The sequence below is a fragment of the Vidua chalybeata genome, chromosome Z (genome assembly GCF_026979565.1).
Source record: "Vidua chalybeata isolate OUT-0048 chromosome Z, bVidCha1 merged haplotype, whole genome shotgun sequence".
Taxonomy (NCBI): Eukaryota; Metazoa; Chordata; class Aves; order Passeriformes; family Viduidae; genus Vidua; species Vidua chalybeata.
This window is the reverse complement of record NC_071570.1, coordinates 47,670,350-47,720,840: the sequence shown is the minus strand read 5'-3', so window position 1 is coordinate 47,720,840 and position 50,491 is coordinate 47,670,350. Positions and strand designations below refer to the sequence as shown.

At 42.2% G+C, this 50,491-nt stretch overlaps 1 protein-coding gene across 3 annotated transcripts; it reads right to left on the bottom strand.

The window, feature by feature from the left end:
- Positions 1 to 3,026: 3,026 nt before the first annotated feature.
- On the bottom strand, positions 3,027 to 50,237 carry TDRD7 (tudor domain containing 7). Of its 3 annotated transcripts, none has more exons than XM_053931807.1 (17): positions 50,087 to 50,237; positions 45,246 to 45,469; positions 37,885 to 38,026; positions 36,587 to 36,800; positions 31,544 to 31,629; positions 30,177 to 30,394; positions 15,697 to 16,274; positions 13,143 to 13,329; positions 11,458 to 11,569; positions 10,466 to 10,668; positions 10,188 to 10,322; positions 8,729 to 8,812; positions 8,432 to 8,566; positions 8,001 to 8,111; positions 6,072 to 6,562; positions 5,600 to 5,760; positions 3,027 to 3,499 (listed from the first exon to the last, which is right to left on the bottom strand). In XM_053931807.1, exons 2-17 carry the CDS (start codon positions 45,450 to 45,452, stop codon positions 3,279 to 3,281), a joined length of 3,285 nt encoding a protein of 1,094 aa, XP_053787782.1. In that variant the 5' UTR covers positions 45,453 to 45,469; positions 50,087 to 50,237; the 3' UTR covers positions 3,027 to 3,278. The 3 variants fall into 3 exon arrangements, with proteins under 3 accessions (XP_053787782.1, XP_053787784.1, XP_053787783.1); XM_053931809.1 differs by having other exon boundaries at positions 8,729 to 8,809; XM_053931808.1 differs by lacking the exon at positions 50,087 to 50,237 and adding an exon at positions 46,779 to 49,306.
- Positions 50,238 to 50,491: the final 254 nt, after the last annotated feature.

Here is a 50,491-nt window from a genome sequence, read left to right as displayed (position 1 = left end):
GGTGTGCAAGTGCTTATTGTTCACAGCCTTGGGTAAGTAAGAAACCTGTTTTGTTTGTTTTAGTTATTACAACATCATCTGTTTTCTCTAGGTAATCATTCTCTAGGTTCATTTTTTAAAATTCACAATAATCTACAAAACATGTTTAACAAAGCTGCATTCCCTTTTTCTGGTTGTAAAGTTACCCTGGGTGGGGTCCCAAGAATTAAACATTCCAAATCCACATTCCAAGGGATGATCAGCTGGGCTTCTGCAGATACATCCAACATGGTTTTGGCATTTATAGTGAAACTGGAGTTCCAGTGAATTCCCTGCCTGTGCCCCTTTCTTCCCACAACTAAAGCTTTTACACGCCTTGTTTTATCTATATATTAAAATAGTAATCAGTGAAAACTTCAGAAAGTGTTCCCCTCCTTAGCCTTCTTCCATCCAGACTGCAAATCCTACTATTTAAACCAGACTTTCTAGACATTGTTGTTGCTTTCATCTGGATTCTCTGTAATTAATCCACATCTTCCCTGGAGGACAGTGCCCAGAACTGCATGGAGGGTTCCAATGGAGGCCTTTCTAATTTCTGTCAGAATGGAAAGTAACTCCACCACCTGCCTGATTCAGACATGGGCTGTGGACGCAGCCCTAGTGAAGTGCCATGCACTCATGAAAGCAGAAAAACCATTCACAACCACCCCGCAACACTGACTGCTGAAAAACTGAAGAACCATGCAGCATTCTGCATGCATTAACAGCTTCCACAGAGCAGGCATGTCTAGTACCTCTTGGGGACAGGAGACTAACTAATTATTATGCTATTTCATGGCTTGGAAACTTCAGCAATCTCAAAGTGTTCAATACCATGTATGCCCAACATATTCTGCACAATTTTCTAAGGAGAGCATGAAATGTGTCAAAGAGCAGTAACAGGTCAATTAGCAACTGTCTATCAGGATCTTACATGGTGTAAGAGAACAACACTACAAGCAGGTGTAAAATCATAGTTCTGCACAAGGAGAGAGCAGTACCTGTACTGTAATGGACTAGCAGTGGAGCTGCTGAAGGCAGGGGTGGTACTGTATCCTGGGAAGGAAGCTGGAGAGACACATCAGTGCAGCCCCTCTGGATACAGCGTATGAACGCAACACAGTATGTCAGTAACTTTGGGATGGGTGTACATTCCCATGCATGCACAAGACAATTCACCATGTGAACAGCAGTGCCTGTGGGTTTGCTGTCTGTTAGACTGCAGTCTGTTTTACCAACATACAAAGCAGCTTCTGTGAACTCCAGCACTGAGCTGAGCAAATGCGTGGGACTATAGGAACGTGTACTTGCTTCTGACTTGAGCTTTTTAGTGATCTGGGCTTTTTAGCCACCAACAGCCAAGGAGAGAGTGAGGCATATTTCAGAAGGGGCAGACAAGCTTGGAAACCATCTTGAGTCTCTTGAACATCTGCCAGGGTCTGTCCTCTAATACTACAAGTGAAGAGTCACAAACTCTGCCTCATCAGTACAGAGATGCAAATAAACTTTTGACAAAGAGTAGATCCTCAAGCCTTAAAGGATGCAAAAACAGCCCAGGTATTTCTCGTGAAACTTTAAAATAGTTCCAGCAAAATTTTTGCTGGAATGAAAATGGCTTGTAGCCATTAGTCTGCACAATTGTGAAGGTGAGATATTAGTCACATGGGAAATCTCTCTTCAGGAGCTCAGGGGAGTGCTTGTCATTCTACTGTCCTACATAATTGAAATTTTCTGACTCAGAACCCATCCTACACAGAGGGAGATTTGCATTGAAGTTTATCTTACAGTAGTTCATTACCACATGGCTTCCTTCCCTTGCATTCTTCACCTTCTCTACCATGGCAGCTGAAGAAGTTGATTAATATGGAAAACTAATTACTAACTTCATTGTTAATACTAGCTCTCTCTCAAGTACACTTAAGTCTCAGCCTCAGCACACTTAAATATGGAGAGAACCATGTTAAGTAGCAATTTGCATTAGAGTAGCAGTTTGCTGGTTTATCACTGCCCACTCTAATCACAAGGGCTCTGCTATACGCAGTGTACATCCAGAGAGACATGCACCAGACTTCCAAGAGGACTCCTTGCTGCTTAGCCCAGACCTTCTCCAGACCACCACCAGAACCAGACTAAGGGAGTGCAAATATAAGTCCTACATGCTGAAACAGCTTGTTTACTCAGACTATTTGTATGCATTTTCTCTCTCCCACCCTACTATTACATATGCACAGCACCTTTCAGTCTTGTTTCCCTTTCTGTCCAGTCTCCTGTACTCCTGCAAACAGCATTATAGCAGAATTTCTTAGCTTGGCTTGTGTACTACTAGAAATACTACACAGCTGTGCACAGCAGAAAAAATCCCATTGCTGGCATTCGTTGTGTGAAGCTTTAATATTGTGTCTAACAATCTCAAGGGACTATGGCAAGCAAATTTAAATTGAGACAGCAGACTATGAAATATAATCATGTCTACACCTCCTCTGCATATTTTGAAGACCAAAAATAAAGTAGGTTCTAAAGCAGGCTGAAAATACTGTGTTCAGAGGACTTTAAGCACCCATCTGCATGCTTATAGGACACTGCTCTCTCCTGTCTCTAAGAAACAGAAGTCCTCTGAAGATTCTCAGAAGTATACATGAAAACAAGCTATCAAAAACGAGGGAAAGGAATGCTTTAAATTTAGCAGCTGGTCAGAGGGGTGGGTTGAGGAGAGGAGCAGAGAATTCAAGAAAGTGATACCACTGCTAAAGAATAGCAAACAGAGCTGTGAGTACACAAAGTGCACAGGCGGCTGAGAACGCTCCACTCCACAAATGCAGTATGCCAAACAAGACACTATTCAAAGCTTACCAAGTTAAGGAAAAGGGAAAAGCTCAACAATAATGCACATCTCTGACAATAAATTCAGAAATAAAAAACCCTTGTTACAGGAAAGACTACCATGTAATAACTCTGAGTAATAGCTATGAGATAAAAATCCCTCCAAAATTAGGGAATGATCACAAGAACACAATTGAACATTGTTTTATTGATAATTAACTTTTAAAATAATTTAACTCAAATATTCTAGCATTACAATGGTAAACAACATGAAAATTTTCAGGAAGTCAACTGAAGTCAACAGAACCCAAACTTGTTAAGCAAACACAGATTTTTCAATTTTAGCCCCATTATGTCTTCAAGGCCGTGTAATAGTTATATTTCTCTTCAAAGCCTGTTACTTATTTTATTGCTAAGCTGCTACATTGCAGAAGTGATGATTAATCACCCTTTGAAAATTCCACAAAACTTTGAAACACAAAATCATGAATCCATGTATCAATTTGTGGAAGAGACGTGTCCACAAGAAAAGTCACTATTTTTCGATCCCAAGAGTTAGTGCTGTCATTAACTGCCTGTATCTGTGCCACAAAAGGTTTCTTCTCTACAAGATTCCGAAACACTATTGATGCCTCTTCTGACCACTGCTGGTTTTTCACTCCTAGGATAAACGTAAAGCAAAACAGAAGGTCATTTATAGACTAGAACAAGTTTAAAAGTAGTGGTGTGAGGTTAAATTCTTGAGAAAAGAGGTTTTAAAGTACTAATGAATGCAACTTAAATCTAGAAAAGAAACACAGGCTCACTCATCTCCCACACAAACAAGCTTAATTATTACACAGACTAGGACATTTATTTTTTCTTGAAGCCTAAATATGTTTGCAGAAGTAAAAGGCAAATGCACTGATTCACTGAGCAATTCAGAGGATATTAACTGCCTTGCACGACCAGGGCTTATCAGCAGCCAAGACAAAAAGGAAACTAAAGATCCTTTCAAAACAAACTTTGTTTATCTTCAGCCCGAGGGTGCTGACATTACTTGGCCTTGCTTTAGATTTTCTTAGTCTCAAAGTAGCATCAGTTACTAAAACACCTGCCAAAACACCAAGTCCCAAACAAGACATACAGAAGGCAGAAACAAAGAGAAATTATGCCTAAATGCCTCACAACTGCTCTTACTTTTTTCAGAGTAGTATCCCACAAAGTCAAGCCTAAACGAGCTTTTGAATATGGCTGCAATCCACCTAGAAATAAGTGGTTCCTGCAGACTTGGGATTCAGTTCCCCAGACCACTGCTGGTGTACAGCATCTAGACACAGGGGCTCAAATATCATGCTGGAATACCCAAAAGCCACTTTATGGATAACAGAAGCAGAACAGCAAAATAACAATACTTTGCTTTTACTATTAGCAGCAGCTTGCCACTGACAGGACAACACAGAACACAGCTGCCTGCAGATTCCAGAAGGAATTAAAAGTCAATAGTTAATCAACACTTAAGAAAGAGTAATTATTGCTAGGAAAGCATTATGCAAATGATATGCAAATGAGATTTTACAAGGAAACAGATCAGCGACTAAGAGGCATGAGACACAAAACCAGAGAAAAAAGTAGAAGAATAGCAGGACAATAGTTACTGATCTACCAGGCTCAGCTGTCCTGCTTTGACAATATGAAGCATCTCAGAGGCAATTTAGCTAGCTACATGGGAGACTCAGTGAAGCAGGAAAACTTGATGATTTGCAGGCTTGCTGAGCAGGATCCTCCAGAAGACAGACACAGGTAGAAATCAGCCACATTACAGCACTGCACGCTGAGGACCCCAGCCTGTCAGAAGCACATCCATCACAAATCACTAGTTTAAAGCTACCCTCAAGGTCACACTGAGGCTATGCAGGAAAGCAAATCCACAGAAGGCATAGGGCACTAACTCTGTCACCTGTCACTTCCAACAAGCATATTCTGTGACTGAAATCTAGAGCAGTGCTAACCAAACAGCATCAGAAAGCAGCAGCTGACTAAAATGAGATGTATACATCTGAACACAACACAGAAATGAAGAAAAAATTTTGAAATTAAAAAAATGACAATAAGAGGAGATCAAGTTTTATTTTTCAAATTCCCTCAGATATATATATACTCTCTATGCACCACATTCTCAAGGAAATTATCATATGTAAGCTTACTGAAAGCCCCCTCATGGAGTTCTTTGTTTGTTTGAGAAAACCAATGTATTTCAGGCAACTCTGGATTCGAAATATACACAGGAGAACTGTAAATTACAATTGGGTCAATATATACATAAAAAAATCCCTAGAAATTCAGCATCTAGGTTCCTAAATATAAACTATGATAATCAGAACATTAGGTTCTTACCAACAGATACATCCTAACTTTCATACTTGGTAATTGGTTATGTTAAAGGATCCAAAAAACATTAAGTTTTTATTTCCTTGTGTCTTTTGCAAGTAGATCTCACACACATTAAATGATAAATTTTATGACCATGAGAAGCAGCTGCTGGGTAAGTTTCAGCATTCTTCATTCTCAAAGACGGTACCTTAAAGTGCTCCATTAAATTTAACAAACTAAAATAATTACACAATTATTGGCCTATGCAAAGAATAACAGCGGTACATAAACATGTAGAAAAAACCCAATTACATAACCTTTGACTTTTTCCATTTTATATTTCTGTTCATCTCATATGCCCACTGATGTAAGACTTCAACAAAAACAACTGCAAATGATTGATACCTACCTGCAAGCTGAGCTGTGATAGCTTGGAAAGGTAGTCTTCTGAACGTATCCAGAAGCGGCTGTACTTTCCCTATGCTGACAAACTCATGTTTGCCATAGTCCAGCTCATACACTGACAAAAACCCATTTCTAAGAATCCCTTTTATTATGACTCTGTACCACCTAAAAGGGAGGAGAACAAGAACAGACCATTTGAATTCATATTGAAAGCATCAGAAAAATAATGCACAACCAAAAGACCTTCATCAACATGTCTCAGATTTCCAAAATCTGGATTTAGCTGAATAAAAGTCAACTATCCCAGCTGCAATCTGGAAGCATGAAGAGACTGCAATCTCATTTACTTGCTTAATCTCTCAGATATAATTGGACATCTGCTGTGTTGTTAACAATGCGGAGTAAGCAAAGCTAGGCTTGCCTAGCTTAGCACAGTTAAGCTTGCTTTCAAGGATTTTAAGTAAGTATCTACTTACTCATCTCCAATTTTAGCTGCATACAGCTTATTTTTTTCAATGGTCACAAGTTCCTCTTCTGCCCTGCTGTAATACAAGATCATTTCTTCCATTAGGGCATACAGATTGTTAAGTTCATTCCAAGGCTGGACAACGAAATGACCAGGATGGCAGGCCACCGAGACGTAGATATCCATAAAATCACCAGGCTTTGGCAAGGGTAGAGGAGGTGGCATCTCAGTGGTGGACACTGCACTGCTGGGTTCTCTGCCTGAATCAGGAAAACTCTTCTCCAGCTTCCCACCAGATAACTGTAGAGCTGGAACAGCATCACCTACAACTTTTGTGAAGCTAGTCCCACTGGGTGTCACACTCAAGAAAACATCTTTCTGATGCTTCCACAAGTCTGCATTTTTCATCTGTCTATTGATACTATGATCCATGTCTGGGAAATTCTCTGGAGCAAACAAGTAAATGTGTGGAATTCCTTTTGAAGCATCCTGTTTAATCACCTTGGAACACAAAATACCGTTTAACAACCAGTTAGTTGTGCCTATTAAAGGCACATCTGATTTTGTACAGAAGACTAAAGCAGTAACAGTTCATTGCATTTATGCACAGAAACATTTTCAGTGTTCTCCCAAAGATATTAAAGAAGCTGTAGGTAATAAGCCGTTCACAGCAGATAAAAAGATAAAAAGCACCTGCAGCAATTCCACTAACGTAAACCAAACACAAAATTTGCATTTTGTTCCATCCAACAGGTTCAATCACAGTACTGCATGTAGAATTCTTGTTTTCAGAAGAACAGTAGCCAGTAGCCAGTGTCCACCCAGATCTAAACAACTTATTAAATAATAACACCTAATCCTTTAAATTATCTTCCTGTCATTTTGGGAATTGAGGCCTGCTAAATTAGATGAAAAAAAAAAAAAAGAAAAAAATTTCCAGGTTTCTCTCACATGTAATTTTCAAGCACTAACATAAAAATATTTCCTATTTACCATCAGATATACTAACATTATTAATAGTAAAGCACTTAAATTTTAATTTGACATAGTATGCAACATTCCTTTAATGATGCTTCTGTTGATGTTCCTAGCCAGGAATAAAAACTTTCTGTGATTAAAGCATGCGTCTGCTGTCTATTATTTAATACAGCAAAAATTAGCACCAAATTCAAACTCTTTTGGAAGAACTCTTCCAGAAAAGTCAGGTGCAACAGGTGTAAGTCTCAGAACAGAGGTCTAGACTAAAGCAAGCAAGGTTATGGAAAGCTATAGAGCACATTTTCCAAGTGTCTGACAGTGGCTGGAATCAAAAGGTTAGGAAGAAATTATCTTTGTTTAGTCTGTAGTTATAATAGATTTCCTTTAGAAGGGTATTTTCAGTTAGTTAAACTAGCTAGGATACATTGCAAATGGAAATAATTTTATCTCAAATATAAGAGAAATTCTAACTATATAAAGCATATACTAAAACAAAGTCAGTTAGAAAAAGCAAACAAAAAATAAAACTGCTTTCAAAGACTAGAAGGAGAAAAAGCTTTGCTCACAAGAGGCATAAAAGTAATTTAAGATTAACTCAGAAGTTGCGTATTTTATGTGCTGAAACATGACAACTGCATTTCTTTCTTATCAGTGGCAAAATAACTCTAGCTGCATATTTGGACTTGGACAGCAAAATGTGAACAACTGCTGTGAAAATTGCTAAATTCACAGCAGAGGGGGAAAGAGAAGATTCTAACAGGCCTAAGCAAGTAAGTTTTATAACAAATTTGCTAAGAAAAGAGCTTTGAATAGAATTTATGTCCTTTAGCTGGTTACAAGCTTCTACACTTCTGCAACAAAAACTGATTTGATGAGTTGTTAAGCTTTTGAAGTTGTTCTTCCAATGCTCTTTCCACGTGCCTATGTGATTTCAGGTCTCATAGGCATTTTGACTACTTACCTTCATGCTAAATTCAGGACAATTTATTACAGCATCTCTCAGCCACAGTACAGCATCTGGAGTCCACATGCCAGTGTTAGGAGGCAAATCTGCCAGACAGCACTTCAAAGCCTAAGAACAGAATTAAATATACAAAGTATAATTTATTAATATGAAAGCTGGTCCAATTCAGAGAATAATACTGACAGAGTCAATCATGTATGACAAACAGAAAGAGAAAGAGCAAATCCAGTACCATGACACATACACAACATCCACCAACTCAGAGGACTACATTGTGACTTATTTCAGGTGAAGATACACAATAAAATACACTGCAATGTTGAATGCTGTGAAACAAAACAGAATTTCAGTACATAAACCTTGAAGCAGCAGCACTATAAACACTGCCAAGAGATCGAATACAGGTTAACTTTAATATGTCTTTATACCTGCGGAGGTATTGCAATTACTTCTCTCAGGAATTGTGGTGGGATTTCTTTGAGCTCAGATACTTTTACAGTTGCAACTGTTCCACTATCCATAAACTGCACTTCAAGTGCCTGTCTAGTGTGAATAATTTTTATCTGAAAGAAGAAAGCAAGAGCATAATTTTGAGGTTAAAAACCCAACAGTGACAAACACATTATAAAATATTTCATGGAAACTAAACATTCAGAGTGAGTTGAACAAAAAGAAGGGGCATTTCTATGTGGGCAAATTCTAGCTGCTTTTTGAATACTTCTTACCTCTACACGTGCCCATTTTCCTTTGGAAGGAAACAAGCAGATTTTGCCACAGAAAGGTACCAATACACTGAACTCAGATGTCTGCTGCAAATATAAAAACAGAAGTCAAAAAGCACAGAGCAATTACTATCTGGCACTCAACTAACCATTTCAAAAGCATAAACAGTACTGAGAAGCAAAAGCTCTGTTTCAAATAAAAAGTATCTTTCCAGCTTTAGAAACACTTCCTATCACATTGCTTTAAGCTTCCCCAGTTGGTAAATCTTTTAATCCCAAACTCTGTATCTTACAGGGAAATTGGGAGAACATGTGCCAGGGGTAAAAAGCCACATTTGTGAACAGACTAGGAAATCACCAATAATTACTTGACTTGAAAAGCAAGAGCAGTTAAGAGCTATGACAGACAAGTGAAGAAGCTCCTAGCTTATATTCTAGAACAAACAATTTCTTGAGACATATAACAAACCAAATTTACTGCTAACTCAAATCAAAGTCTCATAGGGGTGATAGGCACCATGATAATCCTAAATAATATAACAAGACAATGGCTATACTATAAAAAGTAGGGAAACTCCATTTGAAGAACAATCAACACCTTACTAGGTTTAAATTCTTGGGCAAAATGAGTTAAGACCCTCCAGATAAGCTGCAAAGCCTGATATTAAAAGAATCTGAAGAACAATCTCTTTCTTTGATAACAGCAAGAAAATATCAAGCACTCTCTCCCAAGAATACCAACTCTTGAAACACCTATATGGCTACCTTCCTTAGTGTCTTTATGTTGCTAAATATTTTAGCAACTTTTAGGAACTTGTGTTGCTAAACTTTAGCAACTTTAGCAAAATATTTATACACTTTCTTTCAGATTTTAGCTTGCTTGAAATTGAATCCTGACAAATGAAATGCGTTCAGCATAAAATATTTCCAGATGGTTGCACAACAGGTCTAAAGCTCAACTTCTACAGCTAAAACACTTTGACAGTGTAGTTTCACAAGCAGCAGTTCTAGCAGGACCTCCAAGGATCTGCACTGCATGATTTGATTTTGTCAGGCTCAGCTGAACAACAAAATTGATAATCTTAATTCTTACAAATTAGATTCTCTTAAAATTTGTTCTCTTTGGCCTAAATTCCCTTGAGTCTAATAAGGATTGTTGCATGTATCTGTAAAGGGCTGGTGGAACATTAGACTTCTGTGCCACATGCTTATTTTAAAGCAACTTAAGACTTTTCAAAATGTCTCCTATACATCACTTTGACGTTGAAAAGAAAGCATCAAAAGACACTTTTCACACTGAAAGGTGCACCTCAAAAAACCCCAAATTAGAAAGAGAACTTCTAGCCTTTTTGAACAGTCTATGGCTACCACAGAAACTTAAAACTTATGTGCAAGGAAAATTATTAGTACTCTCTGGAGAAATACTGCACGACTTCACCACTTCCTTTACCATGGAACTTACCTTGTAAAGAAAGTAGTCTTCTAGTTTCTGCAATATATCAGAAAGTCTAGACAGGCCTTTGGATGGCACTTGACAATACAGGCTCCCATCAGAGGAAACGCTAGTTACTCTGACATTGGTATATAGTGCATCTACCTGCAACAGTAAGAGTGTGACAAGAATGGGAAAAAAAATACCCACACAAAATTTAGCAAATTTCTGACTACTGTTTTTTGTCCATCTAAGACCTCAACAGTCAACAATATTTAATAATTAAGGAGGAAACAGGACAATGGTACCTGTAGGCGCAGTTCAAGGGACTTGTCATACAATGCTTTCATACAAGTAGCATTGATGTTGATATCATCTTCTCCAGAAGTGTCATAGAGAACAAGAAGAGGAATATCACTCTTTTCCAGTATTTCCACAGCAAATATCTTGAAGCATGTCTGTGATTCCACAGCCTTTACTAGGACAGGATCATCACAGAAGGCTTCCAGTCCTGTAAGACACATCATACCTTTTTGTTTACAGAAGTTCTACTGCACCCCTACTACTTGCAATCTACTTAATTTCTACCTTTTTATCAGAGAAAGCCATCTTACGGAAAGGGCACAATAGAAAATAAGAAGACTCTCTTCATAAAGAACTGAGGCAAATGTGTAGAAAAAAATGGAAAGCATCCAAGTATTAAAAAATCAACCAACCAAGTAAGACAAGCTCATTCACAGCAATTTCACATATTTAAAATTTAATATTTTTAAAAAGTTAAAAAGGCCTACTCGTCGTAGAAAGGTAAATAAATTTACCTTTCTAATAGCACTAGGATCACTTCAGAATAATTGAACAGATTAAATAAAATAAATATTTAGAAATATTGCCTAATTTGGTCACAACAGATGTACCTCATTTATGGAAAAAAATGTTGTACGTTTCCTTTACTTTAAATGTTTCCTTTTATTTCTTTAGGCTCATGTATATTAAAGGGACAAAGACATCCATGTTAAATGTAGAAACAATTAAGCTCCATTACAGAGGTACAGGATAAAATCATCTTCTAATATCAAGGATTCTCTGTAAAACTCTTCTTCACATCCTTTCTTCCTTCCTTTTCCTTCTTTCCATGCATACCCATGCCTGCTTAGACTATCTGAGCTGAACAAAATCTATCAAACACATACAGAACTATTACAAAAAAGGATCAGAACTCCCAGAGGCTTCAATACATAAGTTGTGCCAACAATAAGCATAACATTAAGTATGTGTGCAGTCAGCACTTGCTTTCTCTTACCTGCCAGTTTACATTTTGCAGCTTGAAAAGGAAGTGATCTGAACTGTTTCTGTAGTCTGCACACACTGTTGCTTTCAACAAACTCAGTGAAGCCATGATCAACATAGTATACCTGACAATGGAAAAGGGAATTAAAAGAATGAGATCATGAATATAATTGTAAGTATGTTTCCTTGAGTTTAAGGAGAATGTATTTGGTTGCCACATTCTCTATACACCCACAGACAAATTACTTTTTGCCAGTTTAGTACTATTAATTTCATGTTTTCAGGGAAAGCCTCCCTCTCAATATCTCTATAAAACCATCCTCTCCAACTGTTCTACAGAATCTCAACTTTAAACAGGAACTGTGCTACAAGAATTCAGCATATATTATCTCAAACTATGTGAAGAAAGGTAATAAAGTCACAATTTTTATTTACAAAGTTTTCAAAGTGTTGAAAAGTCAAATACCACTTAGGTGCCATTACAAGTTTTGGCTGTTGTTTTTACAGCATTAAGAGAATAATTTTGATTTAAGCTTGTCTTGTCTTTGATATAAATACCACAGTCAATGCAGGAAACTAGAATGGAAACTACTACTGGCAGCAAATAACTGGAGCTAAAGTTTCAGAAAGAAGGCTTTGATGGGACTTCCTACAACTTTTTTTTCGAAATTCTATCTTGCAAAATATCTGCATAGCAAATATTAAAAAGGAGGTCTGAACACTGTGCCAGAGAACAATCAGCAAAAGCTGCAATAAAGCAGCAGCCTGCTTTGGGCTGATAGCTCTGACTAGGGAGAAATTAGAAGCAAGCATGCAACTAATTTTCTTGCCACTTCTCTAAACCCAAAAGAACTCTCATGCGCAAGACCAAGTTTTGACACCCAACTCCAATTCACATCTGAAAGGTATCATACTAACTTTCAGAAAAAACTCAATTCTAATACATGTAGTGAAATTCAGTATTTATAAAATGGTTCAACTTTCAAAGTATGTTAACGAAGGCTGGGTGACATAACTGGAGAAAGAAACAAAAATTTAAGGATGTATCATTAATACTGAATAGACAAGAAATAACTGAGCAGTTTTAAACTTTTTTTCTACTTCTAATATATGTTCTAATTTCACTGCAGATGGCAAAAAAAGTCTGTTTGGTATAGAAAAATTTTAACAGAGGAGTTAAATAATGTCAATGGGGTTTAACTAAAATGCATACGACATAACTCCCAACTCCCAAAACACCAGATCTGCCTGGAAGGGGAAAGTATACCCTTTCTCTTTTTTTTTTTTCTTTTCTATTTAGTACATGTTGGAGATATTTAAGTAGAAGACATCAGACAAGATCCAAGATCTAGGAGCAAATTAATGTTGTCCTTCCCTTTCTCTTCCTGTGTCCCCCTCAAACCATTCCTCCTATCAAAGGTACATTTTCAGTACCAAAGTGCTATAGGGCCCAGCTCCTTTAAAAACAAAACCAAAACTTCCAAACTCAAACTACTGGAGAAAAACCTGAAAGACCAGTTAATTTTGTCAATCATATAACTTAGACAAGGCCTTAATTTCTCATATACCTGAAACAGAAGTACTTCAGGGCAAGAAAAGAAAGAATACTAGTGCAGCATATTTAAGAATTAACTGTGTATCTAAAAAACAAGCTTGTCTCAATTCTTTCTCCAAGTGCCAGAAGAGGTAATTGCTTGCCTTTACTCTGTTGTCTTCTAGAGAAATTATCTGTGCACGCAACCAGGCATCTTCTTCAGCATGTACTGCAACAAGCTGCCCAACACTCAGAGACTGAGCTGGTGACACTGTACTGTTCTGACTGTAATATGCTTTCATTTCATCTTCCATTTCTTCCTGGGCAGAAGAATAATCTTTGCCCACATACCTATAATATTTTACAAAAACCAAACCAAACCAAACAACAAACAAACAAACAAACAAAACCACAAAAAAAAAAAAAAAAAAAAAAAAAAAAAAAAAAAAAAACAACAACAAAACCACAAAAAAAACCCAAATAAATAAAAACCAAAAACCAATCAAACAAAAAAATCACAAGAGTTGGGATGCAACTTCAAAAAAAGCTGAATAAAAACATAAGAACATTTACATGCATATATGAATAAATTATATACATTTCCCAAGACATTTATGTCCAAACTCCTCTCTTTTTAGAAAAAAAAGTTACTCTGTCACTAGCAATCACCATCTTAATCTGGTTTTCACTAAGGTTTTCACAAACCAAAGCATCTAAATTATCTTTTAAAATTAGCTGTTAAACCAAGTGCTGTTTTCTCTCATACAACAGGTACATCTTGATATTTGTCTGCTAACCTAATGGTTCATATTAATGTTGTTTGTGTTACACAGGTCTTCTTAAATTAAGTACAAAAACTTTCTGGAAATTTGAAATGGGAAGTTCTTAGTGCTTCAGAGACAAGTCAGATTAGAGCAGTCAAAAGGAAAACTTACCCACAAATTTGTATTACTAGTTACTGTTTCAGCTTGTTCATAGAGAGCATGATACTACTCAATTCTACCATATAGTTTGAATTATATGCCCAGAGATAGTGCAGATATTGTAATACAACATGATATCATAACTCTGTTATAAAGATTATGTTAAATCTGACCACGTTCCAGGGAAGTCAGATTTTCCTTGAAACAGCCTTTTTGTTTCTGTGCAAACATTTATCTACTTTGTAATGGAGATAAAGTGCGGTGGCAGTCACATCTGTGTGACTTAGAAGTTTCTTGAACATTTGTTTCATAAAGATACTTAACAAACAGTCAGAGCAACTCAACAGAAACCAGAAGAATCTTTCAGAATTTCTTGCTTCATTCACTATTTTATTCATTATTTCTTGTGAGAATTCAAGTGCAGTACCTAGTATATCAGCTCTGCCTTCAAACACTCTGTTGTGAATGCCTAGTAAATATCTAGGAGTGTTTCTATCATGTCACTTTTATTCTGACTACATCACAATTCTTTGAGAATCCATGTCTCAAAACTGAAATGGCACCAAAACCAGCACCTTTCAGCTTTGCCTTCACTTGTACTGCAGGTGAAAGGTTTCAGACAAAAAACTTAGCCACATACCAAGAAAGTAAAGAGATATTGCTCCATCCCTGAGATAGAAATAGGAATCTTGATTTTATTGATCCTGCAAAAATCAACATCAACCAACAGCTGCTACATAGCTCTTGTGTAGGTCAGCAGAAATAGGCTGATAGGACATGTAAGAAAATAAGAGCCCATGCACTGTTTCCTCCCTATATGTCTACATGAACATTTTCTTGTCATGGCAAAAAACACTAATCCCTTCAGGGCTAGTTTCATCATATCAGGATAAAAGACCTTGCCCATGAAGTACATGGATAACCCTGAGTAGTAATTTTTGTAACTAGGATCAAGAAACCACTAATTATCATCATGTACCTACACAGAGCTGACAAACTGAGAAACTTCAATATTGTCCATGAAACATGGTTCAAAATTTGGGAACAGCTGCTTTGTAGAGAAATATTTATATTATCACCCTCAACTCAACAATGTCATATGGTATTTTAATCCACGGTATTCAAAGTATTCATCCCAAATACTTAGTGGAAACATCCTTAAAATAACAGATTAGAACGCTAAGAACCATTACTCCACATGGACAGTAAGTTATAAATGATGCCAGAACTAAAAGGCGTACAGGAAAGTTTTGTAGAGTTAAGTGACATGAGTACAGCAGGCTGGAAGTAACAGATGTAATATAACAATCCACTTCTTACATTGTCCCCTTAGACCAGGCTGATTAGGAACTAAATCAAGAAACACTAGTAGTTTTTTGCTGGAAGAAAGCTCATCTTTCCATAAGTGGAATCTGAGTGCACTCAAGTCATGCCTAGTTAGTGCAAGTTATAGAAGCAAAAATTATTTTAATAAGCACAATAGTAGTATCTGAATACTGTTTCGTATTGTAGTGGGATTATTTTATAAAGTCTTCCAATAGCAAATTAAATCTGCCTTGATTCTCAGACAAGCTAAAGCTAATGATAAAAGTGATTGGTTCAGGACAGAAAAAGTTTCAGAAAATTTCCATTTAAACACACAAACAAAAGGATTTTTAATTTTCATTGGCAAAATAAGTAAATAATAAAGTCCTGAAGCCTCCTGTTAATCTATTTTTTTCTGGCAGCCTGCACAATATGAATGTGTGGCTTTATAAATAAAGCAAAAAAGGTAGATTCCAAAATACAAACTTGCCTAATAAGGACCTCATTAGTGTTTTTCAATTCTAACACCATGATGGACACAGATCCTTCTGACGGAATAATTAGAGAAGGAACAGTTATGTTTTCTAGGTACTGGTCCTTGGATTCTTCATACTGCTGTTCAGCTGTGGCCTTCACACCATCATGCCTCTTGACTTTCTCAGTGACATTCAGATTTTCATCAATGCATCTCTGGGGTTTAGCATAGAGGATCGCCTTTCTGGGGACTTCAGACACATAGTCCACAACACATACATCTGACAGTAACTCTAGATTATTTAGAATGTCTTCTGGAAATTTTACTTGGTAAGTGTCTTGGTACAATTTGGGAAGTGCATGAGCCCAAAGACCATTGGAATACTTCAGCAAGATGCCAACAACTTTTGCCTTGAAGTCGCTATTGAGTGATGCAGGTGTGGTCTCCATATTTGGTTTTAACAAAGGGTCTACTTTTGGTGAAGTAACATTCTGAGATGCCTTTTCTTGCTCTTGCCTTTTTGCTGTCGGTGGTATTTTCTTAACAGGATAAAGAAGTCCATCAATTTGATCACCTCTGTGTATCAACTCCACCTTGGAAAACAAAAAAGAGTCAATAATCAGTTGCATCTCTAACACTAAATTGTTTTGCAAATTACACTTTTATAACATGCATTTTATACAGACTTTGAAGAGAACATCCACAGGGAGCTAAGCTTGAGGCAGTTACTACAGGTTAGCATTTCCTGTAATGCTTCCTTCTCTGTTTTGAAGGGTTCCAAACCCATATGAGTACATCAGTAATAGGCAAATAGCTAATCTATGCAATATAACTGGGACTTGCTTCCAAAGAAGTACAGTCTCTCTTTCCTCCTAGCAGGACCAGAAGATGGTGACACCCTTCACAAATTTACATCTTTTCATGTTAACCTCCCCAGTCTTCCCCACAGACAAGCAGATCATAAACAAAAGTTTCTCTCAGTTTTCTGAGGGAAAGGAGATTTGATTCTGTACTTCAAAAACAAGAGGACGCTTGCCAGGCAGTGCTGTCAGGCATGCTATCTGCTGTCATGCTCAGGGAATTAGTTTTCTTTATAAAAGTTCTGAAATCAAGGAAGAAATTTCTGGTTCGTAATAAATTTCATAATAAAATTGATTAGACCCTTTTAAATCATGCCCCCAGCCTCCTTCAGAACCACATATTTTGCCAGTCCCTACATATCCACCCTTTGCTATAAGCATATCACATAGTCTGAAGTCACAACATTGAAGGTACTGTTTGAGAATTGTAGCCACAAACTCACAATAAAATTCTGCTTCCTAAAGCTTTGCAGTTTCAATCTAGATTAATCTAACCATAGCTTAGCAGGAATCTATGTAAAATTGAGATAACAAAAGGTCTTAGTGTTTTCACATTGGTCCCAAAGGAAGAAAAATAAAGAAATGTAGCTCCACTTTGAAGTTCCTTTGTCAGAGGAAACAACTCTAATCAAAGTAATTTTCAATAGCAGATCAATGAAAAAACGTGAAGCAGCTGAATTACTTGCTACTTACTACTCAGGGGTAGCTTTCACCTCCACCCTATTAATGTCCACACCCATCAGAACTTCATAAACCTTGCCCAACTAATTACTTGCAGCTCTGTCCTAGTAACATACAATCAAAGCATAATGAATAATCAAAGAAATGAACAATTTTCAGGTATTTTACAGAAAAAGAATAATACATATCACTCATTATCAAGATAACATTAGCAAGAAACAAATACTGAGTTACAATACATTGAAAAATAATCAAATGGCCTTTGCTGTGTGTAGAACCATGTATTTTGTCCCATGTATACCACATCACACTTAGCCCAAATTGCCACATGATCTGAGTTAATAGTCCGGAAATGAACTGCATTTCCATACACTTGCTCTGCATTACATTGTCTAGGCTAGTGCCAAAACAATCTGTGAAAAGGTTATTGAGAAGAGGTCTTGGTCTACTAGCATGACACAAAGGAAATAATTTTCACAGATATAAAAAAAATATTAACCATGTTAGAGAACCTTCACACATTCCTGGTAGCATGCCTAAATTATTCTCTATCAGTGAAAAACCAAAATGGAGATACTTTCTGCAAGAATAAGACATAAAAAAAGCAAAGTTCTTGGGCATCTCTGCTACTCAGCTTGATATAAGAGACAATAAACATGTCTGGCAGTAAAACCTAGAAGGACCAAGTTGCCTTCAATGATTCCTGACATAAAACACCTACATTTGTACCCTCTGATATGAGGAATCTTCCAGTGCCCTTTCCACCACAAGAGAAGAAAGGAGTTCAGTTAAAAATAGAACCAAACAAAAAACTTATCAAAGCCTTGTGAAGGCTTTGATACATGGTCAGGAGACCTAAGTATATCAAGTCATGCAGACAAAAAAATCAGATAATGACATCCTAGATAGAGAGGAATTGATAAGGATGTCCCATGTGTCCATGGACAAGGCTGAGGAATTCATTTACATGACCAGCCAAGGAAACATTTAGCTCCAGAAAATATTTAACATTATCAAGACAACAATTTGTTTGAGAATGCTGTGTTGGAACATATGGCAGTTCATCCTGGAAGAAGCTGGATGCAGAGGTCTACCTTTATGTATCCCTTCTCTTGGCTACTGCTCTTTAAATAGAGCTGCAACAGAGCTGAATAAATTTTTGCTGACAGGACTATAAACCCTTACACTCTAAAGCCCAGCAGCAGACTGAGGAGAGAAGATCCTCAGAGATCTTTAAGCCTCTTAACTCCAATAATAGCTCTGGGGTGTTCTAGACACTGAAGTTCAGTTTTGAAGAGGCTGTATATGCTAACTGTGCAAACCATTTAGAGACAGCAAAATGCTATTTTCAATAAATTGTTTCAGATTGCTTCAGTGTAAATAAGCACAGGTTGGCATCACTAGAATCACAGAAACATAGAATATCCTGAGTGAGAAGAAACCCACAAGAATCACTGAGTCCAAATTCTGGCCCTGCTCAGAACATCTCCAGGAATCACATCACTTTCAAGGCCACAGAAACTTTTAATAACAAGCAAATGGCGCCACTTGTGAGCAGCACTTCAAAACAGCCCCCTTTCTTAAGCACAAATGTCTCAACCAAGTTTCCTGCTGAGTTTACAGATTTGCCTTCAAGGTACTCCCCATTAGTATGGCTACCAGCCCAGCTCTGCAAGCACATTATTATAGTGGAAGGTACTGAGAAACACTTGAAAGACAATGCAGTAATTTGTCACAGCCAGCACAGGTTCATGAGGATAAAGTCCTGCTTGTCAAACTCAATTTCATTTTATGACAAGACAACCCACTTAACTGATCCAGTGGATATAATCTTTTTGGGTTTCAGTAAAGCTTTCCATACTGGCTCTCACAGTGTCCTTCTGGACAAAACATCCAGCCCACAGCTGGATAAACACATAATGGGATGGGTGAGCAACTAGCTTATGGGTCAGGTGCAAAGGGTTACAGCAAATGAGATGACATGAGACTGGTGACCTATCACTGGTGGGGTTCCACAGGGCTCCATCTTCAGCCCTGTGCTCTTCAACAGCTTCATAAATGACCTGGATGCTTAGGAACCCTGGGAAGGAGCACTAAGCGAATTCACAGAAGATAAAAAATTGGGAGGAGCTGTTGACTCCCTCACAGGCAGGGAGGACTTGCAGACTGACCTTGATCAATTAGAGGGCTGGGCAAACACTAACAGTATGAAGTTTAATGAGGGGAAGTGCTGGATTATGCACTTAGGATGAGGTACCCCTGGATGTGTGTATAGACTGGGGACAAGAGACTGGAGAGCAGCACCATGGAATGGGACCTGGGTGTTCTGGTCAGTAGCAAGCTGAACATGTATCAGCAGTGCCCTGGCAGCCAGAAGGCCCACTCGTGTCCTGGGGTGCATCAGGCACAGCATCACAGCCAGGCAAGGGAGGGGACTGTCCTGCTCTGCTCTGCACTGGGGTGGCCTCTCCTCACGTGCTGGGGGAAGTTCAGGGTGACACAATGGAAAAAAGACATTGAGCTGTTAGAGACCATCCAGAGGAGGACAACGAAGGTAGAAAAGGGCCTTAGGTAAAGGCCATATGAGGATTGGCTGAGGTCATGTGTTCTGTTCAGCCTGGAGAAAAAGAAACTGAGGTGCAGTTACAACTTCCTTGAGGGAAGGGGAAGAGGAGCAGTAGGCATTGATCTCTTCTCTCTGGTGACCAGTGACAGGACCAGAGGGAATGGTCTGAAGTTGTGTCAGGGGATGATTAGGTTGGATACCAGGAAAAATATTTTTTAGCCACAGGATGGTTTGAGCATGGAACAGGGTCCCCAGGGAAGTGCTCTGACAGACCTCAAAAAGCACTTGGACAACACTCTTAGGCACATAGCATGATTCTTGGGGATGTCTTGCACAGGGCTAAGAGTTGTATTTAATGATCTTTGTGGGTCACTTAGAATATTCTGTGATTTTATGACCTTGCCTCTTGTTTGTTCTCTATTACAGAGCACAAAGCAGAGGAAACAGCTGGCAGAATGAATTATCAGAGAGTGAAGACGTTCTACACAGGAGAATAATATTTATTTCCTGGACTTGAATAACAGAGGCAGCTCTTAAAAACTGAAATCTAGAGACTCAAATAATAAAAGTTCAAATAAAAAAATACTCCCAAGATAAATACTGACACTGCAATTGAGTGAAATGTGAAAGAGCAAATCCCCTTGTTTTGACATACACATATAGTGAGGACAAAGGCAGACATGCTCCTTTATGTATTGGCAGGATAAAAGCTTTGCACATATATGCTTGACAATGTTCAAAAAATCCACTGACCAACATATATAAACTAAAGAAAGTATCCACTTTCCAATGCCAGCCTTGCTTAATTGTGTGTAATTGGTAACCTCCTGCAGCATCAACAGTTTCCAAGAAGGAAGTGGAGAAAACACATCCTTGAAATGAGAGTTGCTAGTCAATGTCCTTCAGTTTCAATGGTACATTCAAACTAGCATATGCAGTTATTTTCTGCTATTCTTCTGCAAGGTAAGAAAAGAAAACCCGCAAAGGAAGTTAGCATTTAATGTCAGATGACAGAGTCTCATCTTATGTGGCAAACAAGAAGTCTGGCTCCACGATTTTTGGTATCCAAAAGGTTCTCAAAGACAGCTCTAAAATACAAATCAGAACTATCACTCTGATTCACTGAGAAGAATTATTTGGAAGTGTGGTGCAGGAGTTCTTTTAGATCGGATTTAAATATGCAACAATGGAAGCCAACTACCACAGTATACGTACTACAGACTGTACACAGAAACATTTTAGTAACAGGCACCTTAGACAAACACTTCAGTGTGAAGGCAGCTCTAATCTATCTGACCTTCCTCAACAATACATGAAGTTAAACTCCTAGCAAGCTGGAGCTCAAAGCAGCGAGGAAGGTATTTCTGGCCTTGATCAGCACTACCTTGCATCTACTCACTGGCTGACAGCACTTCTTCTCTGTCACTGGCAGCCACCACAACTTCAGGTCCCACTGGTTTTGCCCATCCCTCTACAGTACAGGTCTCTCCAGGCAATGTTTCAACATTAACATTCAACTTCTCCTTGTTCTTCCAAGTAGCTGCTTCTGAAAGCAATAGAGCTTAAGCTACTGAACTCCTGGAGTATGTGTCCAGAGCAACCAAGTAGCTGCTTCTGAAAGCAATAGAGCTTAAGCTACTGAACTGCTGGAGGATGTGTCCAGAGCAACCAAATCTGAGGAAAAAAACAGACTTGGCCAGTGTTCTTGAAAGGCTGAAGATTCCCACTGCACATAGTGGCATCACTCAGTAAGGAGCTTTTCCTTAGAAGGATGTGGAAGCTTCTTACATCATCCAGTTACAGCTAATCCTTGGAATCCACTCCAGCTTTTACAGCTTCTAGTCTGATATGCAATTGATTATTTTGCATTGGAAGCTATGATACCTATCTTCTTATCCTAAGAAACAAAAGAACACATCAAAACGCTTGTTTTTAGCCAAGCCTCATGTCAACTGGAAAGATGAAATCGGACTAGAATATGTTGGCCAGAAAAGCTGTAGCATGTCCTTTGTTAAAGACATGACTGGATACAGACATGGACAGACTGCAGGTGACCCTGCATGAGCATGGAGGTTCCATTAGGTAATCAAAAGAGGTCCCTTCCAACCTCAGTGATTCAGTGATTCTGTTTCTGATAGTCATTTCTTCTGTACTTACCTGAAATGTTAGAATGCAAATCATACTAAGTATATTTTTGTATTTTCTTTTAAACTAAAGAATCCCTATCGTCAAGATATCCTCTGTTCAGGTTCAGCTCATGTTCAGAGCTGGGATGGTAAGCTCTACAAAGTTCAAGAGTGTCTTTAGATTACCCCCTTGCCCATCCTCTTTGCCCTCCCACTCCATTACCCTGCACATCACAGTGAAGATACTTGTTCTCCAGTTCCTTGTGCTTACGAGACTCTGGCTTCTGAAAATACACAATTACAAAGGAAACTGTGATGTGATAAGACAGCTGAGTCAATCTAACAACTCCATACTGTTGAGGGTTGCCTCTATTCCTCACATCTTTATGCCAGCACTGAGGATCAGCATACAACTTTGTCAGCAGTTCTTTTTGGTTGTAATACTCTTTACCTCATAATGCATTGAACTTCTTCTACAAGGTCAAAAAAGGACAAGATTTAACATACAGGAGATACACGGGTTGCAGGAATAAGGAAAGATGCTGTCAAATGAAGTCTGCCATTTGGTGGCTCATTGTGTTGTCTAACCACTCATCATCAGGACTGAGTTTCAGGTATATCGATTTACAGCCTGTTCTAGCACTGTGTTTGGACAGCAAAGTCATTCTCGATCTTCTGTCCTCAACTGGCTCATTTGTACATGTGCTATGACACCATCAGTGAGACTGACACCAACTGTAGTCTGCTCTGTGCTAAAGTATGTACAGCACATCTAATTACATTTTAGGTAGAACATGTCTTGTGTTCCCTGAACTCTGTTCTAAATGGCTACTGGCTCTGTGTCTAAACACCGATTTCTTCAATGAGCATGGTAAAAGAAAGTTACTGTAATTCAAGAACTCATCTACTGGAAACAGCTTTCAGGGTTTGTGTAAAAGTGTGAGCTTTCATTCATATGTACTGCCAGGTGTGATAGCCTGCTCCATTGTCTCCTCCATACAAAGAGACATTAGAGTTGTACAAAGTACATTAGAGTTGGATTTTTTATTCTTTCAAGTCTGTTTCTCTGTTTAGAAGGATGACTTTTGCTTCACAAAGCTTAACTGTGATATAGAAAGTCCCTCCCTGAGAGTAAAGACCTGACAAAACCATAATTTCTCAAGCAATACAACTCTCTGCTGTGGCAATCCTTCTCTTTTCTGAGTATACCTGTTTAATTCACTCTGAATATTACAGTAAAAACTCAGCTGCCTGATGCATTAGTATGTAGTACCTATTTTGTTAAGACATAGTGTACTGCCCAGGACCAGATTCAGAATACAACAGTCTCAGTTCTATTTCTGTTAATTTATTTAGCATCTAATCCATTCTACCAAGCCTTTAGTTCCACTTTCTGCAAAAAGTCCCAACATGTATAAATGTAAAATATGAATCTGAGAACTAAATACAGCTGAAAAAAGTTAAAATAAACAAAACATCCTACCAGTCAATTAAGCAACATCTCATTGTTGTCTCATGCAGATCTCATTCTTGTCTAAAAATTCTCTACCTTTCTGTAGTGATAACCTTCAACTTGTACTATTAAAAAAAAGCAAACAAACAAAAAAACAAACCAAAAAACAACAACAACGAACTAAAAGCTAAACAATAAACCAATCAAATGCCCCCAAAACAGCAAACAAAAAATATGCTAATTTCCCCCTTAATTCCTCCAATTTTTTTCCAGTGACTTATTTTCAAGACTAACAGACTGTGGGACTTGTCCAACACCTTACCAGATATCCAAGAGTTTAAGTGAAGAAAACCAAGCCCTCCTTTACCCTGTAAAGCCTCCTCCTCACAGTAAATAGCCAGGAAAATGGTCTCCAGTCTGAGGAGCCTTTTCACACAGCATCAGGCAATATACTCACTAAAAGTCACTATAGTGACTTAAGGTCACTGAAGAATATGCTCATGTGTTACCTATTGTTCAGCTTTATGTTTATTAAAAAGCAGTAAGAAACCTGACTGAGGAATGATAGATTACAGACAAAAGACTGCCCTCTGACAGCTAATAGTTAATCTGGTAAGTAGCCAGAGCCAGTAGAGTATTTTACAGAAAATAACATCTTTGTTCAAGAACTGCTGAAAAGCAAATGTATCTCTTCCAGCACAAGTGGAATTTTAAAATTCAGAATCCTAGTGTTATTTTTCTACCATCTCCTTCAGAAAACAAGCAGAAAGATTAAGGCAGTCATTACCACAAGACAACTCCAGCATCAATTGAATATGCATACATCCCTTCATTCTGTCCATTAAAAGGTATCTGCTTGTTATTCATTGTACAAAAATATTGGCTCTAGGATTGGTATTTTCACCAAAACTTTGGGTTTTATAAACATGGAAGAACTTCTGAGGCACAAAGTATGATAGGGTCTGATAGGATCCATCTGTCCTGATGGATGATGGGCTGTTCAGCTGTTAAGTGACCCACTGTGCCACTCAGACGCTCACAACTATATGGAACAGGATGAGATTCACCTGAGAGTACTTAAGGGACCTGGAAGAAGCACTTGCCAAGCTGCTCTCCATCATTTACCATTGGTACTGGATAAGCAAGGAGGCTGATGACTGGAGGTTGCCAATGTGATGCCCACCCACAGGAAGGATTAGAAGGAAGATGTGGAGAACTACAGGCCTGTCAGCCTGACCTTGGTGCTGGCAAAGGCTATGGAACAGATTATCTTGAGTGTGAATATAGAGCACATGCCAGACAACCAAGGGATAGGGGCCAGACAACATAGACTTGGGGAAAGGCAGGTCTCGCCTGACCAACCTGACCAGGTCATCTCCCTAGAGGGTGAGGGAAAGGCTGTGGATGTTGTCTACCTAGAGCTGAGCAAAGCCTTTGACACCATCTCCTACAGCATACTCCTGGAAAAGCTGGCAGCCCACGGCTTGGACAGGAGCACTCTTTGCTGGGTTAGAAACTGGCTGTACAGTCAGGCCCAGAGAATAGAGGTGAATGGTGTCACATCCAGCTGGGGGCTGGTCACTAGTGGTGTTCCTCAGGAATTAGTATTTGGCTCAATCCTGTTTAAAATCTTTATTGAAGATCTGTATGAGATTGACTGTACTCTCAGCATAATTCATTGATGACAGCAACCTGTGGGAATGTTGACCTGCTGGAGGGCAGGAAGGCTCTGCAGAGGGATCTGGACAGGCTGGATCAATGGGCCAAGGGCAAAGGAGTGAGGTTCAATAAGGCCAAGTGTCAGGTCCTGCCCCTGGGTCACAACTCCATGCAGTGCTACAGGCTGGGGTAGAATGCCTGGAAAGCTGCCTAGCAAAATGGGGAATGCTGGTCAATAGCACCTGGTGGACAAGAAGGCCAATGGTATCCTGGCCTGTATCAGCAATAGTGTGGCCAGCAGGACCAGGGCAGTGATTGTCCCTTAATATTCAACACTGGTGAGGCCACACCTCAAGTTGTGTGTCCAGTTTTGGGCCCCTCATGACAATAAATACATTTAGATGCTGAAGCAAATCCAGAGAAGGGTGAAGGACCAGGTGAAGGGTTGGAGCTTGAGAAGGTAAATCCTATGAGGAGTGGCTGAAAGAGCTGGGGTTGTTCAGCCTGAGGAAGAGGAGGCTCAGGGGTGACTTTTATCACTCTCTGCAACTCCCTTTGAGGAGGCTGTAGCCAGGTGGGGGTCCATCTCTTCTCCCAGGCAACCAGTGACAGGACAAGAGGACACAGACTCAAGCTGCACAAGGGGCAGGGTTCAGGTTGGAGATTAAGAGGAATTTCTTCACTGAAAAGGAGGTCAGGCAGTGCAGAGACTGCCAAGGGAGGTGGTCAAGTCACCATCCCTGGAGGTATTCAATAAATTACTGGACTGACAACCAGTGCCGTGGCTGACAATGAGGTGTTTGGTCAAGAGTTGGACTTGATCTTGGAGCACATCTGAAATACTTGTTGAACACCAACACACACAGTATGAGAAATAAACAGGATAAACATCAAACACTGGTTAGTTCCCAGAGCTATGATTTCTTTGGTGTCAGCAAGACTTAGTGGAACAAGTGTGACACCTGGCATGCTGGGATGGAGGTCTGCAGGCTCTTCAGGAAGGCTGGGTAGGGCAGGCAATGTGGAGGAGTTGCACTGTATAAAAAGGAGAGGTTTGACTGCACAGCCCTTACCATTAGCGATGACATGGGTGAGAGACCCTGGTTTCAAAGGAGTGGTGTAGTATCTGCTACCAACATGCACTCAGGAGAAATCTCTGGGTTGGTATCTTGTTCTTACTGGAGATTGCAACTTCCCAGACATCTACTGCAAACACTGTACTGCTGTGACAAGCAAATCTTGGAAATGTGTGAAGTTTGTAGGAAATAACTTCTTGTCACAAGTACTCAGTGAGTCAACTAGGAAATACAGCCTCCTAGGCAGAGGACTTTGTCAGGGGAGGTTCAGACTTGATGTTAGGAAGCATTTCTTTACCAAGCATTTCTTTACTTTGTCAGGGGAGGTTCAGACTTGATGTTAGGAAGCATTTCTTTACCAAGGGGGTGGTCAAACACTGGAACAGGCTTGTTGGTTGATGGCCTAAGCCTGACAGTGTTCAAAAGATATTTAGATAATGTCCTTAATAATAAGTTTTAACTTTTAGTCATTCCTGAAATAGTCAAGCAATTGGACTAGATGATCACTGATAGATTCCTTCCAACTGAAATACTCCTATTTATTTTGCAAATACTTATCACTTGCATTTTTCCATACAGAGTCAACATTTGCATGAAGCTACTATAAATGCCAAGATCTCTTTTTCCCAAGCTTCGAAGTCCACACAGAAAAAACCCCACTTTTTTAAAAATGTCAGAAGAGTCCTTTCTGTCCATGGCTGTAATTAAGATTACAATGAAATTTTATGGGCCAGAAACACAGTATGAGGAGGTTACATACCTCTTCAGAGAGCTCTGGTCTTTATAACTCTGAACAGCCCTGTAGTATTAGCCAGTTGAATTTGTATTTACATCCTTTTTCAACTCACTTGTTACAATTCTGACCAGCATATGCCTAAGTGTTACCCCTGAGGAATCCCACTTGCCTTTCTGAAAGTAAATCATTCCAGGCTTTCTCCATTTCCAGTCTTTAAACCAAATACACATCCATGCAAGGACATTCCCTAATGTCCTAGGACTGCCTAATTCTCTAAAAGCTTTTGTTAAAAAAAAAAAACATGGAAATTGAAGCAAAAGTTTTGAGAAAAGATCTAAGAGTTTAGGCTTCTCTTGCACTGCCATATCTGCATCACCATCATGCCTGAATTACTCACAGAGTTCAAGCAACTGAGGAGAACTGAGCATGTAAAAGGAAAAAATCCCTTAAAACATACATACAACTCAGTAAGGAGATTTATATTTAGACTGCAAAGGGAACTATTTTGTCATGTTGCCAGTACCAAATACAAATTTATTATTAATTTTTGGTTGTGACTTACAAAAAAAAAAAAAAAGAACTTTTTAATTTACATGCCTACATGCCTCTCACACCTCTGCTGCATCCCAATGACTCAAGGCTGAGCTCAAATGCTCAGGGGTTCAGCTGCCTGCATCCCAAGGATTCAAGGCTGAACTCAAACACAGTAAAACTATGTAACTTTGGCTTAGAATTTTAAGAAAACAGCTAAGTTGTGAGAAAGACTTGTGACAAAAATACGTAGAAGGATAAGAAATTAGACAGAAGTTACAAGTCTAAAACAGGGATCACTAGCTGCTCGAAGACACATGACAAAGTAATTAGTCAAACAGAAAGGTAAAAAATTCTGATAAAAAAAGGTGAAGGTGGGAGGGTCACTGCCAGTCATCATTTTTTTCAAAGCACAAGTGCTGGAGGTGAAAGCAAACAATTCAGCAACACTGTGGATCTGCCCAGAGCTGTTGAAGCAGATTATTTTCCTGGCTGAGGTCTGTCTAGACAACAAAGCATATTTAGTGTCAGCCTCACTGCTCATGAAGGCTGCGCTACAATCTGTGACTGCTAGCCACTACTTGGTAATCTGTACTTTTGCATTTAGCTGTGCAAAATATATTGCTACAAGTAAGATGCTCAACCAAGCTGAACTAAAGAGGGGAGGTAACAGACAAATGGAGACAAAGTCAGCCTCAGTACCTCCTGCCTGAACGGTGAAGACTGAAAACAAGATCATCAACCTGCAACTTACAGTGATATTTGGAGACTTGAACTCCTTAAATAGGAAAAATGTCCATTACCCATGGTTGTAAAAACATGGAAATTACAATTTCCTAGATAAAATTCCTTCCTTTCCAACAGAAGTTTTAGAGATGCAAAGTTATTCAGAAGCAATACTCTCCAAAGCACAGTCCTCAAATTAAAAGCTTGGAGACACTGAAAGTGTAGCAAGTTTGTTGTCTGCTGGTTTGTAACTATGCTACACTGATCAGAATGAGTACAAGAATTGTACAAAAAATGTTCTTCTTTAAGAAGATAATAAAAGAAACACAAGGCATGTTTTTGAGCCTGGCAGACACTCCCAGTGTAAGAAGGCAACATGACAGAAATAATTCAGATATAAGATATCTTTACTTTCACTGGGGAGTACAGTCTGTCTTCTGCATTTTAATGGTTCTACAAAGCTGTACATCTGCAGACAATATGTTTGAACCAGGAACTGATTATATTTAAGAGATATATAGTAGCTTTCATATATGAAGTCCCAGTTCAAACTTCTCCATGCCTGAGCCATAATTACAATTTTGTAAGTCAATAAACTGAGACAAGCTTTAGAAGCTCATTAACAGTTCTCTACAATAAGACTGATTGTGCCAAGATAACTTGATAGTTCTGACTGCTGTTTTACTGTGCCCATTGTATTACAATGTTTCCATTGATTTAATCAGTGCTTATTTATGCTTAAATGACTTTATTTGCATGCTAGAATGAAAGAGATGGACCCAACAGATAACAAGCAAATGGATAATGAACACAGAACAAAGATCCTGGATGAACAGGACTGACTGGAACATTAGCTACAAAAAAGACTAAAATTTGCTGCATGAATTAAGCAATTCAAGACATACCAGCTTGCTCTGTAGATAACACAGGAACCAATCATCAACCGTCAAAACAAACTGCTGCTGACTGCATACATTTCTAGTATCTGTAGTAAGGTGCTACAAACACATTTTATATATCTGTGAGAATACCAGACATTCATGCAAATGGTGTTATTCCTGAAAAGCAGTTATTCAACTCAGTTATTTTCTTTTTTTTTTTTTTGGCATTTAATGCTTTTACATGAGAAAGACTTAGTAGGACATACAAAAAATGTACTTCAAGAAAACAAATATTCTTATTACTTCAATACTCTTCTGTGCCACAGTTTGACAGATACCAAAGAAGTTGAAAGTCTTCATTGATATCACTGGCCTGTTAAAGTAAAGCTAAACAAAGCCTTGATGCAAAGTTGCATGACACCATAAATGACCTGTGAATGCAGAAGAAGAGACAGAAGTACAGCAGCTGAAGCCTCTCCACCCTGTGGTGATGGCAACTCATGTCAGACCGCTAAGTGGACACTCAGCCAGATACCAGTTCCTAATAAGAGATGCAATGACCCCCTTGTAATCAAGGGGTAACAGGCAGAAGGAGGGCAGAAAGGGGCTTAGCTGTAATCTCTCCCCCCAGCATTACTATTCTTCAATTTTATTTATTATTGTATCATAAACCTAACTTAAACAGCAAAATTCCTTGGCTTAAGATGTGAGAAAGACCTCTGGAAAAGTCTAAAGAAAGATAAATACAGTTAGACCTCAGACTGTTCACAAAGGATGTTGGTAGCTTGTAGCTTTAAGAGGAGGTAAACCCACCAACAAGGAAAAGCATAAAAAGCAATTGGGGAAAATACCCAGACCAAGAACAACAAACATGGCATGGACATCACCTGTCATCAGCTATTAGAACTGTCAGTACTGGGGTTAGTTAAAGGTGGCAAGTCAGCAACCTCAAGCACCTGTTCCAGAACACCACGAAGGCTGACCTTCCTTGTTCAAAACCCTAGTCCAGCCAACAGTGATTTTCTGGGGTTTCAAAAGGCATGGTTACAATTTGGGAGTGGAGTGGTGGGGCTGTGGGGTTTTTGGTCACTGCTACAGAGCATGAAGGAAAATGTAGGTACACATAAAATAACTTGGTAAATGAACACTCAGAAATATATAGGGTACTGGCATTTTCCATAAAAATGGCTCAACACTTACTGTGCACACCTGAGGCCAGTTCTCAAGCTGATAGAGCACTTCTGTGCTAAGGTCCTCGCAGTACATTTCCCGATATATCTGAGGCATCTTTGACAGTCTGACACCGCTGCTATACTTGCTCAGCAGCTCCTTAATGCGACTTTGAAGTTCATGGACATCGGCAGCAGAAGAGCCAGGGGCAACAATATGTGTCTCTGCAGTGGATGTATTCAAGCTATCTGTTAAAAAAATATTGCAGCCTTGAAGTAAACACAGCCTGACAAACAGAAAGACAGATAATTACCGCCGTATTTAAAAACTAAACATGGGAGCTGCCAGCACAGCACCAACTCTAAAATGCGTCTCTCCTGCCCAGCATGGCTGGTTCTGTCACTTCCTATGGCAAAGAACTATGGAAATCTCAGACATTAAATAACTACCTAAAGATGAATTTTCAATCACTGTAGTTATTTTCATAAGATGTTACTACATGTTCCTTCTGAAGGGATTCTGGAAGAGGATACAGAACTGTCAGCCCCAGTGCAGCTGAGACAGTGCACTAAGGCAGTATCCCAAGAGGGGCACAAGATAATTTCTTTATGCGTACAAACACCACAAAGATATTGCACGACAACCAAGAACGTTCTTTTATTTTCACACGGGTGTACAAATCAGACCAATGATTTGCCCTTCTTTCCAAGATATGTCCTGAGGAAAAGTATCCACCCAGGAGGCAACTTTTCTCTGCTACTACATCCAAGGAAGCCCTCCAATGGAGCAAGGAAAGTGACAACTGCTCAGCTGCTCTGGGCAGTTTCACACATTGTGTGCAGGAATTAGGCAGTCATTATTCCAGGGGGAGGTTCACACCCCTAGCTTACCTGCTGCCTCATCTCTACTCCTCTTCTCCCTTTGGTGGGGTGTATTTCCTACCAGACCTGAAGCTTCACAAATCAGGCTGACAGTCTCAAAGAAAGCAACCATCATTTTGCAAGCCCGTCAGCTGCACAACTATTGAGCCATACAGGCAAAAGAGTATTTGCTGGACAGATAAATTAGTAATGCTGCTTACTCCTGAAAGTCAGGACTTCATCCTTATACCAGATTCCTACCCCACTAGGAAGTTAAGCTTACTCCTCCTGTTTCCAAACTCCTCACACTGGCTTTGTGATTGGCTTTGACACTTACTGCCCAATGCTTTTCCTAGAAGACTGAGAGACAGACAAGCAAACACACATTTCCTCAACTAAATGAAATAAGAGTGAAAAGGTTCACTCACAGAACTTGATTCCTCATCCAAACCCATCTTCATTCAAAAAAACTACTAAGATGGATTTAAGATGACACCCACTCTGAGTAGTCAACAAATCATTTCTTAATGGGCATACCACTTGACTCTGTGGAAGAACTTCTGGACAGGTGAACTTGCAACTCCTTTTGAAACCGTGGTGGGACAGTCAGTCTCTTCTCAGATCTAAAATTGGAAAGCAAATTGATTAGAATCACTCTTCTGTCTCTAAATAACATTCCATTTGATTCTAAGACTTATACATAAAATAAAATGCATTCCACACATTCCATACACTCCTAGAAGGCTTCCTGCACAAGATGAGTAGTCACAATGTCCCTGTCAGGAAGACAACCTGATCAGCAGTAACAGGACAGATCAACAGGTGGTTTCTAGTTTTTACTCATTTTTCTTATTATTGTGAGAAACAAAACACAGTAAATAGACATTAGCAAAGGGAAAGCATCTAGGAACACACAAGCATTCAAGGTCTTTCTGTGGATGCTGTTGGTTACACTGTTTAACAGATTCTTCTCTGAAGAGCTCTCCCACTGATAGCACACAAATGTCATGTTTACAGGTGCTCTTCCAGGGTCCCCCAGAGAGCAGCAGCATTTACTTGGGAATTCAGACACCAAAATGAGCTCCTGACACTGAAGAGGGCACAGTGCTGTGCAGCTCACAAAGACAGGGAAAAAAAATCAGCTGTGGAATAATTACATACATTGCAAGTAAAAGGGAACGAGAGTTGGAGAAGGGAATTCAAAGACTAGGCAACATCTCCACCACAGCACTGCAGGTTGCTCTGAACCAGGCATCTCCTGACCAGAGCAAATCCTGCACATGCACTGGGTAGGCTTTGCAGAAGATCTCTGCCCAGGGGCCAGTTCTGGAATTCAGAGAGAACAGTGGAGCAAGGCATAAACCTCACCAGCTGCAGAAACACCAAAGGTGATTTTCACAGCTTCACCTGGACTCTGAGAAGGTAGGACAAGTAGTTCAAGTATGACGCTGTGGCTAGTTGCAACAGGAAGTCAAGACCAAGTAGCCCTATGTGTCATCACATTGACTTTTAATCAGAGCATATCCATGAATCAGAAAGAGACCTCCCACATTCACATCTCTTCTAAGAAGCGTGTTAAAAGATTTAACATTAATTTGTCTCCCCTGCTTTTATGCTGTCCCTGTTAGGTGAACCCATTGTTCCTCCATCAGTTATGGGATATCACTTGTACCAAAGACCATACTTCTGTTCTGAGTCATGTCCCACAGTACTAGCTATGAGGACAGGTACTGCCCAGCCCAGCAATTTACAAAACAGGAGCACTACAAGCACATTTACAAAACTCAGAAAGTACAAAAGCAAAGCCATCCACACAAAATCAAAACTTACACTCACACCTGGCATTTGCTGGGTATCTGAAAAGCCTCTTAAAACACTTCATCTGCACTACAGAAAAACCCTCTACTTTCTGGGCACAGCAGAGATGCCCACACAAAGCAGCAGCAGTCTCTTCTTAGAAGGTGGCTGCCCACGCAGATTCTATGAGAAATCCAGGATCCCACTTCTTTGTACTTCTTTGTCCATACCTACCAGTATGGACAACTCTAAGCTGAACAGATATGCAAGATAAAAAAATCCTCCTAATGGAAGCACACTCAAAAGAGACCACCATCTTTGCTACATAGAAATCAAAACAATCCTGTGAAATGGCTCCATGGGTAGTGGAGACTGTCCTGCTACCCCTGCCTGACAACAGGAACCCATAGCTATATTCTAGTCCTCCACACATGCTTTTATCACCTTAAGCCTCACATCAGGTGACACAAATTATGTGACTGCAGGGTAGGCCAGGCAAAACTGCAGGCAAGCTCCAGTGAGGAAGAGGGCAGATAATCCCTGCTTAAGCCATGCCATGTGAACACCTCGGAAAGGAACCTGGGACAGAGGACAGATGATTCCCTTCTGCTGCATATAAAAGCTCTCAGTATTAAGAGACTTTATGTAGGGTCTTCCTGTGCTTTCTGTTGTGGAAACTGTTAGTTCAACAGTTTCCCACAACATGGTGCTGATATTGGCTTTGAGCCCAGCCATCACCAGTTTTAAGTGCTGCAATCAGACAAGTATCGTGTGAGGTGCTGCTTGCTCACACAGATCATGACGATTGTATGTCTCCAACAGTGAGATGGGATACTGCCAGACACTGCCAGGGCCAATAGGCTTCCTTTCCGGTTCGCAGGCATGGACAACTCAGCTGCTTGCAAGGTCTCATGTTCCTCAGCTGCTAGAAGGCGTGCTCCCAGCAAGAGGCCTCCTAGCCACACCAGCAGCCTGGCCCTTCACAAATGCTTGACCAGCTATGCAGGCCTGCCAAGTCCCCATGCATAGCTCCAGCTAAGCAGCTAGTCACGTCTCACTGCCACACATCACTGCCTCACAATGAAGGGGAGCAATGCTCTTCCCTGCCAATTGCCTTACCTTGGTAAGGCCCATGCTACCCCAATCTGCTCTTTGGCCCCTGGACAGTGCTATCTAAGCAGCAAGGCCTGGTGGTGGACAGCAAATGGCTCCTGCTGCTTCAAGAAAGGGGTCACCAAGCACCTGAACCTGTTCTCATCCATGCTGCTGCCTTCCAGCCTCAAGGATCTCTGCAGTTAGCCTTACCAGCAAGGTCCCTTCCTGCTTCTGAGGATCCACAGCAACATAGTCAGGATAACCTCAGATTGCTGCTATAAAGACAAGCCTCAGACCCTGCAACAGCATCTGCAAGAAAGCCTCAGACAATTACCTTCAGCATTTCTCTGTTGTCATGTGAGTATGACAGAATTGGGAAAACAAACAACCTGCTCCCTTTCTACCAAATGCTACACAGGGGCAAGCTCCTGAATCTGTGATCATAAAAATCTCTGCAAAGAATATCACAAAGCGCTACAGAGGTTGGACACAGACTTTGGCAGTCTCAAGAAAACCACCATTTCCAGCCTCATTGAGGAGCTTTACTACATGATACCAGGTGGAGCACCAATACCTGTCAGCATCCAAACAAAGTCTGTCACTGGCAGGACATTGTGTCAAGGCAAGGAACATGCATCTGCCATAGTAGTATAGACGGTCAACAGAAAAGGAGAAAACAGAGATCCCTATGTGCAATCATGAGAGCATGGGTGTCGTTTCCTACAATGTGAGTAACTGGACGGACAGGGTGGGTAACAGAAAGTCAAAAACTGCACACAGATAAGAGCTCACTCCAAACTGGGAAGTAAGGCAGAGACAGTGTGTCACCCTCAGGACTTGTCTCAGTCAACCTGAGCTGTGAAGGCTCAGTCACTCTCATAGGCAAGTGCTGACACCCCTGGTGGAATAGAGCCCTCAAACCTGTACCAGATAACTATGAGACTGCTGTCAGCCCAGGATTTTTGGGGATGCTGTTCTTAACTTCACTCACTGCACACTGTTTTTTGAAGTCAGGACCTTCTGCTCAAAGCAGCTTTCCCTCCTGCAATTCCCAAAGTACAAGCAACTACAATGGTTCAGGAGGTACAAAACGTCCCCAGCAGCAAGGACACATGGATCTTGCCAACCCTGCTTTAAATTGGCCAAGTTGAAACAAATTAATCCAGTCATATACAACCTCGTATTCACATGGAATATGAATCGCATCTCCCTGAACTCTCCCTTCACTATGTACCCAAGCTAACAGGATAGCATTTGGACTCTTTGCAAAAGCACAGGATGTCTCCTCCCCAAAAAATACATGGGCTAAAGCAGACTTTGCTTGTAGCTTCTCCTACAGTGCAGGGCAGAAATAGACAACAGAAAGAAAGGTAGAACACTTACCTAAAAGGAGCTCAGGAGAGACTGCCAGAGATGAACAAAGATAACAAAAGATGTAGCAGACTACACTAGGAATAGCCAGAAGAGGGGTGACATGTACCTAATTTTATTCACACATTACAAATCTTTAACTGCTATAAAATACTTCCTGTATTTTCCTTACAGTAACTAACTTGGAGAAAACTCTAAGTGCACTTCTTGCTTTGCCTGAGGCAAAGTGCCTCTGCCTTCTAGAAAGTGCCACTTAAAAATATGCACTCATCTGCACACACAGAAAAGAGAAGGCCCAAGCACAGCTGCTACTACATTTCTGAGTCACAGCAGGATGGCTTGGTCCTTCTCTCCTTTGCACAACAGACTGCAAATGGTACATAGAACTCATGCAGGTGAGTGGGGGAGGACGTGCCTGCTTTCTGTGGATCTTCCAGAAAGAGCAGACACCGCAGCAAGATTAAGCTGTTGTGCTGCTCTGGGCCACTTCACAGCTACGCCACTGTGGAAGTGGCATGCCACTGCCGTTTCCATTCAACACCAGGCTGACTTCCAACCCAGCCCGGGCTGGAGTCCTCCCTGTGCAGAGGATTACCGCCACAATCACAGCTCCGGTGGACTTAGCACAGCCACAATGAGCAACAGCAAACACTTTCTCGCCACCATCAGCTGACAGCCCAGGGCAGCTGAAAACAACACAGAAAGAAATGATGGGGCAGCAGCTGACTAAGCCACCCAGATTAGAGAGGCTCAGATGGGGCTGAAAAGCAGCATGTACCGCTAACCCAGCAGAACTGCAGCTCCAGCCCTCATCTCAGTTCACCCAAACACGGTCAGCTGGCTCCTGGCTCCGAGCAAGCCAAGAAGGGGCACAAACACTGATGCTGCAACACAGAAGTCAGGCAAGAGGGAAAGGGCAGCCACCTGCAGACAACCATCACCCTCAACACACACATCACCTGCCCCTACACACAAATCTGCTTCTCGTGCTTTCTGTCACACTGGCCACAACAGCTCCCTCCTGGGCCTAAGCAACAGCTCCACACTCCCTTGCTGTGACACTTTGGCCACATTTCTCCCCAGAAAACATGGGAACCATGGGAACAGGCAAGAGCACAGGCTAGCTATCACAGCACCAAGAAAAGCAAAACATCATCTGTCTCCTTCCTGGGTACCATCCCACATTCAGACTTCACTTGCTGCAAGGATAGGGGCCTGGATTCCCACTGGGTCCCAAAAGGCACTGCTTGCATAGAAGCATCCAAGGGTCCATCACACTTAATTTCCCCTCACTTGTGCGCACACACACACACTGACCTGTTGACCACAGTGACATGCCTCTGCATGGGGATTTCTTTAGGTGATCCACTCCCAGCAGCTGAAGGCATGGCAGATTGGGCACTCTCCACAACAGGTTTCACACCTCCACATGTCACTTCTCTGCCTCGGGGCAGGCGAGGAACAGGCCTCTTTCCGCCTTCTTCTGGCATGTTCAAAGACCGGGGCTGCCGCAAAGTTCCTTTGGGCTTTCCTAAAGAGTTTGCAGATGCAGCCATGAGTAGCATTCTTCTCCACCCAGTCTACCTCCACCTCCTGGGGCACCTCCTGTACTGCCATCCAAAGAGTTTCTTTGCTACTCTGGCTTGTGCGTACCTGAACTCCCACCACACAGCAGAGGTGACCAAGTTACATCCACAGAGGAACTCACCAACATTTAGGCCGCACTGGGATAAACAAGCTCTTGGTCACTTTGCTGTTTACATGTTGGATCAATTTTGGAGGTTTTAAACACTTCCAAGGGAACTGATGTGCAAGACAGTGAATTGACCTGCCTTTATAATTCCTGTAATTTAATTGGGATATGAGCCACTAGTTCAGCTTCCCAACTGGCATCCTTGTAGAAAAGCAAGAAGCATCAAACACTTCATTACAGACAACAGGGGAATACACACAAGCTATGAAACCCACTGTTGTTCCAAGCTGCCAATCTGCAAGCAAATGGGTCCTGCCTGGGCTTAATCCTGGGCCGAATTCCACAGACAGTCACACAACAGAACAGCAGTGAGGAAAACTTGATCCACGTTTTAGGAAAACACTGCTACAAAGGCTTATGCAAAAGGTAAGAGGTAAGAAGAGGTGAAAATGGGCATCAAAACTTTTTTGGCACTGGCATCAACAACAGGAGTCTCTGAAACAGCTACAGATGATACTACAGGTACTTCTTCTCACTGTGAGGGAATGGTTCAATCCTCCCACTCCACAACAGGCCAAGGCCAGCATTAAAGAACATGCAGGCTCATTGCCACATTTCTTGCCTGCATCTCAACTGTATTTCTCGCAAAAGCAGGAGCATATGAAAGTGAAGCTAAGCATCCTACAAGGACTTTGTTTTCCAAGATCATTCACACCTTACATACACACCTGAAAAGGGCTTCCTCTCTGATCATGGCTTTCAGATATAAGCACCCTTGTCAAGAAAACTCATCCTCCCAAGAACTCTCCACTTGAACACTGTAACTCGTGGCCATACGTGACACACCCTCACAGCCAAGGCTTTTGCTGCAGCAGCTGCACAGTTCTTTCATAAAGGCCCTCTAGAGCTGCCTATGGCTTACCTGATAAACTGACTGGAGATGTGTTCTTCAGCCTCATCTGACAGTTCACCTGCCAGACTGTTTTCTTCTTGGAACTCCTCTGTCGGGCCACCAGTTGAGCAACTCGTACAGTTTCACTGCAACTAACAGCATGGCAAATGACCTTGTAGGAGCAGGAAAGAGACAGGGGAAAAAGCAACCAGTGAGATCCATGCTCATCCACAGCCCTCAGAATCACTTGTATCCCTTTCCAAGCCTGTAACTGTTGAATCATGCAGGCCAGCAGGCAGTTCAGGAAAGGCTCCAGCAGCGGACACGGATTTTGGAGATCTCACTCACGTTTTGTGAAATCAACTAACCGGACAGCCAGAGCCTTTCCATCACCTTTCCACATTAGGTTGGGCCTCTCTGAGAAACAGCCTGGTTTCTAACTGCCATCCCACAGTCCCACAATCTCACTTTATAACTCTGGGAAGCCATGGGGTTGCAGCCTGTTCTTGTTCCTCCTGCCAAGGCTCACTAGAGGCTCTGGCACCACACTTGACCCTTTGGAGCAGGGTTGCCTTTGCCCCACTTACCAAAAAAACTGCACAACTATCCTGGCTGCACCAATCACAGGCACTGGGCTGGCCTCCAACAACAGCCCAACCTTGGACAAGGCCACGGGTATCTCCCTGCCCAACTTCATGGCCTCTTGCCTCAACATCCAATCACAGAAGGCCATCTTGTAGATGGATACAGGAACTTGGCCTTGGCAAGACACTAAACCATGTGCCTAGCATGCACTTTGCCTGAAAAGAAGATGAAAGTCCAAACTTTTGGGCCATTCAACTGCTGCAAAGGCAGCTGGGTGAGTACTCTTCCAGGATTCCATAAGGACACAGGCAGTTATCCCAAAAGCACTAAGTTAAAAATGGATGTCTGTGGTCTCAGCCATGTTCTGTGGTGGTGGTTGAGGTTGTGAAAGGGCCCTTTTCTCAATGGTGCCATGGGGCCAGCACTGCTACTTTGCTAGCCATGGCCCCAAGAAACATCAGAGATGGCCATTTTGCATAGGAGCAGGGCAAGAGAAAAGTCAGAGACTTCACCAGCACCTCTGAAATTTAGCAAACAGCAGCTCCAAAAAGGATCTTTTTTCACAATCAAGACAGGGCAATTAAAGCAGTAAAACAACAAAAGCAAGAGATTGCTAAGCAGCAACAGCTTCTTCCAGGGATCTCTCTTCTTGTTCCAGGGTGACACACACAGCCTAGGAAAACCTAGGCAATGGATGATGACACTAGAAACCAGGCAACCCCTCCAGCAGTGCCCTCCAGCTCATCCTTCCCTCTCCTCTTCCTCCTCCTCTGCTGCACACCCAGCACCTTTGCTGGGCTGGCTCAACACAAGAGCCACTACAGGGAGGGTCTCTCCTTCTGAAAGAGAGGTCTCCTACTCCAGGAGCTCCTGCTTACAAATCAGATAGTGTGCCTGCTGCACAGTCAGCACTGATAAAAACAGCAATCCAGCAGTGTCACTGCTGTAGTGATTAAATGCCTGGAATCACAGAAAAATTAAGGCTGAAAAACATTGCTACAATCCATGTAATACAGCATCTTTGCTCAAAGCAGCATCATAGTTAGTCAGGTGGTGGGTTATCTTCAAGGAGAAAGAACTCTCAACCACTCTGGACAACTTCTTCCATTGTTTAGCTAGCCTCCCTGTAAAAAAAGTGGGCAGTTTAATGTTTACCTGGGACTGCTTTTATTTCACTCTGCCATCGTTTTCTCTCTTCTGTTCACTGAATACCAGTGAGAATTGGAGATGGAATCTGGCTCCATGGTTTTTTTTTAGTCCCTTTAACAGACACAAGGGTAAGATTTCCCTGAGCTTTCTCTTTTCCAGCACAAAAAATCCCTGCTCTCTGAGCTCTGCATCAGAGATGTTACGTTCCAGTCTCTTCCTAATCTTCACAATCATTCCATGAACTTGCTTCAATGTGGCCATGTCTGTCTTGTTCTGGGAAGCTTAGAAAAGGATGTGGTTTCACTGCTGCTGAGCAGAGGGGAATTATCACCCCCATCAGGGCATTGGCAACTCTTCCTAATGAATCTCAGTATGCTGTTGGTCTCCCTTGGTCCCTTGCACTCTGCCCACTGCGAACTCTGCACCCATCAGAACTCCAGGGCATTTCTCTGTCAAGCTACTTTCCAGTTGGTCAACCCCAAAACTATACAGGAATATAAGGTTTTTCTTCCCCATGTGCAGGACTTGGCATTTCGGTATACTGAACTTCATAGGGTTCCTGATGCTCCATTTCACTAGCTTCTTGAAATCCCTCTGAACAACAAGCACATTAATCTGCTCTATCAGGTCTCTCCTGTCATCTACAGAGTTGCTGAGGATGATCTCTGTCCCATCACCTAGGTCATTCATGAACATGTTAGACAGCAGTTCCTGAGCATCTACTCCCAGGGCACACCACTTTTAAGTGGTCTCACAAAGGGTTTTGTGCCACTGTTATGGAAAAAAGATATTACAAGCCCTACCAAAATTCAGTTAAACTACATCTAATGCTCTCCACTCAACCAATCATCTCAATTTGGAAGGGTATTTATTTGGTAACATATGATTTTCACTTCACAAATCCATACTGGCTTGCCTTCTTCTCTTTCAAGTGGCTGGAATAGCTTTCCAGGATTAGACACTCAACAACTTTCCAACAGTTCAATGTCAAGCTGATCTTCCCACCCCTCCCAGTGAAGGGTGGTGCTTTCTTTCAGTCCTCAAAAACCTTCCACAAATTACCATAACCTTTCCAAGATAACTGATACTTGTGGGTGCACTGCAATAAACTCATGGACTTAGGCATGTTCAGTTTTTCCAAATATTCCCTATCTTAATTCTCCCCAACAGGGTTAAGACTTCTTTGCCCTGCACTTTCCTTTGCCTATTTCCATAGTATCTCTAGACCCCTTCCAGCTCACCCAATTCTCCTTCTACCTCCTGTGTGCATACTTGTAATGGTAGATTTAAGTTAGGCACTCCTTCAATCACGTGTTACCTTCTTCAACCATGCTTAAGATAGAGACTTTGTCGTACAACAGCCTGTACCTGAGTCATAACCCATCTTTGTGAAAGGTGAACCTGAAATCCTTCACTCGTCACCCTTTCACAGATGTCTGTGCAACAACCTGCACTCAACAGTTTGAGCATGGATTTAATAAGGCTTCAGTGAAATGAAACACAGCAAAAGGCTGAAGGTCTTCATTTGCTGTACCTTCTTTCTTCCAGTTTTTCTCTTGTCCCTGTACCCCTGTCCTTGTTTCCTCCTATTGCCAGTACACTTAACCAGCTATTTTAAGGAAGGAATTTCCTTGGAAGCACTGGCTCAGAACTGGCAATGCTCTGGGAGCTGTTATCAAGGGGACAGCCCTTTGTCTTGGTCTTCAAATAATGAATAGTAAATGCAGTCTTTCTTAGGTCCACACATGTTTGTTTAGGCAGCACCTGTATAATCCTCCCAGGCTGCTTTTCCCTGCTCCCACCTCATGCATGCTTCCATTTATGGCTCAGTTTTGTCAGTGCTCCTGCCCCCTTTGCTTTCTTCCCCAGCTATTGGAACATACCATTCTTGAAACTGGAGGAGGCAATCTTTGTAAGCTCACTATCTCTCCTGGATCATTCTCTTCAGGACTGTATTCCATGAGTCTTCCAAGCAGATTCCTGAACAGGCCAAAGTCTGCTCTCCCAAAGTCCTGCACTGTTGATTCTACTTTTTGCTTTGTTTCCCTCTTTTCAGGCTCACAGACACCATCTAGCCACAGACAGGGCTCTTCCCAGCCTTTATATCTGCAATCGTTCCTTGTTTTCAAGGACTGTGTCCAGTAGAGCACCTCTCTTCATTGATTCATTGCATGTATCAGGATGTTGGGAGCAGCAGACCCCTGAAACATCCTGGATTGTTCATACTTGAATGTCTTGTCCCAACAGCAGGTATGGCAGTGGTCTAAGTCCCTCATGTGGTTATCAAAAGAAGGCATAATCTGTTTTGTCTACTGCTTCTTCCCACTTAAACTGTTTTTAACAGATAGCCACTACATTGCCCATACACTGGTCTGTCCACTACTCATAGCTCTTCCTGTCTCATCATCTGTCCCAAGACAGAGCTCCTGGCATCCTCACTGCTCCCAAACTTGGAAGGTCTCACAGGAAGTCCTCCTGTTCACCACTCTCACCATATGTTCACCATAACTCCTCAGCAGCCAGTCAACCCACAGCAGCATACTGGTAGTGTGACCTGTTGCAACAACTCCCCATGACCTCAAATGAGATCATAGCCCTGAACAACACAAAGATTTCCAGGTTCTTCTGGTTGTACCCAAGCTGTGGACAGTCACGTACTGGCACTTCAGAGAGGTGCCCATTTGTGATCACTTCCAGAAAAGCGTATGAGCGCCTTCTTCAAACTCCTAGCTAACAGGAGTGGATGCATGGGATGGATCACTTGACCTTTGTTCTCAAGGTTTCAATATAAAAGGTTTTTTGTCCCTATACAGTTTATCAGAGTTTTATAAATGCACATTTTCACATCTTTGGTACATTTCAGGTTTTTCCTGTCACTAATGCTCTAAATAATTTTTATTTTGCATTTCCTTCCCTTGTTTCACAGTGATGAAAGTTTAACAAAATGGTTTGAATTAAAATGAATTCAGACATAAAATGGATGGGGTAGATGAGCAGAAGAAAGCAGTCTTCAAATTTCTCCTTTTGAAGGGGCTTAATTATTCAAGCAGAAGTCAAAGTTTTCTTAGACGAAAGTGCAACAACACACTTCTCATAAATGAATACAAAGCAAAGCAAAGTCGGGTTCCTTGAAATTATGCAACCACCTGTTACAGGTGTACAGTATTTCAATGAGTCCCCTTGCAGTGCTTTCTGTATACTGAACCTAATTCTCATCTTCTGTGGAAACTGGAGGACATAGCTACTGCATAAAGAAAAAGACATCAGTTTTAATCTTTCCCACATTCAAGACAGCTAAATTAGTCTTCAGTATCAAGAAGAACAAAGGACAATTGATATCACTGCCTTCCCAAGATAATGTCTGTTCAGCCTCAGTTACCTATCTAATATTCACCTCCCACAAACACTTAATGCAGCATGTAACATGGGGCATTTCAGTCCTTTTTGAGGACTGAAAGAAAGATCAATTTGTATTTTTTACTGCCTGCTTTACACTATTCCTTTTTGAATGCATTTCTTGTGGTACATATTGGACAGCTGACCTAGCAGTAAGGAAAGTAATTTTATGACTATCTAGACTGCAGCCATGATCATTAACTGCTACCAGACACCTGGATGTGCATGTCTTTGCTGTCCTGCCCCACTGTCCCCAAGGGGATTAAAGGAAGAGGGAAGGGTTTTGACAGACATTTTGGAGGTCAGGGTACTCCAGAGCCATGAAGAGAGACTGGCTGACTGCGTGCCCTTGCAGTGGCCTTGTGTGGACTCTGAGCTATGGTATCAGCCTATAATGAAGCTCAAGTATTCTGGAGAGAGGTGAAGAGAGAGGTGAAAGAGAACAGGCTTATAAATGACATATAGCCTGTAACAAGAAAGCATATGGGAGCAGTCCCACATAGCTTAGCAGCCCACATCAGTACATAATCATGCTTGCCACTCTCTGCTTATGTCTGCCATGTCTACACTATGGACAGTGGCAACAGGAGGGTCATCAAACAGCAACATGGGCTCAGTCTTTGCACCTTTCCTGCCTCTCAGGTGTTCAACAAGGCACTTCCTCTCAGCTGTTTTAGTCATGCAGTGCAGTCAACACAGCACTTCTGAACCAGAGTGAGTCCTCCTCAAGAACCTCAAGACCCCTGACTTTCACCTTTTTCACCTCCTAAAGCCACATTTCACTCTCTTGTAACAGCTGTCACAAAGAATTCACTGCCCCCAGTGCTATCCAAGAGTTCACAAGGCTCTCAGCACACATCGCATTAGTGGATAACAAGGCTCTCAAGGGAATGGGAGGATACCAGATTACAGCCTGCAAGGACCTAGTTAGAAACAGATGCCTATCTGCCAGAAGCACCACGAGGAAGTACTTAATTGCAGCATCACCAATGTTCCCAGACCTGAGGTACCTGCAATCCTATGACTAATGTAGCTGCAGCTAAGGCAGGCTTTGGAGAAAAAGAATCCCAAACTTGCTTGTCTGCTGTAAAAGGGCAAATTCTGACGTAAATATGCAGAAATGGAACCAACCTGTTGCTTAAAAACAGCCACATTTCCAGGTATTAGGACAAAACCCAGGATACCTCTCACTGTATTCTCACCACACAGCTGATGAGGGAGAACTAGTTCTGACTTCACAAATGTCATCCCGATCCAGCTGAGCAAACAAGGAAGCTTGGCCTTAAGTCCTGTCTCTTCAGACCTGCTATGACAGCCATACACTCTGCCAAACACCCACCTAGCTTTTTGCTCTGCCTCAGGCTACAAAGAATTCAGGAACTCAGAACCATAGCTCCAATGAGGGAGTGGCTTCAAGCTTGCCACGCAGATCATCTGCAAGTCACACAGCTACACCAGCTATCAAGAGAACACATTCTGACTTCAGACCAGGAAGTCCAGACTATTGGGCAAGAAGGTTTGTGGTCCTAGCAAGCTGCTTCCAAGGTGGCAGCCACCAGGAGACACAGGCTAGTGCAGCAAGAGCAAGGAATAAGGGACAACTCTTCTACCATACCAATCCTCTGATAAGATCTGCTTCTCCTTCTTGATCTGTGTGACGACCCTTTATCCCTTGCACGCTTGCCAAGCTGAGGCATTTGCAAATGTTGCAGCAAGGCACCTCACTTACATGAGCTCTTCATCACCTCAACATGTATTTGCAGTCCTGTTGCACTGCAATCCATAACAAACAAGAATCCTAAGTCCAAAGCAAGTACTGTCAGGCTTATAAGCAACAGCACCTAGGAGTTTTACTGTAGGAAAAAAATGATGCTAAACCCCACTGAGAAGAGATGATTAACACACACAAGTTAACCTTCTTTAAGGTCCCAGGACAAGCCACTAGTATCTCCTCCAAAGTCAGAAATGCTGAGATAGGGGCCAGATCTCCACAGTTGCACAAGTGATCTTTCCACACAGAATTCACGTTTCCAGGAAAAAGCCCTGCAACTTTACACCTTTTGCATACACAACCTTGGGTCTGGAATGCAGAGGCAGGAAAATAAGGAGGACTTAGTATCTTATGTCACAGATTCCACCTCTCCCAGAATTAGCGCACCATATGCATGCTACAGAAATCCACAGCACAAAAGGAGGTAAAGCTATGAACCAGAACATTCTGCAAACACAAAAGCCATTTCTGAAGAGTAACTGATTCTTACCTCTCCTATTTTGTTCTCTTCCATTCTGACCACTCCTGGGATACTCTCCAAGTAGCTTTCCAGTGTGTCATATCCTAGGTGCCTGAAGGGAATCGACTCATTGGTCAAGGATCTGTATTCACTCTCAAGTTCTGACAAACGTATGCCATTTTTAAAGGCATGAAGAACAGCTCGCAAGGCTTTTGCAACAAGTTCTGGCTCCTGCATCTTCTTCACCTATACCCCTGTTTCCAAAAGAAAAAAAGAAGGGGAAAAAAATCGTTTTTACATACACAGGCTAAAATCACCGGCTTTTACTATTCAAGCTCCCTCCCGCAACAAGCCAGAATACAGCAATTCAGTGGCTCATCTCTGGAGAGTATGATACTTCTGGATAGACCTGTAGGGCCGTGGTAGTGCAAGCCAAGCATACTGTGGTATGGAACACATGGGGCATGACACTGTCAAAAAGTGCTGACAAAGGAGTGCAGCAGCCATAATGCACAGGTTGGCTCTGCCAGACAATTATGAGAGGCCACATGCACAGAAGAGGGGCGGGTGTTGCTAAGCAATTGATCTACCACAGACAAATACTGGATACTGTACCTGGGACAGGGCAATTCTGGATGTGTGTATAACTGGGGAAAGAGACACTCTGGAAAGTGGCCTGGGGGTCCTGCCAATGGGAAGCTGAACATTAATCAGCAGTGCCCTGGCATCCAGGAGAGCCACCTGTGTCCTGGGGTGCATCAGGCACTGCATCACAGCCAGGCAAGGGAGGGGATTGTCCTGCTCTGCTCTGCACCGGGGTGGCCTCACCTCGAGTGCTGGGGGTAGTTTTGGTACTACAGTAAAGCAAAACATTAAGCTGTCAAGAAAGTTTCCAAAGGGGGGGAACAAACATGGTGAAGGGCTGTGAGGGGAACCCATATGAAGAGTGGCTGAAGTCCACTTGGTCTGTTCAGCCTAGAGAAGAGAAGACTGAGGAGAGACCACATTGCAGTCTACAACTTCCTTGTGAGGGTAAGAGGAGCAGCAGACACTGATATCTACACTCTTGTGAGCAGTGACAGGACCCAAGGTAATGGCCAAAGTGGTGTCAGAGAAGGTTTGGGCTGGGAATCAGGAGAAGGTTCTTCACCCAGAGGGTGACTGAGCACTAGAACAGGCTCCTGATAGAAGTGGTCACAGCACCAGATCTGACAGAGTTCAAGAAGCACTCGGACAATGGTCTAAGGCACATGGTGTGATTTGTTTAGTTTCCTGTGCAGGGTGAGGAGTTGGATTTTGATGATCCTGTGGGTCATTTTATCCAGTTCAGGATATTTTGTGATTTGATGACACCTTACTACCTGAAGGGCTAAAACGTCCACTGAAAGTGAGAGAGGGCACAACCACCACCCCCTGTCAAAGCACCCCACACTCAGTGGCGTGGGGTGTCCCTTTAGAGAGAGCGGAGCAGCTCCGTGTGTCCCTGAGCCAGCACCTGCACCAATGTCCACATCTCAATTCCACCATGGAAACAGCAAGCATCTGGAGCATGCAACATCTTACCCACAAGTGCAAAACTCCTCGACTCCACAGAATCTTCAGAGAGAAAACACAAGTTTAAGTCCCCAGGCACATGATCCTCTGACACAGGGATTTTGTTCTGGCCTTCTGTTTTTTTCAGCCTGTGTTGCTCACGTCTGGTAGGACCATGGGATGCCCAGAGCTGGCCCCAGGGATATGCACTGCATGACCATCCCACTGGGCTCTGCCCGGGCCTGGAGCCTTCTCAGCCTGGATTGAGGGACAGACCTCGATCCATGTTCGGGGGACGTGACACGGTGCTTGCTGAGGCCCGCCTGGTGGCCACCTAACACAGTTCCACAGCCCTCAGGCACGTCCCAGTGCTCTGTGACGCCTCCTGCCCGCTCCCCGAACAGCTCATTGCTTTTTTCTACAGCCACCCAAAGCGGAAGGCCTGAACCTGCCTTTTATCTTTGTGCAATGCATTTCATCCACATCTACGGATTCATTCCATCAGCTCTCAAGAAAGACTGCTTTAGCTACCTCAGGCTATTATGATTTTACCATTACAAATGTCTCATTCATATACCTCTAGAAAGGTATATATTTAGTGTATCTAAGTACAAATTTACTGATTCTTTCCATCATACACTTCATACAGCTCTTAACTATCTACCTACCCCATGCATGTGCTGCATATAAATCTATTGATATCTGAGTACTTCCTGGTACAAGGAAGCAGGAGCTGCAACATTGAACAAAATGGCATCTCCCTCCCACAAAATGGTGGCAGAAACCTTCCAGCCAGGACTCTGGCCCAGGAAGTCTGGGCAGCGCAGGAGGTGGTTTCAAGGCCAGAGCCAGCCCTACCTAAAGCCCTCCCAGCCCCCCAGCTCACAGGCCTGCACACACTTGGGGCTTCTCCAGGAACACCCAGCTACACCCATGGACGCTGGGGAGCGCCAGGCACAAGTGCTGCAGGGCAGGCTCTGTGCTCCCAGCTGGGCGTCCTCCTCCCAGGCGCTCACTCACCGCAGGGACACTCCTGCCACGGCTGTGGACCAAAGCCGCAAGGAGCTCTCGCACAACCCAGCAACAACCCTGCTTTCAAAGTGTGTGCTGCATGCAGCCTCCAGTCCAACACCGAGCACACCACACTGGTGCACCTCAAACGCCTCATCCTCAGCCCCCCAGCAGCTAATGTGCAACATGAGCAGAGCCAGTGCTTTGGGAGAAGGTCACCTCACGCTCCTCAAGACGCTCCAGCTCTAGGCACAGCACACCAAGGCGAGCGACTGCTGCCCACGTACCTGCGTGAGGCTCTCTCAAATCTGCAGCGCTGCCGCAAGGGGCCCCGTGAAAGGCTGGTCTGCACTGCTCTCCGCAGAAGAGACCCTCTCCCATCACCCCTTCCCTTCCTGGGGAAGTCACCCTGGGCAACAACACACCAAGTCCAAAAGGAAGAGAAATGCCATCCCTCATCACATTTCAGATGCCACCACACACACTTCAGGCTCTCCCTTTCTGCACCCAACTTCACAACGGTCCAGCTCTAGGGCCAGACAAGGAGGCACAGCATCAAGTCCTTTTCTGCACCCTTCCTTGAACAGTTTCACTTTATACACACTCAGCACTTCACTAACCCAACTGTACCTCTTGCTCTGTACACTTAAATTCACACACAGGTACACCCACGTCCCTGCACCCATACAGAGAGCAAAGCCAGTACATGTCTTCACACACACATGGCTCCCTAACCCTGCAATTTCTGCCCTTGCTGCTCCAGTGGGTTTCACTGACTGATTCTGCAACAATCCCTCAGCAACAGCTGCCCTCACAGCTGCCCTCTGCTCAACTACTACAGTGTCTGTAGTGTAGCAGGCACTGCCCAGGAGGAGTAGCACACACTGAACCTGCACATCTCCACATAGCAATCGGCAAATCTACACTGGCCACTTGCATCCTTCTCTCCTCCTTTCAGAGACTTTGCTGCTAGTGCACTGAGCTTCAAAGAATCAGAAGACATGATTGCAACCTGCCAGAAGAAAAAAGACACACGAGGTTCATATCGTCTTTGGAGCCACTCAGTTTCATTTCTGTGGCAAATGACGTCATGTGCCACAGAAATCTCTAAGTGATGTGAAGTCCTGATCATACAAAAAATCCCAAACACTCAAGCATTAAGAACTACAGCAAAAAATGCAGTTCTGTCTACAACTGTGTTTCAAGCCACATTCATTTTAGAGACATGGAAAAGCTGATGAGAAAATTTTTGCGACCTTTTTGTCTACTGTCTCTTTTAAATAATAGACACAATTTCTTATTTGGCTAACATGGCTCTTGAAAGTTCTCCTGCCTACACGCTCTGAGTTTATCTCTCTGCTCAGGTAAAATTAATAGTATATGCACTACATCCAAGGAGTATGCACTTTCATCCAAGGATTAAAAAAATTTAAAATAACCTGGAATGGCAGTTTAAAAAGTTGATTCAAAAGAAAAAAAATCACTAAATGAAGAGACTGAAGATCATGGGGGAATGATATCATGTCAATATCAGACATGTTAGCTGTATACCAATACAACGGTCAAATTATATCAGAAATAGCAAACAGCATATGATAAAGTCTATCTCCCTAAACTACATTGTGAAGAGTAATCACGAGGACAAGTTAAACGAGGTGACCGGTACTATGGTACAAAGGTTAAACCCAATCCACTCTCAACCCACACCTTACAATCTTCCCATTACTACTGTCAGCAACTACACACACTTGCAAGGCAGTAATGCTGACAACACAAATACATTAACAAAAACCTACACAGCTCACAGTAGCTTCCGAAGCTTTTTAAAAATAGTTTTTGAGTTAAGCTGCTTTAACATTAGGTCATTCAGCAGTTATGACATTTTCCCGGCGGTTCACTGCCTCCATACAGCAGGACACTTCACTGGACATAGAGCCCGAGCCACCTCATCATCACTAAGTCAGTATATATCGCTCAAACCACCTCTTCCAGCACCCGAACCGAAACTTCCTTCAGAATGCTCAGAACTTCCTTCAGAATGCTTCAGAATCCGCGCTGCGGATCATTAGCCAGGCTAACGAAAAGAGGAAATGCGGACAGCTCTCCCGCAGGGAGGGGTGCATTCCCTGGTAGCCTTGCTTTCCGCAGACTACAAACAATCCCCTGGGGAACACATATCTCCGAAGGCAGAAAGCATCCACTAACCCGCTGAAGACGGGACACTTTCTCTGTCACTGCGCAAACACTAAGGAACGGCCTCCCGCTGGCTGGCAGCGCCCGTCCCTCTGCTGGCATCCTGCCTTTCCCCTCAGACCGCGAGAACTTACGCCCGTCGGGGCTCCACTCCTTCCTTTCCACTTCCTCCACCCGGGGCTCTCAGGCACCGGCTAAAGCCTTTTCGGGCAGCCGCCGCCGGTCGGGCCGGAGCCGCCGCCTCCCTGCGCGGGGGCCGGGGACTGAGGGGCTGCGCGGCCGATCCCCGCGCCACCGCCCAACCGGCCCGGGCCGCCCCCCCCGCTCCGGGCGCCTGCGCAGCACCGTGTCGCGCCGCTCCCGGTAAGGGCCACGTGTGCCCTCGGCCGCGGGAGCCGGGCAGGACCCGCGCTGGGCTCGGCCGGGGCTGGCATCCGGCCGCACCCGTGCCGCCTCGGGCCGCCGTGCCGTCTTCCCACGGAACCGGTGAAGTCTCAGTCCTGTCACAAGGCAGCAGCCAAAGTCGCCTTCCAAAGGGA

Excerpts from the sequence above, each read along its gene's own strand:
- TDRD7 (XM_053931807.1), bottom strand. The coding sequence starts at position 45,452 with ATGCAGGAGCCAGAACTTGTTGCAAAAGCCTTGCGAGCTGTTCTTCAT. Across the intron at positions 36,801-37,884 it reads ATCTCCAGTCAGTTTATCAG|GAAAGCCCAAAGGAACTTTG; the intron begins GTAAGCCATAGG and ends CAAACTCTTTAG. Across the intron at positions 11,570-13,142 it reads TAGAAGACAACAGAGTAAAG|GTATACTATGTTGATCATGG; the intron begins GCAAGCAATTAC and ends TTCCATTGTCAG.